Source organism: Echeneis naucrates, chromosome 22, assembly GCF_900963305.1.
Source record: "Echeneis naucrates chromosome 22, fEcheNa1.1, whole genome shotgun sequence".
In the NCBI taxonomy this organism is placed as follows: domain Eukaryota; kingdom Metazoa; phylum Chordata; class Actinopteri; order Carangiformes; family Echeneidae; genus Echeneis; species Echeneis naucrates.
Window position 1 is genome coordinate 6,502,898 of NC_042532.1, and position 71,811 is coordinate 6,574,708.

Below are 71,811 nucleotides of genomic sequence, written 5' to 3' on the forward strand. Positions count from 1 at the left end.
TTATTAAGAACTGTGGTGAGCGAGAGTGGTGTACCAGAAGCTATGAAGTATTTACCAACAATGCCACCAAGGGAGTTTCAGCCCAGTATTTTAATCTCTTAGTACAGTATTTGTGCTAGTTGTTTATATTTCTTTGCTTTTATTTTTTCACCAACCTACAGACGTTCAGTGCTCACCTGATCAGTTTTCTCCCTCTAGTCCCTCTGCCTCAATGAAATGTTTCATGACTTATTTTAATTTGACCATGAAACAATCCAAACATTGCCGGTTTAAACTGGCGTTGAGGAGAAGCTAGTGAGGCAAGGAAGATAGAGGTGGAAGTCTGAACTCACAGTGGAATAAAAATGGGAAGCCACTCAACATGTGCTTTGAGTCACACAGTAGCGACACACAATGATGAAATAAGTATTTATGAATTCAGGAAATTGAAGTCACCCAACCATGGGCCGGTGAAGTCTGCATGAAGGTGAGAGGGTGAGGTGGCTGTGTGCATACAACAAGTTTACACAGCTAAGCACAGCTCATGAATGATATCCTGAACACTTACATCAATTATAAAGAGAAATCACTGCCGGAACTGTGGAACCTGTTGAGAATGGACCTGTATTAAGTCATTATCTTGGTGCACATTGTGGCAACGGGGGTATGCCGTACAGCGCTGTATCACCTATTCAAGGCCAAGAATGACAGCAGCGTCCTAACCGTCCTCAGCCAGGAGGAAGCTGGTATTGGGTGTTGGACCTGGAATCATTGAATTTCCGCCAGGTTTTTTTTTTTTTTTTTTCAGATAAAACACTTATTTGCCGTTCTCCTGAAAAGTGAAATAAAATTATATCAGTTCAGTGTTTCCTCCAGGATTTTTTTCAAAAGCTGGGTCAGGCTCTCTGGGGGCCAACAGCAAAGAAAACAAATGGCATTTGACTGCGGATTTAACTTTTACAACCTATTTACTGGCTGGCCAGTTGAAAATGGCTTTTTCCATTACAACCAATACAACCTATACATCTCAGCTATATACAGTGTCAGATAAAGGTTTAATGTAAAAAGTCAAAAAACTTAATGAAATGAAATTAAATAAAACAATTAAATTCTGTAAAAAAAATTCAATAAATGCAAACAATACATAGTAATCTCTTTAACAGCTAGATTGGGCTATAGAATCAGTGGCAAAGTTTCTGATCTGATTACAGGTGTAACATTAAAATACTCACCATCATTTATGAGTCAGTATAAGGCTAATGATAGCTGACGAGCCTCATCTTCACCAGTTGCCTTTCTCTTCTTAGACAAATATTTACCCATGTTAGCGTATGAGCCCAATGGCCCATTTATCTGAAGATACTGGTTTGAGAGGTAACGTTAGCTGGCCAGCAATACTTTGGAACGTTTATTTAACTTGTAAAATCTATGATGTACGGAGCCCCTAACGTCCCAAAAGCCAAAAGGTTGTTTTTTTTTTAATCTTGTGCACAAAATTTATATTTTGTTCCCTCAAGATTAAAAAAAAAAAAAAAACTTTTGTTATGGTGACCAACCATCCTCTTTTGTCCAGACATGTCCACTTTTCATGTCCTGTCCGGGGCGTCTGGGGGGATTTATAAATTCATGAAAATGTCTTGAAAATCATGAAAAGTCATGAAAATTTTCAATCCATTTTATCCAGTTTTCTATCCATACAGGGGAGTCACACTTTTTCTAATTCTATGGCATCTTTGAGTCAACTTCATGTATCATTTTAGTATCTCGAGGCCGGGCTTGTTTGGAAATCAAACTATTGTCACCCTAACTGTGAAAAATTGACTAAAGAAACGAACACCACCATGTTTCAAACATATCTGAGAAATCAATAAACGATTAAAATCTATAAATGCAACTCACCCGTGGTTTTCAAAACATAGGCCTATTACCTTTTCAGCCTACTGTTCACCTGCTCCCACAAGATAATTATCTTCTGCGCACAAGATAATAACTTGTTCAAACTAAATATTAACTTGTGCACACAAGTGTGTGCACAAGGCTCTATAAAAATGTTATGCAGCCACCTAATGAAACATGTCACCACTTATATAACTCTCTTCTGGGGATAGTGTTTCCAAAGTGGTGGAGGACAGCATGAACAAGAAGCTCAAAGTGGATTTGAGAAAATAATCAGTGTTTTTGATCTAATGAATGTTGAAAAATGGTGAGCTATAATATGAAAGCAATTTTGAAGTTGTTTGTTATGTTAATGTGTGTACACATCCCTCTGGGTTTTGTCTGTGAGAAGAAAAAGACACGCCGAGTCTGTTTGTGGGAGACAAAGCTAAGATGTTATCAGACGTGAGCGGCGGATTTTTAAAATAAGTTTTCTAGGACAAATACAAGTTGTGAAATGTGGTGTGACTCTTTAAAATGTAATATCTTCAAGGTGATCTAATTTTCTTGGGTGGAGGATAACTTTTATTTTCTCCAAATGTCATAACAGCATGAGCTAGTAGATGTTAAGACACCCCGTTAAATTAGCATTGAAATGATGTAGTTTCATGTAATAAAACTTTGACAGATGTTGGTGCCTTTTGTGATTTATGGTCCTCAAATCTCCTCAACTGAGACAAAAACGTGCCTGTCTGGGGTTAACCTTTTAAAATCCGCTTTATCGCAGCAAATACAGGATGACAGTTTGATACTTGCAACCTAAAATACATGTACAAGTACAGATATGACAGAATAAATGGACCGAAGTCAGTGGAAGTAGTGTGATCATTAGTCTCTGTCATTTTTCCCTTTTTCACTTAATGACGGGGCACAATACTATGAGGACAAAAAGCCCCCAAGAAGGATCAAAGCTGCCCACCATTTCCCACCATGTTAGCCTATTCTTTTAAAACTCTTTTAAGCTCTTTAAACTCTTTTAAAATTCTTTTAAGTAAAACATATTTAAATAAGCCTCTAAATCTCAAAATGTAATTTATTTAATTTGATCATTATTTTATTTCAATAATTTCGTATATTTAAAGTGCATATTTACGTGATTTACAGCCAGTGTCCTGTTTTCGTTGGTTACTAAGTGCAGCCAATCCCTGCCCAAGTGAACTTTTTCTGATTTTTACTGGAGCAGCAAGACGTGAACAGGAACTGTAGTTCAGACTCCCCCTCATTACCGTGTTCCAGCAGCAGACTTCTCTCAACTCCTCTCTTGCTCATTTTTCATTCATCTTTTCGCCAAAAATGGCCACAGCAGGCAAGGTGAGTGCAATCCACCATTTATCTGGATGTCTTTTCATGAGTTTATTTCATGAACACAGATTTGAATCTGTATATATGAATCATATATTTAAGCACACTGTGAAACTTCATGCACAAGATACGTGTACCAACATCACAGTAACAGAACATACATAGACGTTCATTCAAGAATAGTATGTGCAAATGTGTAGTGTAGATAATCCATGTTTGTGAATCTGATTTAAATTCAGTGGCCAGATGGTGGGTGAGTGTAATATCATAATATAGACAAATGTGGAAATTCCTCCATGTGCATTATTTTGCAGTGTTTAAATATGCAATTTGAACAGAACGGCTCTGTGTAAGAATAATTTTACGTCTCTCTTTTTTCTTTCTCACTTCTTACAAAAGCAACTTACTGATGTTGTGAAGGCTGTTTGTGGGGAGATAAAATAGCTCATCTTTCCACAGGGGATGATAGAGATGGCAAACTACTTAACTAATGGTGGTAGATTAAAGTCCACAAAGTTGGACTTTTAACTTTTGCTTTGTATTAACTTTTTTGTTTTGGTTTTTCGCTGCTCACTGGCACAGCTGTGAAAGATTAAACACCAACGCAGTGAAATAAAAAGACGGCTGTCAGCATTTAATCCCAGTCAAACAATTCTATGCCCTCACCAGCATCGGTCTGTCGGGATTTGTTTCGCTGATGTTCTGTCTTGTTTGGTAAACAAATGAAACCTTATGAAAGGATGCCATGAACAAGAAAAGTAAATAGTACGGTTGAGGTACCGATATAGCAATTTTCACAAGTAAGAATAATAAGAGTCAGTATCCATGCTGGGCGGAATGAGAAGCCTCCTCAGGGCGTCCTGTGATAGGACAGAGCGCAACGCGTCATACCGAGGAAGCCACGCCCACCGGAGGAGAAATATTAAAAAAAACATTGTCCAGCTTAAAACGTGATTTCAACATGGCAGATCATCACTTAAACTAAGAGCGATACAAAAAAAAAAAAGTTAGGCTACATCATCATTTTAAAATAGCTTTTTAGAACCCAAACGTTTCAAATCTGCCCCCCTTTATGGGGTACACACTCGATTCGTAACAGAAGCGGTGCTACATGCAATGTTTCTCCACCAGTCCGGCTTTTTCCCTTAGTGTCATACAAATTAAGCTGTAGATAAATACATATATACATATATATCAACCCATATCAATTTCAGGATTAAAAATATAACTTTCGTGTAAACCACGCCCACTTCTGGTATGTCCGAGTCAGAACTGGCATACAGATACAGATACAGATACGGATAGTGGCGTGCTTGTTCATCCCTAGTGAATAGTTTTCCTGCACTTAGTTTAGGAATCCAGTCTGGGTTATATGCTGGGTGGTGGGCAACACTGAAGTTACAGAACGTAAATCCACTTTAACGAGTACAGCTGCAGCTGTTTGCTATAGGTCAAACGAATGAAAACTCCAGCTCTGGAACTTATAGAATAAAATAGATTTTTGCCCAACTGGGGGCTAGCAAAGGTACAAGAACAGAGGGTAGGAACATGGTCCATTTCAATGTCTAGCTAGATTCGCCCAACGCTTCAGGCCGTTAGGAATTGGAATGTGTGATATCTTGGATGCAGCAGAATCTAGTAGATAAAGTGTTTCAAGTTCAGCAAGTTTGTTGTTGTTGTTGTTTTGCTTTTTTGTTTTTTTTAACAAACCCGGGGTCACAAAGTGATCCTTGGAGCATCTGGAAAAAGTTTTAACTGCAACATATTCCATAACTCATAGTGCTCAATTTCAGGTTATCAAATGCAAGGCAGCAGTTGCCTGGGCTCCCAGAAAGCCTTTGGTGATTGAGGAGATAGAGGTAGCCCCGCCCCAGGCCAACGAAGTCCGCATCAAGGTGAGAGACCCCTGACTTCCATGTACATACCTGGTGTGTTGCAACACTGTTGTTATTGGGGGTGGTTAGTGTTCCTCCAGATCAAAATAACCTGTTTAGTACAGCTATTAATATGCCTTTTGAGATATATTAGATATTAGTGCTAAAAATGAAAATCAGTAGCGTGAAAGCATCTCTCCTGATTGGAAAGTCAAGCTCATCAGTCTTTCCCTGTAATTGTCGTTGTGTTTTCAGATCGTGGCAACTTCAGTGTGCCGTTCAGATCTGTACTGCCTTTTGGAGAATTTGGCTGATATCTGCTACCCAGTGGTCTTCGGCCATGAGGCAGCTGGCATTGTAGAGAGCGTCGGGCCCGGAGTCACTGAATTTCAGCCAGGTCCATTTTTAATTAGTGAACGTTTGGGAAATACACTAGCTGTGTGTAGGAACTGGAATGTGTTTACTTCAGCAAGAGGGGCTTTAGAGGCCGGCCTGATGCCGTCCAAAGTGATCAGTTTGGGGTGTCACTTTTATAACAGATCTGAAAAAAATATCTGTATATGTTCAGGCTGCAATGATCTGTTTGAGTTCAAAATGGACAATCTAACAGACCATCTGAGAAACAATGTGTGAAACCATTTTGGATTCAACACCACAGATGGCAGGATTACCCACAAGAGTGAGGCCTTACATAAGGTACTGAATTGCAGGCCAATGAATTAAAATAAAGGATGCATATCTTTCAATACATTCTCCGTGTTGCTGTTAACACATTGTAACTGACGTAACAGAAGTATGAAGCTGACACTTGGTGAGGTAAACTGAGGCGTGTTTTTGTGTTTCTGAATTTATTTTTGCGTCATTCTACAAGTTTGTGTAAAAGTCATGTTTTTGACTTTCAGGGGACAAGGTGATTCCCATTTTCTTGTCCCAGTGTAGAGAGTGCCGCTTCTGTAAGAGTCCAAAGACTAACCATTGTGAAAACACGAGGTGAGCTTCTTTAATATTTGCCATCCCCTCCATCGCCTCCTCATTCTTCATTCTGCCTTCATTCATTTAAACACGAAGACTTTATTCAGGATATCTACAGGTGCTGTCTGATGAAGACATTTTTCTATGTCAAATATTATCTTGTTCAGCGCCCTTCTTATTAGAGAGGGGATGCCGGGGCCACCATCCAGGCTCTCCTGTAAGGGGAAGAAGTTGATGCTCTTCGGAGGAACCAGCACCTTCTCTGAGTACACTGTGGTGAACCAGATCGCTGTGGCTAAGATCGACCCCGCTGCCCCTCTGGACAAAGTCTGTCTCCTTGGATGTGGGATTTGCACCGGATATGGAGCAGCAGTTAATGTTGCCAACGTACGAATGGTTGACTTCTGGGGACAGTTTAATCAATGATGATGTTTTTATTAATATTGCTATTTACATTAGACTGTTTTCTGTCATGACAGAAAGCCCTCCAATGCACAACATCATGTTGACACAAGACTCTTTCATTAAAGGTTGAGCCCGACTCCACCTGTGCCGTGTTCGGTCTGGGAGCTGTGGGTCTGGCTGCAGTCATGGGCTGTAAGGCTGCAGGGGCCAAGAGGATTTTTGCTGTTGACATCAATCCAGATAAGTTTGAGAAGGCCAAAGTGTTCGGTGCCACCGACTTCGTGAACCCCAATGATCACAGCAAACCCATCAGCCAAGTGCTGGCAGAGATGACTGGAGGAGGAGTGGACTACTCTCTGGAGTGCGTTGGGAATGTAGAAATCATGGTGAGGACATTTGTGTGTTGTGCAACTCCCTTTTGAGACTGCAGATATTGAGCATCAGCTGAGCATGTCTTGTTATTGTTATTAGTCAGGACCTAAATGGGAATAAATTCTGTTTTAATCAAAGTCAACTGAGCTTATGGGTTGTTTTTTATTCTCCCAGCACTCAGTGTTGAAGAAATGCTGAGTCATTAGGTTACATGTTTCCTCAGCGTGTCACGCTGCACGTCTATCCTCCTGGTAGGAGCCCGCTGACCCTGTGACCCTGTGTTTCTCCTCATCTAGCGCAGCGCCTTGGAGTCCTGTGTTGTGGGCTGGGGCGTCAGTGTCATCGTTGGCTGGACGGAGCTGAAAGACTTGGCCACCCGACCGGTTCAGCTCATGGTTGGACGCACATGGAAGGGCTGTCTGTTTGGAGGTGAGGCTAAAATGAATTTGTCTTTATGACATTTATTATTTATTTGATATCCATATTTAGTTCATGTTGTATATCCACAATATTTATGAGCTGGATTACAACAAAAATGCTGATCTGTTGACAAGAGATAAAAAAAAAATATGTAAAAGTATGAATACATTGATTGCACAAAAATGCAAATATAAAATTCCAATAGAATAAAAAGTAGATATTTTTCAGCACTCTGATAGAAGTTTAATCATCAGTGTTGTCACTTAAATATGTAATAAGTAAACACTTACTTGACTTTACTGATTGCAGTTAGTTTCTTGAAAAGTTCTTGAAAGCTGATTCTGTGGATTAAACTGCAGTTCTGCCGGTAAAACAACATTGGAGGCGTAATACTCGATCTAACAGAGAAATTGCAAGGTAAATTAGCTTTAATGGTGTTCGGTGCCTGTTTTTCTTGGCCTTTAGAGGATAGTGTAGCTACTAGTTCAACCCTATGACGCCCTCTGCTTTGAGCTAAACATCAGAATGTGTCACTGGTTGTGTTGTAAGCATCAAATACTCTGTCTTTTGTTTGTGTGTGTGTGTGTGTGTGTGTGTTGATTGAGTCGTGATGCAGTTGGCTACACCTGAACGTGGCCCTTTGCAGATGAAAGACATTTAGCATTTAGACATTTAGTACTGGCGTCTTGACAAGTATTAGGTGAGTCCAAGAATAGAGCCTTTTCCGACCCATACAGGACACGTGAGCACATACACCAAACACACAAACACAGAATCGAATGCACGTGCACAAAGACACACAAAAATGTGTTATCGTATATAAAAGAACCTGATAGCAACGGTATCAGTCGTCTTCTGTAATTCCACCGATGGCTATAATGAATCTCTGGAGATGAAAAGCCTTTTGTGCTTTTGTCTGAAATGACTCAAATAAGACTGGGCTTTTTTGTGAGTCCGTGTGTTTTGTAACGCAGGCTTTAAGAGTAAGGATGGTGTGACTCAGATGGTTAAGGCCTACCTGGACAAAAAGGTGATGGTGGATGAGTTTATCACTCACAACATGACGCTGGACCAGATCAATGACGCCATTGAACTGATGAAAGGTGGCAAATGGTAGATGTACATTCCAATACTTTTTTCATCATAAATCACTCAATAACATCACACGCACAATGGAAACAGGCGAAGGTCTGCTCAGATTTTGTTTTTTTGTTGTTTTTTTTTTTTCTTCTCTTCTCTGCAGCATCCGAACAGTCCTGAGTGTTTCTCCAAAGTAAGACCAACAAAATGATCATTCAAATTTCACACAAGAGACACGTCGGATGTCCTAACAGGCACGTACAGTATGCTGACTGGATTACACGCAGACTGTTTGTGAGAACTATCTACTCTGTTTATTTGATGATCTAAACAAGCATGATTGTTTATGGAGCAAAATAAAATGTGTAAACAGATCAGGGTCTCTGACCTGCTTGTTTGGCTCTTCTGGTTTGATTTAAATGACACTTGATAGCTCCTAAGCCAACTATTCCCTGACACCAAAATTTAGTGAACGCATCCCATCCCCCCCACCAAGTTTGGCGCAAATTTATTGCCAAGATTTTGCATAATCCTGCTGACAAATTAATAAACAGAGAGAAACAATTATTTTTTGAACATCAGTAAAAGTTTTCCATTCGTGTTTTAGCTGTAATTTACATACACCATTCAGATATGTATTTATTTGTATGCTTTTTTCATTTTATTAATGTTTGCTTAGTTCGGCATGAAGAATTGTTATTATTCTGCTACAAGAGGTTCCAGATTTTGTTCATGAGACCATAAAGCAGCATGTAATTACCGCTATTGGTGGTATCCGTGAGATTTTATGGTAAAGAAAAAAAACAAAACAAAAACGCTGTAATTATCTCACTTCAGTTTATACAATATTCATCTATTGTCTTGTAAATCAGCACCAAGATGCAAAGATAAATAAATGAACACAGACCTGGGCCAGAGTCCGACAGAAGTAGCAAACAACATCATTACATTATTCACTTTCTAACCTGGTTTGTAAGCCACATTAGGGATGAGCAGAATTATGAGTTCGATAACATTAGAACATTTTCTTTCACAGCAGCAATCAGATTATATTGTCTGGATCATTATGGTTGCATATAAAACTACTGGACTTTCAAAATGAAAATTAAATTGAGAGATATGTATTTTTCCCAATGGCAATATACTTACCCTTCTACTATCCTTTACCTTTGTGTTTGCTCTGAAACAATACTGATTATGATAAGGAGCTGGTCTATTTTCAGGAAATAAGAGAAGCTAAATGTGATTATGGCTATGATTGCTACAGGACCAAAGCCCCATAACGTCATAACAGATCCAAAAATGTACAGCATGATTATCAATCCTGAGAAATCCTTTCTTTCCATCTGCTTTTTGGCTCATGAATTTTGAGCTAATTAATATTAACAAGCTACAGTCCTTTCTTTGAAGGAAAATGAATTTGAAGGACACGACAAAAGTTAACTATGTTTATAATAATTAGTAGATCTGAACTAGAAGACTATCTTGTGACTACCTTGGATTTATCAAAAAAAAAAAGAAAAAAAACTGCTGCGGTGTTAGGAGATAAGAGGGAGTAAACGCATTGTGTGGAGTGGAAAGATCAGCAGCAGCAAGGCTTGGTTGAACACCCAGCCCCATGTGGGTAGGGCCTCGCCATGATTGGTTCAAACCTTGATAGACCTTTGGCTCTTATCCAGCACTGTGAGTAAAGTTCCACTTGTGAAAGGACATGGCGACTACTGGAAAGGTAAGCATGCTGACTTCTCCTATACAGCACTATAAGTACAACAAATGTCACACGAAGAACACTGTCAGGACCAGCTGGATCTTTTATCTGCTAGGTCAAATGTTTACAGAGCAGAAGGGATATTTACTCTACAAAGATATGGAGGTGGGGCTCTAATAGACAAAAAGCAGAGTTTGCCATGTCTCTGGGAAGTCTTCCCATTCAAACGTCCTGTTGTTTCAGCATTTCTACGCGACAGCTGAGAAAAACATCTGCGGCGGTGCTCAATAGTTGAATTAAATTCAGTGGGTGGAGGAACAGAGAAGAGGAACTGATCGGACTGTGATTTATTTTAGCCCAAAGAAGCCAACTGTGATTTATTCTCCTTCATTCCCATAAAGAGACTCCCTCTGCTATAGCACTGAATTGAGTTAAATGTCCAGAGAGTTATTATGGTGACAGATTCCAGACCAGCTGAAGTATCTGGGTGTTGTGTTGAAGGTGATCCAGTGCAGAGCTGCAGTAGCATGGGAGGCTGGGAAACCTCTCGTCATGGAGGAGGTGGCAGTGGACCCTCCTAAAGCTGGGGAGGTTCGCCTTAAGGTAAACACTCAGGCCGGATTTCAGTTGCACTTACACTTTAGTCACCCCTTCATGTGTGTGTGTGTGTGTGTGCGTGTATGTGATATAATGATCAGCTCATTTTCAATGCTTGTCTGTTTTAACCAGTGGCGGCTGGTCAGTGGAGGGTGCTAGTTAACCCATCAAATCAAGAGATGAAAATCAAAAGAAAAAACAAACATGCGTGTAAGGCACAAATAATTATTAAAAGATTGTGTTGTTTCTGTCTGTGGGTGGCTGTCAATAGTAATTAAATGTTGCTTAAATATTAATTTGGTTCTAAAATTGTTTTTATTTTATTTTATGCACTTCCTGAAGTGAAGCATTCATAATGCAGAATCCAGTGTAGGCCCTTGATAAGCATGTGACCTGAGGCTCTCTTTTAATTGGTCTGAATTAGATTCTTCACGACACGCGCACAGATGCGTCTCGCATGCATCTAAGAAACATCAGCAGCGAATCAGCGATCAGTATCGTGTCGTGTTTTTTTTTTTTTTAAATCTAATGTGATTCGACAATTCATTCCTAGATTTTGTGTATTATCAAATATGCGAAAGGAAGGAACGTTATCTTTGCAAATAATACAAATTCCAGACGGAACAAAGGAAATGTTCATGCTTTTCTTCCCTCTAATGTGTAAAACAAACAACCCAAAACAGGAAGAAAAAAAAACAAACTGCAAAGAACAGTGGTCTTGTTAAAATGTTTATGTCCAGTTTTCTTTTTTCGCTGGTTCTTCACCACTGGTTTTCACCCTTCATCAGGCAAGTGACTAAATATGGTAACTTCTGCTGAAGGTACCATATGAGTCAAAGTCAGTCATTATCTGACACTACAGTGTACTTCACACTTCCATAAGTTGCTGCATGTATGTGCTGTGTGTTGTCGCCTTTATTCCTCATACAGCATTACCTGATGTCTGCTCCTTGTTTTAATACAGTCTGTACACCAATAATATCATTTCAATTTAAAAATATGCTCGCAAATCACTGATGCTTTTAATTAAGTCGTAAATTTAAATAAGCACTAGATAAGAATTGGCACCTGACCTGGAGACAGAAATTCTCAAAGCTGATGGATTGTGCATTTCAGGTAGTGGCCACAGGGATCTGTCACACCGACTCATACACGCTGAGCGGCTCTGACCCTGAAGGAGTGTTCCCCGTAGTGCTGGGCCATGAGGGTGCTGGCGTTGTGGAGAGCGTTGGAGAGGGAGTCACAAAGTTTCAACCAGGTTGCCTTCCCTCCTCATGCAACATTGAATATATTACAAAAGAGGGAATGACGTTGGCAGTAGTAACACTGTGCTTATATTTCAGGGGACACAGTCATACCTTTGTATGTTCCGCAGTGTGGAGAGTGCAAGTTCTGTAAAAACCCCAAAACCAACTTGTGTCAAAAGATCAGGTAAGTCTGGGGTCACAGCTCCTCTGAAATACCTTCTTGCTTTGTGCTGTTCCACTGATCAGCTTTTTTTCTTTTTTTTTTTCATTTCAGGCTTACTCAAGGCAAAGGCTTAATGCCGGATGGGACAACCCGCTTCTCCTGCAAAGGCAAGAGCCTTTTCCATTTTATGGGTTGCAGCACATTCTCTGAGTACACCGTGGTGGCTGATATCTCCCTGGCCAAAGTGGACCAAAGAGCCCCTCTGGATAAGGTCTGCCTGCTGGGCTGTGGGATCACCACTGGATATGGAGCTGCTTTAAACACAGCCAAAGTAAGCAACAACGTAACATGAAACTTATTGCAGCCAGGCTCTGATATCCACTGTGAGATATTATGTGGAAACATATAAACGTCAGGCTCCTTTTTCCAAATAATGGGGGAAATAAAAAGTAGGTTAATAGCAAACTATGAGTGCTGTTAATGGTTTATTAAGTGTTTTGTCATTTTGATTCAAATCTCTTAGTGCTTGTTGTACATTTTCTCTCTTAAACATTGCATCCATATATGTCATAAAACTCCGGTACCCTTGAGTCTTGTGTCAAGGAGACACAGATTTAGTGCATGAATAATTAAAAGGCAGTTACAAGTTGAAGTGTGCAGAATTGCTCTTTTGAATACATCTGATTATCCTCTCAGCACATTGCCAAGCCTTTTAGCCTGAGCAGCCTTGGACACTTGGTCATGTTGAAAACAACAAATTTCTCTTTGTGCCAAGTTGGTCCAAAAATCAATAATCCATTCCAGCACGCTGTGAATTGCCTATTATTTAGCCCCACCACTTTGTAGGCACGAACACTTTGATTTTGATTGACCTTTTCTTTAGTGCCACCATGGTGTTCACATTTGGGTTTTTGAGTGAAATGCCCCAACGACAACATTACTCAAGAATAACTAATTTTGGTCATCCACCGACTTTACATGCAGTACCATCAACATTGGTTCGTAAATTTTCATTCTAAAGTATTAGAAGTATAGTATTAAAATACTAACACACAAACTAAGGTGAAGCCTTTGCTCCTTCCTACTTAACAGCAACATGTGCATACATTTGTATTGTAAATGGGAGCCTTTATTAGTCATTTAGGTCCCACACAAAAAGCCTAGCCAACATATGCAAAACGTGTTTTCCTGCCCTAATGTAGCATTAACTTGCGGGGTTAAAGTTGTGTTATGCTCCCTTCAGCATTATTCATATTTCTGCTGCTGTGCACTGAGATGCGTTGACCTCTACTTTCCTCCTGCCATTGCTCTCCCTGCAGGTGGAGGCTGGGTCAACCTGTGCGGTGTTCGGCCTGGGGGCGCTGGGCCTCGCAGCAATCATGGGCTGCAAAGCAGCTGGGGCAGTCAGGATTATTGGAGTCGATCTCAACCCGGACAAGTTTCCAACCGCCCGGGGGTTCGGGGCCACGGACGTCGTGAACCCAAAGGAGCACAGCAAGCCGATCCAAGAGGTCCTGGTGGAGATGACAGATGGGGGCGTGGACTACTCTTTTGAATGTGTGGGCAATGTGGCCATCATGGTGAGAGGCAAAATGAATTAATCTGCTAATGAATAAAAATGCAACTATCTTTAATGGAAGGAAACAAAACAAATAAACCAAAAAAATAAAAAATAAAACTAGCACCTGTTTGGGTAGCATCACAAAGCTCACCAAAGAAAGAAATCCCTGCACACAAGGCTTTAAAAGAGAGTCGTCAGTGTTGAAATATATTAGGGGCGAGTTTGTAGTCAGCTGCTCATATGATCAGACTGAGGTGATAATGTCCTCACGCTGTTTCTTTATGGCAGAGAGCAGCCCTGGAGGCCTGCCATAAAGGATGGGGCACCAGCGTCATTATTGGGGTGGCAGCAGCCGGACAAGAGATCTCCACCCGACCCTTCCAGCTGGTCACCGGACGCACATGGAAAGGCACTGCCTTTGGAGGTAACTCAGTTGTCATGAGGACTTTTTTTTGGATTATATTTGACCTTGATTCAAGATAAGGTTTTTGTGCTGATAAACTAATAAAAGTAAATCAATCTTTTTTTATTCCATATATATATATATAAAAAAAAACAACAAAACAGTGAGTCAGCAGCATCTTAAGATTTCAGACATATCGTCATAACAAGTGTATTTCCAACAAGTGTTTGGTCCACTGTGTGAGCATGGTGCATGTCGGGCCTGTGTTTTCAGCCATGCTAATGGTGTAGCTCTGGAGGTGTGGACGAGTTGGTCAGTCCAATAATATGACAGATTGCCACCAGCCATTGTACAATCATTCATGCCTCCGGGGAAACTCACGTCACTCTTCCTGTTGCAACAGTTGCATGTGTTATTTTTTTTCATTCCTTTAGCACTGAATTCCAGTGCTTTTTCATGCTATGATCCAAACCGAGGCCTAAAGAAGTTTACCTCCTCCACGTTCTCACACCCAGCTCTCACATAATGAGCACAGGCTGCACAAAGCAAACTACTCACTCCTTTTGAGCACTAACTGTGTTGTGACTCAGGCCGAAATCCAGGCTGTTACAAAACTTTAAACTGACAAACACGTAGGCGTAGTTTTAGCACACTTTGTTTCCAGGTGGTCATTTTTGTGGAAACTATGTTGTGTAAATTTCTGTAGCAGGATATGTTGCATGCTTCTTCACTTTCCTGACATTTACTTTGCTTTAACAAATGTGTGAGTCAACGGTGGCACTTTCACACTTTCTCCCAGGATACAAGAGTGTCGACAGTGTTCCCAAGCTGGTGGAGGAGTACATGAACAAAAAGATCAAAGTGGATGAATTTGTGACTCACACTTTGCCCTTCGAGAAGATAGCTGATGGTTTCAGCCTCATGCATGCTGGGAAGTGGTAAGCCTTGATTCAGGATACGTGCTCAGGTTGTTTGTTATGCTAATGTGCGTGCTGCTTTGGTGTCCCTCAGGGTAAAGTCTGCCAAGACCTTATCCATCACTGGTGCCTTCTGTTGAGGATAGAGATGTGATGAGATGTGCGAAGCCTTGAGATGCCTTCGTTCAAATAAAAGCACCAATTGTGTACTTTAAGCCTTTGAAAAAGTCCTACATTCACGGACTAATCCCATTTTCCTCTTTCAGCATCCGTGTCGTCCTTCAGTTCTAGACGCGGAGGAGTGAAGAAAACCAAAATGTCACTCCATGTTTACTTTGCTTAGTTTAATAAATAATCATTCAGCTCCCTGTCTGAGTCGGTTTCATTTGAACAATGCACAGTCAGACACCTCTTTGATCTGCATTTCCCCCCCTGAAGGAACACACGGAGAAAACATTGTTAAGAGATAAAACAGAGGAACCAAAACAAGATTATTCAGAAATATCTTTTGATGTAGACTGAATGAACAATGAGGGAGTGCAACAAACAGCCGAACGGCACTGGTGTAGGCAGGTCATTAATCGATAAAGACTTGGAAAAGGGGAGCAATACCAGCACAAAGGTCTGATCAAGTGTCATGCTGGAAACTGCTGCAGATAGAGTCTGTAACGTTGAAACAGTTGCAAAGCGTCCTTTAAGCATCATCTCTGTAGGGTTTGGAGCGCGGGGAATGTTTTAGTCTCTTGCCTGGTTTACAATGAGCACACAAGCTTTTCACTGTAAATGGAAGTCTCTCTGACATTAGGGGGAATTCACTTCCACTTTGAAAATGCTCACTCAAACTGTAACCAACTCGCGACGTGAGGATTGGAGCGACGCCTTGTACCCAGCTGTGCTGCTAACATAAAACTTGTCAACAGCTCAGCAAATATCCATTTGGCCTAGGCAGTATTTCTGTGGTGATGAATGCAGGTCTGAGTCAAGAAATACCCAAAGGATGTAGGTATTTAAGATTCATGAATGAACCAGTCTCATTCTCTCCACCACAGGCTGGATTTAGCAAAGCATAGATGTAAAGTAATAGATGGCATTTTGCAATAAAAAGGTCAAACAGTAAGTAACCATTTTGTAATTTAACCATATGTGTAATTTATCCAAAGGTCAGGAATTTGGTATTTCAGGGGACTAGGCGGAGGATAAATGCTATTACAGACTATGTGTGTTGCAATAACGTTAATATAAAGTAGACAGAAGAAGCCAAAATGTGCCACAAAACTGAAATGTCTACAGCACAAAGCTCAGACCTTGTTCCCCTCTCTTTACTAATAAACTGTAAACACAAAGTGAAAATGCCATGAAAGCTAAATTTTAGAGATAAAGTTTAGGGTCAAACTTTTAAGTAAACTACATGAAATCCCGCATTAATAAAAAGATGCAAGGACTGCACATCATTTGTTGATTGTTTTGTACTGAGTTTATAGGCAAATTAGTATATTCCCCAAGATATCAACTGTTCCTTTAATCACCCAAAATATTGCAAGCTAATGTAATCCTGTAATGTTGGAAAACCAAGTACACTTAGCCCAATACCATCACAGTCAAAACCTATTGCATCTCTTTGTCTTTGTTCTACTTTCTATGACATCTGAAATGTCTGGCTTCTGTCCTGACATTAGTTAATTGGTACAATACTGCTGATAGGCATGTTATTAAAGAATCAAGAATTTCCTGTGCTGTTGCACTAATTTGCTGATTTGTACGTCCAACAATTGAAGCTTGTGCTGCTGTGGGCTGTCTGCACTGTGAGGATGGCTCGTGACACTTTGCACAATTTGTTCTAAATTACGAATTTAGCAGGATAGTTTGGCAAAAAGTATGGAAAGTACAACCAGCCTTTTCTATGACAAGATGGCACACTCATATTACAATTACTCCGTTCTTCATTGGCAGCATTTTGACTGACCTGTCTTTCTGGACAAAACTTTTTTGAAGTTGTATTATACTTCATCCACAGTTCACACGTCTTTATGAACACACATACTCGTCCAGAGCTATAGAAGAGTCATTTATTACTCCATTAGAAGAAATACAAAGATGGCAGAGAAACATGATCGCATTAGTCCTCTGAATATGTAGAAATAATGAATGCTGCTCACACCAGGAAAACCCCCATATCAAGGTGAAGGGTGTCAGCTGAGATACGGGGGAAACGTCAGTCAGTGTGCCTCTTAAGTCCTAGATTCACACGTTAAGGCTCAGTTTGCTACACCAGGGCTATTGGAAACACAAGACACCAAAGGAGTACTCCTTAAAGCAGGATTAACAGGTTGAACACTTCAACGACTTCATGTCAATGAAGATGAGGGTTCCTATCAACATTAATCTTATCCTGGATAAGTACCTACATGTTGTGTGATTGGATCACAATTCTCTTAGCAACCAAGACTATTGTCCCAGACTAGCTGTGCACTAATAATAGCCACATTCAGTATAAACCAATAGCGTAAGATTGCTTCTTTTGTGGATGCTAAAAGGAAAAATACTGCAGTGATAGTTGACCTGGAGCTGGTATGTAGCAATTAATCAGCAAATTTATCATTTTCCCAACAAAATAAGTACATGACAAAAGCTCCAGCAAGTTGGGAATATATTTATTTGCTTTCTTGCAAAGAGTCAAATAAGATTCTTGATACCACTCTCATGTCTGTCTGTTAAATATGAAGCTTTAGTCAGGCCATGACTATCTTAGCTTGGACTATTTTTGAATAAAAACTAGGAGACGGGGAAATGGCTAGGATGATTCTGTCCAAAGTTTAAACACTACATAACTAATGCAAATATAAAAACACAACTTGTCATTTATGCAAAAAGTTTGGACATTGAATTAGATATGGTGGACAGTGAAATTAGGTACTTGATGAGTGTTACTGCCATCAATTGGATTCAATTTTCACCTTCAGACAAGCCCAGACTGGCTGATTCCTCAGGTCCAGTCTTTATACTAAAAGTCACTGAACTATGTTTATTAAACAGCACCACAGTAGCTAATTTATGTATGTGATATGCTCTATTTGGCTTGTTTCTCTACAAAGATGTATGACAAGTTTTACAGCTTTGGACAAAACCAAACTACCTGCCTCCCCATGTTTTCCATCTTTATTCTAAACTAAGCTATGCTAAATGTATAGATGTAGCTTCATATGTAACTTACATGTAAGAGATGTTAATTGATCTTCAGCAACAAAGCAAAAGCCATGTTTTCTAAAACATCAAACCCAAATCCAAGCTTAATTTAGCAGGCACGCTTTTAAAGACATTTCTAATTTTTATGAAAAAACAGTATTTGTCAACAATTGCAACTTCGGGGACATTCGTCAACTGCATTTTATTAAATTTTATTATTTATAATGTAATTATAAACTGTTTAAATATAGAAAGCAGTTGGAATCCCACAGAGTTAGAGTTGTTGACAAATACATTAATAAATACCTAAATTCATTCAACACCGCCTTTCAACGCATTGCATTAATTGCGTCATGCTTTAAAAAAGCTTTTCAGCCCGGTGTGTATGCCCAGTGCTCTAAAATAACTTGGTAGTTTGTGAACATGTGTGACTTGTTGACCCTGTTCCCTGGTACTCTCCTGTATCTCTACTATTGCTGGTTCTTTTTAATCCATCTCTGATAAATTCATATGAAGGCTGATTATGAACATGAGCATGAAATGAAGCTTTGCATGCTGTACTAGTTGGATTTGCCCTGAGCTCCGCATATCACATAACAACTAAACATCTGGTCAAAGCTCTGGGCGCTCTCATCCAGAGGCCAGAGCAGGTCTGATGTAAAGCCTGACGTCTAAGCAAAACCAATTCTTATAAATACTCTCATATTTCCTTCAAAAGATACAGTTTTCACTAATAAAGCAATCCACATTTGCTGCAAGACACATTCAAGTACTTCCATTTACTTTGAGGAACTGATATTTAATGTAAAGACCAATGAGAGCCAGTTACACTGAGCTCTGGGAGTGGTGCCTCTTGAGATGTGAATATTTGTGTGTGAGACCCAGAGGTGCTGGGGGTCTGTGTCTGCACAGTCCAGTCCTTGGCATGTTCTGGTCCGGCCTACATTTGACTCAGGAAATGAGCGCGACCGTTTTCTTCCAAGCGGCGGGTGAGGATCTCGCAACCGGTCTCTGTCACCAGCAGGGTGTGTTCAAACTGAGCCGAGCGCTTTCCGTCTCTGGTTACTGCCGTCCAGCCATCGGGCCATGTCTCATCTTGCCAGCCACCTGAGATATTTCACACAAACATACACACACAAGGCTTTGGACTAAACGCTATCAATAAAACAGAGATGCCAAAACAAACGCTCCAAATCCTGCAAACACTCACTGAATACCCCAGAGGTATAAATTCTTAAATGACCTGTTGGAAGGCAGGACTCGGTCTGCTGCTATAAACACCATTTAAGCTACTGCTAGCCAGTCAACAGCATGAAGCCCTCCTCATTCTTATGCCTATGCTTGTGTGAAAACTGAGTGAAAATTGAGTTTTGGCTTCACATACATGATTTCAGCTAAAAAATATGCACTGCTTATTTTCCTTCACTCCTGTTATCTTCCCTGATCCTGACAGAGACAGTTTTCTCTATTTTATTTTCTATTTCATAATTTATTCTCATTTTAAAGGTGCAAATTTTTGTGCACCTTTAGAATGATGTAATTTACATTAATTCAAATCATATTTATTCCTAGATTTTTGTATTATGCACTTACCTTCACATATCATGGGCTCTATGGTAAACACATGGCCTGGTTTCATAACTCCAACAGCTTTGTTTTCTGGGAAATGAATAAATAAAGAAGTCATACTAATGAAAGGAAACGATAAAGTAAATGAGAGCTGAAGACTCTGATCATGGACAGTACATGACTACGTACTGGCATAGTGTGGCACATTGGGAGCGGTGTGGAAAAGTCTGTGGATGCCGTGGCCACAGTAGCTCCGCACCACTGAAAAACCATTGGCCTGAGCATGCTTCTGGATGATGTTACCCAGCTCTCTGTAACGAATACCAGGCTTCACTGTGAACACATAAGCAAAGAAGTAAGCATGACGCATATCCGCTTTTATTAACTGTAGTTAATAACCTGACCAGTGATAGCATTATGAGAATATTACCAGAGTTTAATAAATCATAACATAGCAGATGCAGAAACTAGAGATAAAGACAACCAGTGACACTCACCCCTATGGGTAATTTAGAGTTACCGATTGGGGACATCTTTGTACTGAGGAATTAAACCCCTGCGTACCCACAGGGCACAGCAAGATGCGACAGTGCAAACCATTGCACTACTTAAACACATTCTTTACACTGGAAAAAAATGTAATTAATTAATATGCATGTATAAATCTATATCTAAAAATAAACAACTTCAACTTGCTCTAAAATGTCAATGCTCCCTGGTGGACAAACTATGTAATGCCAGCACTCTTGAATTGGCTTCAAAGGGCATTATTTGGCAATAACTTGATTTGTCAAGTTAATGCGTTTTGTCCAACGTTTTTTTCAATAAGCAAAGATGAGCTTATAATAATAATTAGGCCAATTTACTTATTTCAAAACAACATTTGTATGTGTGCTAAAAAAAACCTTCATTGCTAAAACCTTGCTGCAAGGTCTCAAAAGTCAAATAAAATAGTAACTGAGAATGTCTGAATGTGGCTTCAAACTATTAATAGACCAAAACAGCGAAAGCGGAGTTGTTTCCATTCCATTGGACATCTGCAGAATCAGTAAAATAAAAGAAAGTGTAGTTGAAAAACCTACCAGAGTCGATGGCTTGCATAAGGCATTCATATGTGGTCTGAACCAGCTTCTTTGCACCTTCATCCACCTCTCCAACAAAGAAGGTTTCGTTGAGGTCACCATGGAAACCATTGTGGTAGACGGTTATGTCCACTGCGTAAGGATGAGATGATGAATACAGTGGAGGCAATGCAAAACTCAATTCTACTAGGTTTACCTAGTAAGGTAGTATAGTACACAATCAGTCTGAAAATGTGAACATGCATGCTCATAAAAAAAAAAATAAAAAAATCAACCTGTTTATGCAGCCAAACAAAATCTTCACTTTTTAAAAAATTGCTGATGAAGTTGGAGCTCCTGGTGGGTAAACAGGAATGCTTCCCATTTAAGGTGAAATGTCTGCTAGCAGAAAATCTGACTAGCAAAGCCCCACTGATAAAGGTTAATGAAACAATTTGTCTTGTCGGACCACACAGCGAGAGATGAGTTGCATGCAAGTTCTCCATCTGAGGTCGTGAGAGGAGTGGCTGATGGAAGATATTGCCTCAGCAAAAATATTCATAACAAGGCTAAAATCGGCCGATCTCCTGCTGACACCATTTAAGAATGCTGCTAAAACCATTTATCAGGGAGAAGTGTAACACCACCTTCTTTCTTCAGCCTTCATGAAAACTTTTCTAAACTTAGAAATTGAATTTGTTTTTCTAAATTACAGTTTCGTCAAGTTTGCTGACATACAGGCAAATCTCCAGTGAGTCATTTATATTTTGCTTGGTTTAAACAAAATATTTAAATCAGTCATAGAGATGATACTGTCACTGATGGTGAGGCAGTGCAATGAGCATACCATTGAGGATATCTCCATCTTGTAGTAGTCTTCTGTCCGGGATGCCATGACATATGACTTCATTGACGGATGTGCAGCAGGATTTGGGGAAGTTGTAGTAGTTGAGAGGGGAAGGGTAGCAATTCCTCGCTGTACAGGCCTGAACAGATAAATCACAAATGAAGGACAGGTAACGTAAAGAGATTAGTTAGTCCTCCCCACACAAGTTGCTGCCCTGTAGAAATTGCCACAGAGTGAGTTCAAATTACATCTGTACAAGGGACAAGGATGAGCTTAAGCAATATTACATAAGAAGTAATAGTGTATTTAAATTTGTGTAAAAAGAACTGCTGTTGAATTGTTTTTCCACAGCAGGAGGGTGAGTGGGGTAGGGGAACTATGTAGAAACTTGCTCTTGCATCATTTATCAGCAGTATGTGTACTGCAGGACAGGACAAGCTTCTGAGGCAAAGAGACACAGAACTACAGTACTTTGAGCTAAATGCTAACATCAGCATGCTCACATACTCAAAGACCACGCTAACAAGTTGATGATTACCAGATATTTACTTGGATATAATCCTACTTTATTCCGTTTTTGGTAATTGATATATAGCATCAAACCCAGCTGAGGGCGATGGGAAAGTCATTACATGGTGATGGTGCAAGATCTCAGCGCCAAATTTCACAGGTATCCATTCTATAATTGTTGAGACCCATCACTTAAAAAAAAAAAAAAAACAAAACACAGCAGTAAACCTCACAATGGTCCTGAAAGAAATGTCAATGGGCTTTATTCTTAAAGGGTGAAGCTATCCAGTAGTTTGGGAGCTATTTCAGTACATAACAACTGAATAACGCAGCCAACACTGGAGCCACCTGCAAGGCTAAAAACAATGGGAATATAAACTGCCAATAGGAGGACTATATGGTCCCATCATACACAGTGGGTATAGTACATAAGGAGCGACATTAGATCACAAAGAGGAGCCTTCAATATATATGTGTGTGTGTGTGTGTGTGTGTGTGTGCGCGCACAAGTATGTGTGAACATACCAGATGTACAGCGTGATCAATTTCTTCTGTTGTAACTCCTGGTTTCACCATCATGGCGGCAATGTCAAGGACTTCACGTGCCAGCTGCAAATGACGAGCATTACTACCAACTTGCAATAAGTAGAACTCAGTAAATGAAAATGTGTTTGTTAATTTTGTTACCTTGCACACGACTCTCATGGCCTCAATGTCCTCGGGACACAGGATCTTGATCTGCGACGTCCCCTTCAGGAACTGCTCAGACTCGGACATCCCTATGGACAGAAACACGGAAAGATAACTAGTGTCACTTACACATCGATACTCATATGGGGCCTTGTAAAACAATTCTCTTCTGTCAATTTTCAGATTCAGCATCAACTGGGGACATCGCAGCTGCATTTACATTCTCCTAATCCATTTTCCAATGACAGTGACAGCTGAGTAAAGTCATCTGGCTGACAGGACACTTAAATATAGACTTGTATTTACATACTTGCAAACTGTATTTGTGGCAAAATAAATAAATTTTTGCAATTTCAACCATTAACCAGTGAAAGCACAGACTACATAAATGTTTTATAACAAGCTAGCCTGAGACAAGGCACCTTACATTATTTTCACCCTTATTGTTAAGTTTTACCTTCTGTGGTGTCTGACTCCAAGCAGCTCCAACAAGTCAGATAGTACAGAATTAATTCAACTCCAGACCATGAACTTAAGTTCAGTTTCATCCATTCTGAAGAGCAAATGCATCTCTACTCACTACAGTGAAAGCAAAGTCTATTCTCAGAAAGCCAGGACTAGAACCTAAGACTGGATGTATATACTTGTGATGCAAAATCTTCTAATGACATTTGAAATACAGACTCTTTTTTTTTTTGTGATGTGATTAGGCTACGTCACAACTATGACATACATGCCTACTTTACAGTTACACTGGGTATACAATGTCAGCATTGACTTTTAAATCTCTCATTAAAACTCATATTTAATTTTAGCCCTTGTCCTGATGGTGTGCAAATACAATTGCTTTAATGTTTTTAATGTTTTTTTCTCATGTTAGTATGGCTTGTTACTATGTTTTTTTAATTATTATGCCTTTCACACATCATACATACACCAAACACAATATCTTAACTGACTGTCTAAACCTAACATTGTCTTGCAAGTGCTATGGTGCAATGGATAACTAGCTGTTCCTGCAGAGAACAAACTACAGCATCAGCACCTGAGCAGAGGCAGACTCTTATGACACTCACACTGTTGACTCGGAGGAGCAGAGTGGGACTGTTACTGTTATAGGAAACAACAGAGACACAGGTGTCAGCGCATTCAGCTTGACAATAAATCAGACTGCCTGCAATACAACTATAGATCAAACAAGATCAGAGCATATTTTACTGTCTGTTCTAGCCTGAAAAGCACATTAGAAGCATATTTAAATATCTGTTGGTTGAAGCATTAGAGTAATCAAAAATTCGCTGATCTATAATTTATTAACTCAATAAGATGATTGCTGAATGAACATGAGCAGTTGCCTAGCAACGGAGACTTTAGACAGGTTTGTGTACAATTACACAAATACAACTCTTCTTTTGACCCCAAGAGCCTACAGTGTGAGTGCAACCATCAATTTGATTTACTTACACTTCGATAGAGCAGCTCAGAAAAGACACAAAGAAAATCAGTGTGCACAGAGTGTCATAATGAAAAGGTTCTCTTCTAGGAAGCGGTAAATATTGTCAATGTACATGTTTACAAAGCAGATCAAATCAAATGAAGAACAGATTTGAATTGAGCTCAGTCACTGTGGTGTATTAAGAAACATTAGCCTGTTACAATTGTGCTCCCATCCTTGAATGGACCTCACCACAGAATCAAAGGCAACTGTAACCATGACTACCTGAGTATGGATCTATGCAGTTGGAAGACAAGGATGGAGAGGTTGCCATGGTTGCACAATGAATGAATTGCAAAAACAGACACCACCAAGGCAGGACAGTTGCGGCTCTTCTTAATTACCACAAAAAGAAACTGGTGACAGCAGGCCTAGCAGCATGTTTATGTCACCATTAATCAGTCCAGCAGTTTTTGATAATCAAGCCAGTGGTTGAAAGAGTTCATACTGAGGGATTAATGGGCTGTTTAACAGACTAAACACAAATTTCAAAAAAAAGTGAAAAAAAAAAAAAAAAAATAAATAAATCACTCAGTAATAAATCTTAAAAATTGCCCTGTTAAGCAATATTTGATATGATATTACATTTCAATTGATGAATCCTGCCCTATTTTTACTCATTATACTTCACTAACATTCCTACTGAGAAAACTCACCACCACACTGGGTCATGTGTGTGGTTTTAATTTAGTTTTCACTTTAAAAGAATATTATTAGAAAGCACTTTCAATATGGCATACATTTGTTCAATTGAGACAAGAGCTTGTTCATGAACGGCTTTTACTTTCAATTGTTATTAAACTTGAACAGACGCTGGTCTTGTTCTTCATTCAGTTCTGTCTTCGGCATTGCCTACAGGGCTGTGAGTTAATCTACCTATTCTCTTGCTGAAGAGCTCTTCCCCTGCCATCACAAAACGCATCAACTCATCTGTGTATTCATGCAAAAATCTATATGCATGGATGACCACATTGTCCCGACACACTGAGACAGAACTTCAGCAGCTTGAAGCTCTGGCTAACATACTGTAATGATCAAATCCTCAATGGGTTGCAGAGGTGCAAGTGTGAACTCTTCACTCGTCCAGTAGGTAAGCTATTCTGATTGGTACTTGTGGAGGACTGCAACTATAATGGGTAATTTCAAGGCGGTATCATTTATGATGGTGAAGTGCTCAGAGGGCACATCCTGCTCAAGTGATTTTGACTTTTCAGTATCTCAGTTTTTAACACTTTGAACTAAGAACAAGTAGGTTGTGCTCAGGGTGGTGCTGGGTGAGAGCACGGAGTCATAAGAATTAAAAGCAGTGATCCTCTCCGTGGCAATCTGCCCATAGGAATCTGACAGTTCTTCTGCAAACAAAAAAAACTGGTTTGTTTTTTGTCAAAGGCTAAAACCAGTGGGTCATTTCTAAACAAACTGACCAACAACACCAATGAGACATCCTGCCCTTTTGAGGGACACATCATCCCATAAGCACCACTGCGCCAAATCAAATATAACAAGTGATTGCTAATACCTCTCAAGGTGATTATCACTCGACTGTGGCATGTACTGTGGACTGTCAAATAAGACAAATTGTCTCAAGTGATGCAAGCAATTCTGCCAGAGCCTTGAGGAATATAGCCTTCTAACTGCTGAACTGGTTTGTTGAAGGGGAAAAAAGAAGGGTTAGGTGACATCTAAAAAAAAAAAAAAAAAAACCACATTGTTTTAAAGGATAATACCAAACTCACTCAAGTAGACAATGGGCCAAAATTAAAGATATATCAAAACAATAATATAGTAAGATATTGTCAGTGGAGATAGTCAAGTAGTTAGTGTTGAGTCCAAACACGGGACCTGCAGTATGATTCAAACTTTGGACACACTTTCCCATTCATTTCAATGAGAAAGTCTCAAAATTTTTGACTGGTTGTGCATATCATTCACCTTGCTCTTTCCTTGATTCCTGGCCACCTTGCTGCCACTTACTGTCCGCACAAAGTCATGAAAAAGTCCCAAAATATTTATCTATATCTTGTAAGAAAGAAGTGTGGTTACCTCTAGGATGATCAGCATAGTCAGGTCTTTGGATGTCACTAGGTACGAGTCTCATGGGAGTCTACAAAATTGGAGACAATGGACAAATTGCTTTGTTTAATTCACACGAAGTAATGTTTGACAGAATATTTAAAGCAATCACATACAATTATTAACATTGCCCTGTTACTCTATCTTTCTCTCTGTCTCCCAAGTGCCCTTCAGTATTTTCAATAATTGTTTTGACACATCCAACAGATGGACACAGCAACAGGTATAACTGTATGAATTTTAAGCTGTTAAAAATATATGGGTATAGTGTGTAGCTCTTAAGGTTTATCATCTCTGCTTAAAGGAGTTTATATACTTTGTAAAGCATGAAAACTTGCTGAATAAGCTGACAAACTTTCTTCGAACAATTTGCAGAATTTTGTCACAAAGGAGCAGTTGACATTTAAAGGTTGTGGTTAACAAGGGTCATATATGGGGAAACTTTCCTGTCCAAGTTGCTGCCACTATTAGAGGAGTTTGGGGTAAATGAGAGTAAAAATTTTGATAAAACTGTGCAAATGAGTTAAACACCTTTGAGTACAGCTGAATGGAGACACACACAAAAAAAAAAAAAAAAAAAGAAAAACTTACCAGCGGATAGTGAGGACGAAGTTTTCCTGTGTAGCGGTAGCCTGGCCATGGATCTGTGTTAATGTCCTTTTCCACACAGTTCTTAGATTCATTCTGGTTCTTGTCCTCCTCTAACAAAATATAACAAGGTCTCTAAAGCATCTGAAACAACTATGTCAATTCACAGTCAGGAATGTGATCCACTCAATTTTTCTAACAGGTTCTGAAAAAAGATCATGTAAAGGTAAACCTAAAATTGCCTCTATTATAAACCAACATGCAATCACATGCATGTATTTATTGTATTTATATTATTTGGGTCCAACACAAAGCTTGATGCTGGCATTTTGCATGACTGACAGTGGCACATACTTGCTTTTTTGTGCAGCAACTTGTGAGACGCCCAGCTCCCTTTGAAACATTCCTGAAAATAAATAAAGACATTACAGATACATTGCATATTGTGCCCTGAAGCGCACTTGACTAAGCTAACAATTACACACACAGTTGCTAAATTTATGCTGATATGCATCTTATTCAAACTGTAAATTACAAATTAACCACAGCAGTTTTTCTTGCTAACTTGTCTCTAGAATATGTGCTCACTCAATCAAATTAGTCCCATGACAACTGCAGTCACAATGCGATCATCCGGCATTGCAAGACAAGATTAGGGATATTGGTCTTGTGGCTTTAATCTTGGTTTGACAATGATTACAACCCTAATTCAAACCCAACTAAAAATGTTGGCCGTTTTCCCAATATGTCCCGTTATGTGTTTATGTCTCAGTCACCTTGCCATTTGTTGAAAATTGTGCACCTTAATTGGACAGCTGGCAGAGAGAGAGGAAATACAGAGCGCAGGGTCAGATTGCGCTGCCAAAGCTACTACCACAGCAAAGACCCATAGGGTCAAATACCATGGCACACCACAAGAGCGTTTAAACTCCCCTCTAACCTGTAATAAGGTTTTTAACTGAGAGAATACAGCATTAGATCCAGATATTATTCCTGGATTTAACGTTTTCCCAGCATTTAAAACATGGTATAGGCTCAGAGAAATCTTCAGTAAAAAGCAGCTTACTGAAACATTATCGATGTGGCATTAACTCACTTGACTTCTTACAACCTCCTGTATGATGACTGATGATACGATTGTCACAATAGTTCTGACAATGCATTTAGTACTCATACTGTGCACAAGCTCAGCATGTAGAGTAAATCAACAGGTGACACTCAGTCCAGTGTGAGGTTGAGCAGCAGCTCATCTTTAACCTGACAGCTGTCGTGGAGTACCAGGATGAGAGTCAAACATCATGGCACCAAGTCATCTGTCACGCAAAATGAACTCTGCACTACTTCACAACTCAAGTTATCACCCCTTGCAGCCCATTGAACTGGTGGGATACCCCAACATACATGCTTCTTACTCAGTTTAACGCTCCCGTCAAAAGATCTTTTTATTCTGTGGGGTGTTCTATTTTGGACAGAGAGTTTGGACCAGTGACTTTCGCTAGCCAACTTGCAGTTAGCTAGTTAAACCTCTTCCCCCTTGGCCTGAGATAGAGACAGGATCGGTTATAGTCGCCGGCTGCATTATTCATCCCCGGCAATCTGTGCGGCATCACACAGCCAGAGGGCATAGGTTAAAGTTCAGCTGATACGCTATTAGAGGGGTTTAGCCGAGCACCTACACATGCTCACCTAGCTTGGCGGTTAGCATTAGCAGCCTCGTGATAAGAGCAAGGGGGGCCTCGGTGTGCGACCACAGGCGACATTTAAACCGAGCCAGCCGGGAAGGGGAAAGGCAGTACCTGAGAGCAGAAATAGGAGCCTTGAATGCCAAGCTTGATACATGTGGGACACTGGAGTTTGGCGTCCTTGCTGCAGCCCTCCGTCTCACACTCCCTCCTGGTCTCGGTGCTCGCCATGCCTTCGTCTGCAGGAGAAGGGGTGGAGTCGCCGGGAAGCAGCCGGAGGCGTCACACTGCGCATGTCCGCAGCTCCGCCGTCACGTTGCACGGCTCGATCCAATCAAAAGAAACTTTCCTTACAGAGATTTCTAAGATGGCGACCGCCGAACCGGTGAGCACTTTTCTTATGAGAACATATGAAATCATTTCGGAGGCTTCTGGCTTCGATTACGAGGCGAAGTTATGATTTAAGTTTACGTCCAGCGTTAAAAAAAAAGTAGTAATTGAAAGTAAAAGCGCCCTTTGTTATCACCACACAGGCTGTTATGAGCAGTTACAGTGTGCTTTTCTGTGCCGCGACCGGAGCTCTTCCAACTTTAAGGCTGACGTTACAGCTAAGCGACGTGCCGTTAACTTTTGCGAGGAGAAACACACACATATCCATCAGAAAACAGTCATTTTTGATATCGTCGCGATTATCTGTTTGAAGCACAGAGCCGGTTATGGTGTTATCTACACACTCGAGTTTGTTATGAAGTACTGCTAAATTCGGCGCATCAAGTTTTTTTTTTTTTTTTTTTTTTTTTTCCTTCCTAAAAATGTCATCTGTCAAAGGTGGTCGACAGCACTCCCCGCTGACCTCCACGTAAAAACATTAGCTATTCTAGTCGTTAAGGGGGGATATTACTATAAAATGATGGTACAGCAGCAAGAGATGCGGTTTTTATAAATTTATTTTAGCTTAGTGTGTCAGTTATGCCGAATTTAGAGTATGGGCTCTATATTTCTGTTTTAAACGCTTAGGTTCGTGTTACAGCTGGTGTTTAGCTTTATATCAAACACGGAATAATGCAACTGGCAAATATGGGAATGGAAATGGTGTGCTTTCATTTATATGTATGTGTGTTAGCACTGGCGCTTCAAGCGGCTGGTGGTGTTAGCAGCGTGTAACAGAAGTTCATGAGGCGTTTCATGAGTACACAACGCGGCCGTCACGCATTTTTTTTAGTTTACTTTGGAGGACAGCTCATCCCATTCGGGGTTAGAAACGATACAACACTGTCAACTGGACGCTATCTGAAATTTCGACTTTTAATCTAATTGCATCACCAAGACAGAGGGACCCACTTGTGCAATGAACTGTTTGTAAGAGTTGAGGAAAGAGATTAGCCCCTCTCCTCCCTGTTCGTACCTAACTTGTACCAAACTTCGTTTTAGGAAACCAACCCATGTCCACCTCAGGCTGATGAAGATGGAGCTGAGGAGACTGGGCAGGAGATTATGAGCCCAGAGGCCTACATCAAACACCCCCTCCAGAACAGGTAAGCCTCAGTCTGCAACCTCAGCTGTGTGTGAAAAGACAAGATCAGTGTAGGCAAGTGAGTATGAGTGGTTGTTTGTCTGTGTGTTGGCCCTGTGATGGATTGGTGACCTGTCCAGGGTGTACCTGGCCCTCGGCCAATGTGAGCTGGGATTGGCTCCAGCAACCCCGCGACCTGGAAACGGGTATGCAGTTGAAGATGAATGAATGAGTGAATTTAGTAGCAGTCATGTTTAATCAAGAACAATCAACCGATTTTAGTGAGCGTTTCACTTTCTGTAGCCGTCATAAGTGTTTTCCAGCATAGTTTTAGGATGTTTTTTTTTTTTTTTTTATCAGATAATGAATTAATTAGTCAGAAAAGTTTTTGACAGCTTGTCTTTTTTGTAAACTTAGTATCACTGGTCACTCAAATATTTTATATAATTTTCTAGTTTTCGTGTAAGATTGAATAGGTCTACTCCACTGAGGCAGACACGAGTGTGTGATACTGTATTAAGGTGTAAGTAATGGAAAACAAAGCACATGTATCCTTCAGCTTCAGAGAAAAAATTTAATGGTTCACGTATGACCAAATAGTTTGATCTCTGGGCATAGCTGAAGAACTGAATGACCCCTCTTCCACATAAATGAATGGTGCTGGCTCCTGAAGAGGTGAAGGCGAGACATGAAATAACCGTTTACTGACAACAATGGCTGCTTTGTTGACTGAGAGGAAGCAGAGCAACTTCCAAAATTGTTCATAAACAGCTCATGATAAAGAAAATAGCATATCAAATTGCCAAATAAAAATGCATACTATTAAGATGTTTGTTCTCCAGACTGATGACCAATGACTTAGTAAAATGGAAAATAAATGTTATTACCTAATTACATTTGTTTATTTCTCACCTTGAGGGGGCGACTTGACCTGGCAGCTCATTTTAGGATAACTGTTGTAATATAAATGTGCAATGTATGATGTTACCTGTGCTACTGGTCCTGCCTGTGTGTTTTAGTATTCTTGAAGTGGATTTCTTCTCACAGTGTAAGCAAACCTGGATCTGAGACTGTGATAACGTGATGGTCTGGTGACTTGTCCAAGGTGTTTGAATTTTTTTTTCCCGGAATCCATACTCAGATGGTTTCAACACCCATTGGTGCTGAATACAAATAAGCAACAAATGAATATTTTATATATTTTTAAATTCCTCAAGGAGATTTATGTTCAAAAGGGTCAAAAGCAATAAGACAAACTCAACAGAAAGCCAGTCTGTTAAAAGCAAAAGTATATCCTAAACACTGGTGACTCACAGCACAGTTGTTAGACTTGAAGTATACTGACAGTTGTCTCTGACTGTTTGGTTGGTTCAAGTCTAACAGAATGCTTTTATTTTACTCCACTGGCTCAGACACACTAGTATTCAAAGTGCAACACAAACAGCATAAGCCCAGGGTGCAGAATTCATTGATTTTTATTGATCCGCATATTTCTTTATAGAGTCATGGGGTGCTGGAGTCCATCTCTATATGCAATTAAAGCCAAAAAATGTCATGTCAAGGTCCTTCAAAGAGGCTGTAGAATAAATGCTCCTTCCAATTATCTCCCATGATCAAACAGTCAATCATTTTAGTGGACAAATTAATAGGGAATACACAAATGTAATATAAACTGAAGCCAGACCGACTGCTGGGTTGTCATGTTTGCTGATTAAACAGTCTGTTATGCTTATACAGTTCAGCTGAAGGGAGTGTAACTTGTGTAACTTGACTTCTTCTGTCCTTTTCTGGCCTTTATTTGGGCTACTCTCACTTAAAACACTTCCCATAGCTGCTGACAGACCAGCGTCTCTAATGGCTTCATAACAGTGTCAACAGCCAGTTTTCCATTCTTTTTTTTCCTCTTCTTCTTCTTTAACCTAAAATGCTTAAGGCAGATGCTAAGCCATAAGAGGATTCAGCATTGAGCAAGTATGAAACAGTGCCACAATTAATTGGACCACAGGAGTGCCGACGTGATTTACTGAGCAGCATCCAGGTGCATCAATGTGTTGCCGTCACTTGCTGCAGAGCCCAATGGCTTTCGGTCGCCTTTGTTTATCTGTGTTTAATTAAGGGGCTTGTTACATTAATGCAAATTTCCTCTCTTCTGTTTCCACCCAACAGATGGTCTCTGTGGTTCTTCAAGAATGACAAGAGCAAAACATGGCAGGCCAACCTACGACTCATCTCTAAATTTGACACGGTTGAAGATTTCTGGGCGTAAGGAGCAGTAAATCTCTCTGAGTCTTTTTTTGTTTTTCTGTGCTTCCATTGAGCAACTGGAGCAATAAAATGTCATGGCAGTGTTTCTGAATGTTTTACTGTTTTTGAATAATTTACTCATGCAAGGATTGATTAAGCGTGTTTTGTTAATGCTGTGCTCTTGTCATTTCCAGCCTCTACAATCACATCCAGTTGTCAAGCAACCTCATGTCAGGATGCGATTACTCTCTCTTTAAGGTAAGGTTTTGTCCAGTGGTGGGAGTGAACAAACAGTGAAGTCAAATACAGATTAAAATCCACACCACTACTTACAATCGCTTTATTGTGTGTTTGTGTGTTAATGCATATAATATAAATGAGAACATTAGTATGTCCTCTCAGTGGCTTTAATAGAAGGCTTTATCTATCTATCTTATCTATCTAATGGCTGTTGAAGGCCTTAGTTAAAATGGAAAATCCATTTCCATAGACATTAGCTAAGACAACAAACTTCGAGCATAAATAATACAGGGAAAAAAACTCATTTTTTCTTAGTGGTTATTTAGACGGTTGGGGTCCTGTAATTGCTTTTCAAAGTGAACCTTGTGAGAGCAATTGGTACTGAATTGCAAATGTAATGCATACATTTTTATCACCAGCACACCAATAAACCCAAATTGCAAGATTTTTTATAATGGCATAAGTGCATTTTTCCAATGAATTCAAATAAAGCTCCTGCTAACAGAACAACATCTAATTGAATTGTTGACAAAAAGCATTACATTTAATAACATTATTACTGGAAGGAATGTAAATAAAAACAGATTTTCTTTTTTCTCTGACAAAACCTCTCTTTTTACCAACTCAGAGCTCATCAGCCTAAAAGACTTAATTCAACCAGAAGTGCTGAAAGAAAATGAGAAGCGTGGGTGTAAGAGAAAAAAGCAGAAGATAGCTAGCAGCCATTAATTACACTGTGTTTGTAGTAGGTGATGATGATAATAATAAATGGTAACAGCAGTAATCAAATATAACTGCTCTTTGATCTGTGTGCTTTTATGGAAATTATTAGCAGGATCTACTGTGGCAAATATTAAATACTAAACTTATATTCATGTTGGGGGAGTTAGTCTATCTGCACCTGTAATGTTTAAGTTTTACAAATTGTACAGTTGGAAGAAAATTTTGCTTTTTACCAAAAACTTGTATGCATGCCTGGATAGGAATGCAGCTTGAGAAAAAGATGTTGGACAAATATGTAGCCACTACTTAAAGTCCTGAGTTCTTGCTTCCTTTTTAGTTTGGCAGCTTCCAAATGTCTTAAGATATTTAAAGAATTTGTACTGTGATTATCTGCAAGTTGGAAAAGAAAGGTTTTCTAGGCACTGTTGAAAAAGAGTTCAGATTCAAAAGCTGTTTTGAAAATTTGGCAAAGTGGTTTGGGATGCATTTTGATGGTTATAACTATGGCTTCAGGATGGCATTGAACCCATGTGGGAAGACGAAAGGAACAAACGTGGTGGCCGCTGGCTGATCACGCTCACCAAGCAGCAGAGGAGATTAGACCTGGACCGCTTCTGGCTGGAGACGGTAGGTTTGGCTGAGCTTCGTATCCTATAAAGTGTTGTTATTCAAAGAGGCTCTCTTAATCATTTTTACAGCCTCCTCTAAAAGTAGTATATTTACAAGCTGCTTCCAGCTGTAATTAGTTGCACCACTCTCCTATCACATTTCTCACACTGCTGATAAAGGTTATTACATCCTTTCATACCTTTTTAGAAGTCTTGTCTGCAATGATTGCATTTAATCATCTTTTTGTGCACAATATCATTTCTAATGTATAAGAAAATTCACCATCACTTTGTCTCTTCACGGAGCTGACACTGAGTTCAATGGCATCACAACTAAGTCACATTGAAAACAAGCTCTACTCATTATTGGGAGTTCTGTTGCCACTTTAAAGGTCACTGACAGTGATACAGACGTCTAGCACAGGGCGACTTGCCACTGAGCAAACAGCACTTACTGTCAATACTGAAGTTTCCTTCAGTATTGTCCTGAAGGGGTGAAACTTTGTTTTTCCAGTGACAGTCAGATTAATTGTTTAAGCATAAGTTGGAAGGAAAACTTTTTTTAATGTGACAATTTTAAATACGCCTTTCCTGAGCTCTGATATTGACTGAGTTTTGGGAGGAATATTGGCATCATAAAGTTTTTAGGTGATCGGATAAAAATGTGGGTGGAGAGCAGTTGAGCAGGATGGATCCCAGTCCTGCCAACGTGGTCCTGAAATATGATTTAGCAGTATGAGTGTTCAAATAGTAATTTAATTCTAAATTGGAGACACTAGAAATGTGTCATGTCTTTGTGAGAAGAATTACAGCTGTTAATGAACTGTGGACAATAAGGGCTGCAAATGCAACACTGCATACAATTGCATCAAACTGTAATCTAATAATAACACACATCCAAACTATTCAGCTTCATTATATGTTGTTTCTATGTGATAACAAACCTCTCCAGTACAAAACACAATAAAAACAGTCAAACCACAAAAATTTCCAATTCCAAGGTACCAACGTTTTCTACCAATATTGCTACTGAGCAGCAGTCCAGCAGATGAGAAATATAGCCTAGCTGTTTTTGTTACTTCTGATCTTTTTCCAGTTTGGCATTCAGCGAATTTGTCACGTAACAAGTTTTACAAGCAGATCTGAGAATGTCCAAGTTCTGACAGATATCCAGTCACCATGGTGTGTGGTACATGGTTCTGTTTCAAAGCTAATGATACCAACCTTTGATCCATCATACGATTTTGGATCATTAATTCAGACTATATTTTTATCATTATAAATGTGCAGAAGGGTGAAGCACAAATCCAAAATATACCATTGAGAAATATCTGTGTGTATATACATACACACACACACTTTTTTTTCTTGTTTCTTCAGAAGGTTATATTGCCACTTCCAAACGAAAGTCTTTCTGCCTCACTGACCTGGGGAAGTTCACACATGAAATATAAAAATAAAAAATGGCATCTTACCCTGAAAATGTTGTTGTAAACCAGTGAGCAGGAATCTTCAAGTGCTTGCTGATTCTCAATAATTGAGGTGACAAAGCTAACAATAGCCGTGGTGTAGTATTTGCAGTTGCACTTTCAACAGCATGCCTGTCCCTGTCGCTGCAGTGCGCTGGGGGGGTGGGATCCAGTTGTGGGGGGGCTCTGGCTGGGGACCTGGTTCTCACTTACCTGCCTCCTAAATTGCACCTACATCACTACATAACATACATCCAACAAAAGATTTGAATGCACCACACCTTGGGGGACGGACTGGGGTGGGTTCATGGGGCACGCTGTCAGTGCAGGCTGCAGGACAGCAGCTGCAGCCCACTGACTTCTCCTTTCCCCCAATCTTAATTCACCACACCTCATTCAGGATTACTTTTTCACGGTGCAGGGCAATGCTTGCTCAACAGGGATTGAGGAAGCACAGGAAAGAGGACACTCTCACTTGCAGTTAGTCTTGGCCTGGCTTGGGGGGCCTGGTCCTCCGTGGTTGGGTGGCACATGGGGTTGGCGGACTCCCATCTCACCAGAGATCTACACAGAAACCCTCTGGGTTCTCATAACCCTGAGTTAGGTGACAGGAAAAGGACAGGATCCTTCACTCCACCAGTTCCTGCCAGCACCACCTGCTTCCCTTCCCCTGTCCATCCTCCCGTATCTCATCTATCCTTTGTTCCCTCCTGCATTCACCAAGGTGTAGCACTGCCCTCCCTGCCTCACAAAGGTATTTTCAGTCAATAAAGATCAACAAACTAGCTTCCAGGGAGGGCTGGTGATGTTCGCACACATGCACTGAAATAATAAAATATTTAGCTGTAAGGCTATCGCTGCATCAATCTCATTTAAAGTTGACACACTGTGTGCCAAAAAAAGTCATCAACTTATGACAATAGCTTTTATTCCTCTCAAACGCTTCAACAGCTGCTATGCTTAGTTGGAGAGGCCTTTGACGACTACAGCGATGACGTCTGTGGAGCTGTGGTCAACATCCGCACAAAAGGAGATAAAATAGCCGTCTGGACATCAGACTATGAGAACCGGGAAGCTGTAACACACATAGGGTGAGTGTTGTTTTTCAGCCTCAGTGTTTGGGCCACCAGGTGAAGGCATTCCCCACATCCTTTCACTGTGTCTTTTTCCTGTCACCAGGAGGGTTTACAAGGAGCGTTTGGGGCTTCCCATGAAGATGACTATCGGCTACCAATCCCACGCAGACACAGCTACCAAAAGTGGCTCAACCACCAAGAACAAATTTGTTGTTTGAGAAATACCCTATGTGCCTCTTTCCTTTTTTTCCTTGTCTTATTTGTTGTTGGTGCATATGTTTACTTTGCTGCAAAGACTCTGCGGAATGCAATCTGGAAGGAAGAAAACCCCAACCAAGAGTAGATGCCAAATATTTCAATAACCTGGTCAGGACTTGAACCACAGGAAAAAGAAAACAATGGAAATCTTCCAAACACTAATGATGAGCTGTATACATTGTAGAGAGCTCTAGGAAAGAAATATCTGATGATTTTTTTATTTTTTTTTTAATGGCAGAGAATCCTGAAATGCAAAAAAATTTATATTTCTCTCCCGTTTTCTACAGCATTATTGAATTGCTGTAAACCTTAATGACATTAAACCCTCTTAATTTATTGTATTAATTTTCCTGCATATTATTAGATTGTTAGATCTCTGTTTTATGCTCTTTTTTGCCTTGGACTGTTGCATTTAATCAAACTTTTTAAAGTATTTCAAGACTCATTCATTTGAGCATTAATATAATTAAAAACAATGATTTTGCAGTTATGAACTGTTAAATTGTGTAATACTTTTGTGCGACCTGTACTTGCTACATTCCTTGTTATAAATGAATTGCTTTTTGATTTTCAGTGGTGCTGTATTGTAGGATATAAGCTTTAATGATTGGCTAGTATTGATCCTTTGCTGCAAGGCAAAAAAGCAGAGGATGCTTCTCGTACACCGTTCAAAACCGTTCACCGTTTCTTTTTTTTTTTACCCATGGTCTCAATTCCCATTGTATAAAGTTTGAATACTAAAGGAGACAAGATCAATCTTAGGTAAACAGTAAAAGCCCTTCCCACAGCTTCCAAGCAGCTTAGGTTCCAACCATTAGCCCTAGCTGGTGTGAAAGTGCTAAATCTAAATACACCCATCTCATCATCTAGAGATCTTCTCAAATGTCAGTATGAAGTTCTTTTTTTTTTTTTGTTTGTTTTTAAGCAAAGGTTACTTTGGGCAACGCAGCGTCCAACCTCACTTCATTGCCACTGGGACAGCTTTAAAAATGTCACTTCAACATGACAAATGTCATCACATTCTCAAGGATCGGTATTCTTGAAGCCAGCAGGCGAAAGCTTCTACGACTGGATCCATTCTGATCAGATGAAGCGTTAAGTGAGCTCCGAATCGTCATCAGGTCCTCGTTGACGCGACTACATGACTGTGGCAGTAACATTTAAAGGCCAGCTGATTTATCATGTAAAATCCTTTAACTTTAACTTTATCAGTGATGCAATATATGCATGTCTGCTGGCATGACAAAGTGGCTCACAACAACACAAAGAGGCAAAACATACACAAGTGTGCAAAACCTTAACAAAAGGCCAGACTGAACATGTGCATCTTGAGTCCTCAGACCTTATGTCCAATAGGAGTCAGTTCTACGTCTCCTGTTCAAACCTTTACTAGAAGTTAATGTGATCAAGATGTCGCACTCGCTGTGTTTTACATTCATATCAACACACAGAACAACCCTTAAACACTACATTCCACACTAGTTCTGCACAAACATATTGCAACACAACTACAAGTTTCATTGAAATAGTTCATATACCAACAGTAAACTCATTTCTAGTCAAGTTCGTCACTAACAACAAACTTCTAAGATATTACACCAAGAATTACACATTTCAGTTGAACAGAAACTGAATGTTTTATTGTCCAATCTTAGGAATCTTATTGTTGAACACACATCATGTCAATTAATACTTGTAATAAAATGAGTTCTATTTCTATTAATTACTGCTAGTGTTGAGAGAATCATGACATTTGCACATACTCTAAAATTAAGACAGTATGATACAACACTACAATAAATCCTCCCTCTACGTTAAATGCCATATTGGAGGTTGCAGTTGGTGATATGTTTGAATTGTATGCCTTTATACGTACAAAAAATTCCAACTCCTGATATTTATGGGTTGGAGAGAGAATGCAATACTGCTCAGTAAAACTCTTTTTAATACCATTTTAAATCGTAATATTAGTATATAAGAGTATATAAGTCATTTTGTAAAATGATGGCACATTATACATTCTTTTTTTAAACAGGATGGAATGATTAATGCCGGTTTGCCCACCAACATATGGTGAATAAAATATTTTTATTAGTTTATCATGCATAGCTATAAAATCAAATGTCTCAGTCTGCACAGAGAAGTAACCCCAAGGCCACTGACAGTGCCACTCTATTAAATGAGGTGACAGACTAACCTTGGCGGCGATGAACACAATCAATTTGGCAAATTGAACTCGCCTGCTGACCCCCCTGTAGCTGCTGTGTCTCCTTGTTTCCCAAGCAGAGGCACTTATCAAAATCCCAAACCCTCCAACGTGAGATGATGGTTCAAATCAATTGAACAGAAGGGGCATAAGGCAGCAGGGGAAATACAAATTAAAGGCTCGAATTGGAATAGACTCCCAAATGAAAAAAAGTATCTCTAAAACAATTTGTTTCGCGATGATATCTATGGCCTGAATCGAGCAGAAAAGCACAATAAAGACAAAAGCATAAAATGTTATTACTGTGGAATATTTATCCAAACTGACTTGTTTAAGGGGCAACGCTGGGTATCTTTGTTGATGCTGTGGCTCCAGGCAAGTTCAATACTGTAGGTAATCATTTCACTGCTGTCCATCACTTTACACTGGAGGGAGCTGCAACCCCGTCCACCTTTAAACTGGTGCTGGTAAGGCCAGTAGGCAGTACAGGGATGGATTTGTTTACAGCCGTAAGTCTCCATCTTGCAGGCTTTCATCTTAAAAGGCAGTGATTTAGGGGGTTCAGCGTTATGAGGATTACACCACAGTCTTCTCTCTCTGGCTGGGTTTTTTTTTTTTTTTTTTTTTTTTTTTTACATTTATTTTTTTATTCATGGCTTTTGATGGTGGCATCTCACAATTCACTGAGGAAGAAATTAACCAAGGCAGCAACACAAGCTGCATAGTGTGTGCAGGGGTGAAGAGGGAATTTCAGACAATCAGGAAAAAAGAAATTGCATAAAATATCAAGAAAAGCGGATTCTTGTGCTGTTATGGATGTAGGGGCACTCGCAAACAGATTCTCTGTTGTGGCTCAGTTTTAATTTATAGAAACAATCTATTTCAGCAAGGATATTGATATTTAACATCACAGAAATATGTATTACCAGTGGTGCTTGGTGTCCACCAATATAATTAGGATATTACATTGTGTAATGCTCTTAGAACTAAAAAGGATTGAACCCACAGCCATTTGTAAACCTAAGTATTTTATCAGCTTACCATTCTGTAGATGGCTGATCAATCTCCCCAGGGTGTGTCCGGGTGCTCATTTCTCTCCCAGCAGTGCGAGGATCAATGGCTGGATTTGTTCACCCAGATTAAATGAATGACGGGGGTAATGAGAGAGGCAATTAGCCTGCCTTGTGGCTGCGTGTTTCAGAATGCTTGGATTACATTTAAAGCTCAGACACATACACTTAACATATATACAGAAGGCCACCTGAGACTTTATGAGCACAACACAATGATGGCGCGTAAAGCCGTCATTCAACACGCCGTAGTGTTTCCAGTATTGATCCATACTCCCTGTGCACCTGCAGTGCCAGTAGCACTCCACTCCGGACAGCCAACTCAATGGAAACAGCATATTAGCACCATGTTGGCCTTCCATGGCTTGTTCCCAGTACACAGTAGGATTGATTTTCACACTTTACTGATCACCTGTAAGCTATATTTTAGACTTACACCAAATTATGTTTGTTTTTGTTGTTGTTTAGGGCTGTCAAAATATGAATGTTTTTAATCTGATAAATCACAGGGTAGCTGCGGATTAATCACCATGCCTGAATATAGCGGAAAAATTCAGATTTTCGCTGTGTATTGTTGGAAGAGAAGGCTAAATGACAGGACGTGAATTTAAAAACTGCAGGTGTGAATACATATTCAATGAGCAGACACAGCATGAGTGATGTTGATTTTTACATCTAATTTTACTGGCAGGAAAGTGAGGTTGTGTGTTTCCAAAAAGTCAAACTATTCCTGAAAGCTGTGCCTTCGCCCACGATGATCTTTGCTTTGGGGCGTAGTTCTTTTGTGATTTTCAGAACCTGCCTTTTTTAGAATTCAGCGCTAGAAAAGGCTCTGCCCTTTTCTTCTGTCCTTTTGCTAATCGAGAAATGAATTAATGAACACAGTTTTCAATGTGTTAATTAACATGGTGATTTGTTTCTTAAATACAGGCGCTCTCAGTCGTGTCCTCAGGCCTCACAGCGGTGCTGGCTATCGGTCTTATCAGGTGGTTAAATGCAGGTAAATTACGTCACGTCCATTAGTTCCTCACTACACAGTTGGAATAAAAACCAGTAGGGCTGTGAAATCACAAGATGGAAAACCAATGTTTTCACATGAAATTAATGGGAGAAAAGAAATGATTTCTGTTACAATAACGTAAGTCAGTAAGTTTGACCATTTTCCAAACTGCTTGAAAATATTCAATCAAAATAATTTCGCATCAATTCCAGCCTTGTGCCTACAACTAACTTTTAAAAGGTGGCAAGGTCGTTTGTAGCAGAGCTGACAAAAACTGGAGATAATTAGTGTGGCCCTCTGTGAAGTTTCATGGTGTTTGCACTTACGGTTATGTATTAATTTAGCTGGCCGTAATAACCCATGCCCCCCATGTGTCTTTCAGCTGTGACAAATGAGCCCCAAAGAGTCAGTGGTCATATTTAACGTGGTGTCTTGATTCACTGAGGTGAATATTTTGTCAGGCCCTCAAATACGTTAGCATAAAGCATGGCTGCTGCAGTATTTTTTGTGTAAACACTCAATATTGGCAATCTAAATAATGATAGCGCTTCTTTCCTCTTTTTTTTGTTTTTTTTTGTTTTTCATTGCAAGCAACAGACCTGGGTCAAACCATCTACAGCTGAAAAATCAACTTGTCAGTATTTCAAAATGAGACTAGTCTATTGTGCTGGCGAGAGTTTGCAGGGTTGATAACCAAAGGTGCATTTATCAGTGGCTTATTGGCCACTTGGCACTGGCAGAGCAATTTGAATATTAATACAGTGTCGCATTATAAGTACCACGCACCTGCCTGTTTCAGCTGGACTGCTTCAGGCGGGTGGATGAGCATGCTGAGGCTGCCGCTGTTGACCAGAAAACCCAAAGGATGCCAGGTTGCAGAGCGGAGTGAGATTTCTCTCTGGGTTTCCCACTACAGAAGTCCTCCTTCGCTTACTGAAAACCAGAAATATGATTATTAACATCAGCAAAAATTGTACAGTTAATTTGTACCATGAAATTGGGGCATGGCTAATACCCGCTGAGATACAATTCAAAGAATGACCTCCTGCTTCTACAGTTGAGGCAAACAACATTTGAAGGAATAAAAAGGCACGGCAGTTAGTGGAAAACAAAGAAAGCATATATTTTAATGCTCTTTGACTGCACTGCATTCACAGAATAGTCAGGTGAAAACTGCTTTATGCAGCCTGCCACAGTTTTCAGGATTATCTAACCTCTAAGGTACAACTGCTCTTATAATGGCTTCAGTAACATTATTTTTGCTCTAGTGGCGACACCACAGCCTTCCTTTTTATAAAGTAGATACATATTTTCATTTCAGATCTATTAGCTAACGTGCTTCAGTGCACAGACTACATGTTTCAATGGATGTCCCCAGAGGCCAATCCTAACCTTAACACAATTATTGCACTGTTGTTTTCAGCTTTGTTCGCCTGTATTGGAGTAAATTAAAGAAAATCCTTCTTTCATATTTAGCATTTATTCATAATACTTGCAAGTGTGTTTGATTACAATCAAGTTGTTTTTTTTTTTGTTTTTTTTTTTCTTTTTAATGCCTTGAGTACTTTGCAGGCTATTGCTGCTTTTGTGCACTTGGCCCGCGCTCACCGTCTAATACGGCTTCCAACAATTCAACGCCCACCTCTGAGCCACTTGTCGCTTTTTCATGGTTATCTCAGTAATTGACAAACAAGAGCATATGCGCAAAATTGTACCAGGGACTGGGTTGTGTGAATTTAATGTGCACGGTAAATGGGCTTTTTGTTTAATTGCTCCTTGAAGGTGTTTACAGTACATAGTCTTGCTTGAGTTGTACGGCTGCAGCAGTTAATTACACAGTAATAATTACTTTAATGGTTTCCGACATTGATTATCATTATTGCAATCAGTGTTGTACAGCTGCAACTGTGAGGAGAGGTATGACAAGGGTTGTTTAATTATTTTGTCATTGAAGTGCCTTGTTACCCTGTAAACACCGCAACATTTGAAAGGTTTCAATTTGCCAGTTATTGTGACATTTTCACCGTATGCATGAATATGTTGTTAACAACACAGCTGGTGCGGCTGCTCCCATGATATTCCATTAATGGCCTGTTCCTTGCTCTGCGACTTGAATCCTGATTGCCTGATCACACTCTCCCAGCTCTCGCTTAGGAGGAATTGGTGGGAAAATAATTTCATTGCCCATGCCGAACACCCAGCCGCTTGTGACAGGAGGTCACTGGGTTTTGTTGTCGTCTCGTGAACAGTGTGCCACTCAGCACATTAAAGAGGAAGAAACGTTGCAGTGTGATTTGAAGGTACCAGAAGTCCCAAGGCTTCAGAACGGTGGTAAAATGGTTAATTAATAACCCCTCCACTCTCTGCTAAGCAGAAACTTTACCTTCCACCTTCCAAAATAATGCATCTCTTTCCCTGTTGGCAAAGTCTCTTAAAGTTGTGCAGCTGGTTAAAATCACATACAGACTGCAGAAATATTTTATGCTTTGAGGTCATTGCAAATTCCGCCATTAATATAACATACAGAAGCCTGTTTAATGTTTTATTTTACTTGTGTTGTAGAGTATGAGGAGAATTTTTCCAAAATGTGGGCTTCTTCTCTATCTTTGCTCAGAGTTCAGGTAGAGTATAAACCAAAGACTAACCTAAGGAATAGGATAACACTGAAAAATATACCTACTCGCTTTGTTGACAAGACAAAGAGCTCTCTAAAGTCCATAACATACAGCTACCAGGCTGCAAGTTAACATTTTGTCCTGAATCCGATGAGTTTGAAGCAGGGAAAATTGGTATGCGTGCACATCTTTGACAAAGGTCAAACTGTGATGTGATCTCCAAACTGCAGCCTTTTTCTTAAAAAAGCAAAAAAAAAAAAAGATAATAAAAAATCAGACTACTGGTTTTGCCCACTTGGCAGTTGTAGCTGCTGGCTCTATAGCTTCATAATACCTTACAGACATGAGGGCAAATATCAAACTATTCCTTTGAAAAGACCTTGGCCCTAAAGTGCAGTTATGACTCCACAGTATTTAGTTATACTAAATGTCAAATATCCTTTGAGTTTTTACCAGGATAAGTCAGACTGAACCAAGAAAAGCCCTTGTGTTGTGTATTTGCTTTGGAGATTGACCTTTAAACAGATTCATGTGTGGTGAAACACAACCTGACTCAACCCCTGGACAGCAGCAGCAGCAGCAGCCGTGGCAGAGCATGCCAGCAGGAGGTATTGCTGTTTGAATAAGGGCGAAGCTGTCATAACCTAACATCTCAGGCTGTATGCAACTTGATGTACTTCATAAGATCACAAAAAGGCTGATCAATTATGAACTAGGGACATGCCACTCGCTCAGTGGAGGTCAGACCGACCTGTGGACGGTGTAAGGCTTAAATAACAGTCCCATTTCTGCCGCGGCGTGTGTAGTTTGAGAAGAATATTGACATTTTTTAAAATATCCACAGGAGAAGGAATGACTTCCCTAAAATGACTCTGTTTTTGCCATTAGTCCTCAAACGAAGCCGTGCTCATTGAGTACCTCGGTGTAGCACCGACGCCGCACACGCAGCTTCTTCCCAAGGCTCGCACAGTCAGAGAGCACATTTGGCACGATGTCGCCAAGATGGCTTCAAATGTTTTCTTCAAGGCCTTGGAGGAGAGACCAAATGGTGTGCCTTCTGTCCATGTTGTTTCTGCCTTCCTGCACAACCGCTGCGTGAGTTCAGCTGACATTTATGATGTAAGCCAGATGCTTGTGACCCTCAGGCTCCACGGCCACCAGGCTCTGGGAGAGTGGAGGAAGGATTGTAACCCTACAGCCTGTCGCTTTGCCCCTCAGACATTTTGAATTAGGTTTACAGCCTTCTTTCTTTTTAGCCTATGAAGCTATTTTCCTCAATTCTCCAGTACGCTCTAAAATAAAATTTCTTTTGCAAATTGATGGTGATTTATTGCGCTGTGTTTGTCCAAGTAAACCAAATCCTTTAACTTGAAGCCTAACCCGTTTGGTATAATGCTGACCAGTCAAATCATTGCATGAACATGCGTAAATGAATTTTGTCTGATATCCCACTTTGTATGGGCAACGCTGAAAACAGGCTTGCACAGAGCTCTATCATGTTTGCTCAGTTAAAAAATGTCTGAATTATAAGACAGCTGCATGTTAAATATGACCACATATCATTGGTTTGTGTTCGTCTTTCGCATGATCCAATTTTTTGGCTTGGCACATCTTTGTCCCCAGGCACATCTCCTCAATAATGAGTCTGGTGGGAAGAGCAAGTGAAGCAAACAGATTGGTATTAATTCAGGACAAATTAGATGATTGCGAAGGTGAGTTTTACTTCACACGACATAATTACCGCCATCGTGATCTGGCAGTACGAAAGGGCTGTCAGTCTCAAATTAAGTCCTCGTCTGACCTTTCCAGTTAGATTAGAAAAAGGAAAATTCAAATGTCATGTATACTATGTTTTAATCACTAGGGATATGAATACAGTGAAGTAATATTTCTTATTTATCGGTCCAAAATGTCAAAATGCAAGTTCCTTATATTTATAGATTTTCCTCCATCATTACTTGCCATTAGTGAAGAAAATGTTCTCCAAATTTTAGCGGGAGTCTGCGATGGCACAGACACGAGTGGAATACAAAAGAAAAACTATTAACTACTTACTCATTAGCATAAGAGGTTGTGCATTGAAAATTAATGTCATACTTATTTATTTATTTTCTGAGTTTTCTTAGCTTCTGTGCCAAAGTTTTGGATGCAGCCAGTATTCAGATATGAGATGGAAATGTCTGTATTCATTTTGCATTATGACAATGAGCCAAAACATGCAGGCAGTCGTGAAGAAGAGTCTTCAGAGACAAGAAGAACAGGGAGTCCGGCAGCAGATGGCCTGGCCCCACCAGAGCCCTGATTAGATACCTGACAAGACAGAAGAGGCAGCCTAAATTTAGTTCAGTTTATATTTAGTTCTTTCACTGTTCTTTCAACCATTCATAGCTTTAATTACTTGTGTTGTTAAAAACGTCTGTAACATTATAATCTTTGTTTTTTTTTTGGGGATTTTTTTTCATCCATTTTTTAATGTGTTACTGGAAGAAGTCTGAGAATATTTGTGATGTTTGATGTGGTGTCGTTACCCAATGCATAGGAGTGCCTATGATCATGCTAAATGGTAGCGTGCCAACATGCTTGCAACGACAATATTTGCATGCTGATGTGAGGCTGACCGCATGTGCTCCTAAACACAGTAGAGCTAAAGCCAATGAAAACGTCGTTAATGCGGGTATTTGATCAGTAATCGCTGGCGGATTGGTGCTGGATAAACACGTTTGATGGTCAGAATATTTGCACATCATTTAAGGGTGCATGCATGTCAAGATTCTTCCACTCAAGGAAAGCTGAATAAGTCCAGGGTTCGCTCAAGACGTGCACCCCTCTGTAGCTGGTTAAAAGAAAAAAAAAAACAAAACATTTTCCACAAATGTCCGAAAAGGCTTCATTTTCTGTTTGGTGGTGCCCACACAGATGACAGATAATATAGATACTGCAGATGGTAGTCAACCAATCTTCCAGATGGGATTTGAAAGATTAAGGCAAAGAAGTTCCATCATATCCTTTGCTGCTCTTAAATATGTGGAGTGATACTGTTTCCTCTTTGGTATCAGCAAATCATCCATTCGCTGTTGAGACATTTCTTTCACAACCATGAATGTCGTCTCAGTGGGTAGTGTGACAGGAAAAGTCAGGGACATCACCAACGTCTCTGGGGGACTGTAGATATCTGTGAAAAATCTCATGGACATCTAAGCAACAGTTATTAAACTGTCATTGTCAGACAATAAGACTGCCACAATCCCCAGAGTCACAAGTAGAAAAAAAAAGAGTCAAGAAACATTTTCTCTGAAGGTAATGCTGTTCAAACTGTAAAAGAAAAAAAAAATGTCTATCAGGGTCACAAAAGTCATGGACTGCAGATCATCTCACCTACAGTGACTTTATACAGTATCAGATATATTTTAACGATTGTAGTTTGTGCAGCCTGAGAGAAACAAACTCTTCATTCACAGAATTATTTACAGAATTTATTTGGAATTAACAATTGATGACACTAAATACATATCATATTTAGTGCAAACCTTGTGATGGCTTTCATTGATTTTGTGTATCCTATGGATAACACAATATTTGCCACCACTGCAACATTTGAAATCCTGTACTGGTGATTCTTCTGTGATTTATCGTCTTCGGCTTTCATGTACGCGGTGAAAGAAAAATCTCTTGAAGAACGCTAATTGGGGAGAATAATTTCTCTCACTTATTGTTTTTTTTTTTTTAGCTCATGTTCAATAAATCAAAAGAAATGCTTTTCTTAGAGTCCGGTGAATGTGACAAGAAGTTATAGCAATTAACACTGCCTCACAACAGAAGAGTTGTGCCGAGGACAATGCATCACACTAGAATGGGAAATATTTACCGTTAACATTGTGAGAAATGGAAGTGGAATGAATTATGCAGCAACAAAAAAAGTGCATACAGCTACAGACATTTTAGGTTATGTTTTATTTCCCCCCTCAACGTGGTTGCCATAGATGCCAGTACTCTGCCTGTTCCTCTTTGGTGTCTGGTTGTCTTTACTGCTTCTATTTTGGTCTCCATCTCAGTCCAAAGTGTCAGGCGGCGCAGGAGGGGAGTGGCAAGCCAGTCTTTTCACCAGAGGGAGATAAACAGAGCGTTGGGTTGTCTCGCCAGAACCCCACAGAGACGTTAGCCCCACAGGTACATGCTAATGAGGACAGCGAAATCAATATTCCTACCATCCTCCACACAGCAACGCACACACAACAACACACACACCCATGAATTTAAATTGCTATAGTTCTGTCAACCTTCCACAAGCTCCACTCACTTCCTGAAAGCCAAAATACAACCTTGCTTTAATATCAACAAATCCAATGTGTTTTGAGGAGCCCACCCTCTTCAGTTTTTCCACTCTCAATATTTCCCACAATGCCACGCATTTTCTGTGGACTGTATAAATGCAATTTCGACAGCAGTTTGAGCAGTAGACGCTATTTCACATTCTTGCTGTGAGAAATGAAGACCAAATGTGCACTTTATCTCCACTAACTCGTGATATCATATTTTCCATAAAAACCACAAGAAATAGCTCCTCCAGCCGTATAAAGTAATGAACGGGGCATTCACTGATGCGAGAAAGTGAAGAAATTCCCAGAATGTTGGACCGTAATTAGAACAAAAAGTTGAGGTGTCTTTTTCAAAAGCTAAAGTATCTTCTGGCTGCGCTACCTTCTGGATATGTACATCAGAACGTATCAATGCTACCAGTAATATTGATTTAATATTGATTGAGTGGAACAGTCCTTTCTCCTTGACCCGCAGTCCTGCTATAGACCTGTAATGTTATGACTGGCAAAAAAACGCTATGGGCTCATTATCCCCACAAATATACTATATTAACGACCGTATTAATAATATTCGTAATTGATAACACCAAGACATTGAATGTTCAATCGTTACAGTTCTTTTATTTTATTTTATTTTTTTTGTATTTTCTTGATATTGCTCATGCAAGTTTTTCAGCCATCACATTGTATTCTCAGATGTTAGTCAGTAGCTTTCAAATATTTCATGCTCTGAAGCAGCACTGCTCTTTCTTCCGGTCGTCCTCCTCTCTGTAAGTTGATTTCCATCCAGTATAACTACACACATGCCAAACAAAGTTCTTGGTCATGTTGAAGGGCATGTTTTATTCATTTCCTCCGTCTCGTGCATAGAGTCACTCTTCTGGTCTGCTTGTATTGCTTTAATAATTTATTTAGAATTAGTGTATTATACGAAGTAAAATGAGAACACATGATATTGTCACAACATCCCTTCCGTTTTATCGCATGATTTCACACTATTTCATATTATTTCAATGCCATATTTTGCAAGTTATATCTCGATTACTCTGAGAAACTCATCTAAATTGTGACAATGTATTTTTTCCATCATCTTTAATACATACTTTCTACTATTATATTCAGATTGCATCATCTGTTTTTTTTTCTTTTCTTTTTTTTTTTTTTAATCTTTCCCCATACTTGCTACAATGCCACATTCTCTACCACGTAAACCAATCTACCCAGGAAACCCCAGCTCCATATGCTTACCTCTTATACACGCACTGAAGCATGCAAGCATGTGTATTAGAGACCTTTCTCCGTCTCTTCTTGCTGTCACCTCCATATTCGTCCATCACATCCCATTTACGACGCCTGTTTTTGTTATGTTTTGTCACTATTAGGACTTTCACTGGATAATCGTAGTGCAAGTCATCCTGTATTCTGTCCAGACACACATGTGGAATATTTACTTATTTAGTCTTGCTTTAGGATCTGCTGCTATACGCAAGAATAGCCCCCTACCCTAAGTCTAATCCCCCCAAAATAAACCTGATCATGTCACTGCTGTTCTCTCGGTGTGTTTGAGAGATCAGCTGGTCCTCATAAGGATAGATGTGCAATGCTTTCTCACACGTCTCATATCTTCATTATACCACATGCGAGCCTGGGTCCCCTGTGACTTAGTTACAGGGGACAGTATGTCAGAGAAGATTAATATAAGGGAAAGATAAGGCGATGCGTAGTACTTACGGATAACAAGGATGAAGGGCAGGAATGGATAAAAGCTGATCTCAGGTGGAAATTCCCAGGGTAAGAGTGAAAAGGAAAGAAGAAATGAAAAAAAAAGGGAAGTGGAGTTGAATGAAATAACTGTCCTAAGGGTTTTCCTCCCTTTTTTTCTCCACCCTCTGTCTGCACACCACCCTCTGTGACTTCCCACCTGGCAGGCCACAGTCTGTCAGGATTGGCAATAGGACTTCAGCCAGCATTACCACAAACTTTGGCGTCCCACAGGGATGTGTCCTCAGCCCCATCCTCGACACCCCGTTCAGCCACGACTGTGTCACCTCCCACAAGGAATACATCATCCTGAAGTTTGCGGACGACACCGCAGTGATAGGACGCATCACTGGTGGGGACGAAGCAGCTTCGAGGAAGGAGGTGGCCAGTCTGGTGTCATGGTGTAGGGACAACAACCCCACCCTCAACACTCTGAGGGTGAGCAGCTCTAAGTACCTGGGCCTTCACATCACTGCGGACCTCACCTGGACACTGAACACCACAAAGTTGGCTGTATTTCCTGAGAAGGCTGAGGAAGTTTGGCATGTTGCCTAAGCAGCAGCATTGTCGAGAGCATCTCGACCAGCTGCATCAGCGTGTGGTTCGGCAGCACTACTTCCACGCCTGCAGAGAGTAGTGAGGACTGCTGAAAGGATCAGCAGGACTCCACTGCCTTCTCTGCCCCCACAGAGTCCACAGGAGAGCTGCCTCCACCCTCAAGGACCCCACCCACCCCCAGCACGGGCTGCCCACACTTCTGCCCTCAGGCCGGCAGTACAGAGGTGTGAAATGTTGAACTAGCAGACTAAAGAGCACTTTCTTTCCCACTGCCATCAGACTCCTAAACAAAAATTACTAATTGCATCGACTACCTCATGAAACAGTCAGGCAGCTGTTCACACTACATTTCGCACACTTCATTTACACATGCCATAATCTTGGCTATTCCATTTTTCACACTGCCTGTTATTGTTTTTATTTCTATTGCTGCTTGAGATTGTCCTGACTTTATTCTATTACTCTATTTTCTTAAATTTTTTTTGAAAATGTTTTTCTATTTATTTATTTCTATGCATGCGCATATTCATTGTACATATGACATATTGTATGACAATACACGCTTTGAATCTTGGATCTTGAATCTTGAATCTTCTTTGCCGCAAGCTGGGAGCTCCTTTTCATTGGTAATTGCAGACTGATTAAGGTGGAAGACTGAATTCCCACCATCCCTTTGGCAAGCCAGAAAGAACATGAAACAGGACTTCCAACAAATCTTTCAAAATAAAACATCAAACACATGAAGCAATTTTTTATTGAAAAGCCATGTCAGATTCGTTTTGAGAAAGAAACTAAAACCACAACAAATACAAATACCTTTTTGTCTTGCGATACATGTTGTCCCCAGACAGCCTAAGCCTCCAGAAGATGACACGGGTACTGCTGTTGGTGCGGAGGTGTGAAATCAAATCTTCTTTTTCCTGCAGGAAAGATTTGATCAGTTTGTCTGATATGTGAGACAGATATTGACTTTCTCAAGACGCTGATAAGCTTATCTCCAACTCAGTGATGTCCAACTCTGATATAATCATTTTGAGCTCCAACAGGAACTGATTGGAGTGTCGTTCGATATGTGTTGTCTATAATAAACCTTCGAGTTGATACTAACACATATTTTGATATTATAAGAAATACTGTGGCATAAAGAAAAAGGCATAATGACAAAATATTAAGAGCCAATCCTTTTAGATAATAAATTACCTAATGCACTTAAAAAAATGCATAAACATATGGAATAATCATAATAATAAAGGCATCATCACCAATTTAGATTATTAAGATTTTAGAAATATGTCCTCCGTGATGTTACATCTGAGTCAGCCAATTCCAATCCAATTTCAAAAGAGCTTTCATAATTTTTTTCTCAGAATAATACTATGGGGCTCTGCTCATGGCCAATTTTATGTACAGTGTGATACAACCCATGTGGATTTATTAGTAACTAATTCTACTGGCATTGTGATGTTTGTTCCAAAAGCATTGGTGTCTCCAGAATGGACAGTGGGGCAAATTATACTGATGAAAGGGCAGAAAAATGCCAAGCAGTTGACATTTAGCCAATGACTACCACAACACTGTTAACAGGAAATCAATTATTCTCCCATAATCACTTTGGATGGCAGTAGATTCACTGGGCTACTTGTCAATACCCCATGCTGCATTTCCAATATTACCATTGGATTCACATATCGCAATCCAATGGTAATAGTGTAATAGAGTCACTCATTTATTCAGCTCATTCTATTTATGTATTAATGCCTTTGTTTGTTTGCAAGTACAGTCATGTAGAAGCCCCCACAGCAGCAGAGACACATAAAAATCTAAATAAAAAGCTGCGCCTTCTCCCAGTATCTGAAACAGGTGCAGGTGACGTCAGGCCCCTCATCACTGTGTCGCTTCATCTCTATTCTTTAGTTATTCATTTATTTATTTTTATTTTCTCTGCGTATCGGGCTTTTACTTTGAAGGCGAATCCTCCCCAGCGTCACCGTGGTAACAGCTGCTGGCTTGACGCAGCTCTCTCTCTCTCCCCTCTGTCTCTCTAGCTCTCTCTGCCCGCCGATGCTGCCTCCTTAAACCTGGAGCCACCGTCAGGAAGGATAAGCCGCCTGGTCACCGGAGAGAAAACCACATCAGATTTTTTTCTTTCTTTTTGAAATAAAATAAACTTAATTAATAATTATAACAATAACAATAAAATAAAAACGGATTTATATGAAGGTAGTTTTTTTTTTTCTCTCTCTCCCATGGAAGACAGAGTGGAAGGAGACCAACTCAGAGAGAGGATTGCATTGACAGTGTGTGCAAGTGTGAGCGTGTGTTAGTCACAGTGTGAGTGTGTGTGTGTGTGTGTGTGTGTGCGCGTGTGTGTGGTGTGTGTGTGTGAGTGTGTGTTTGCACCTCGGACTCCCACTCAGTGATGTAAAACGTGAGGGTGGATTTTGGCATGTGGAGCAGCAGGTAAAGAAGGTAAGGACTCATCACTCACCACTTCACTGAGCCTGAGCAGCGTCACCTGTTTTACAGCTTTGGGGGGGGGGTTTGCTGGTGGTAGTGGGGGTGTGTGTGTGTGTTGGGGGGGGGGGGTTATGTGGTTGTGGTGTTGGCAGCCTCCTGTGGCTTCAATCTGTTGCCAAGCTGAATGAAAATCTTTCTCCCTCTGCCCAACTCACCATTAACTGTCTGTGAAGTCGCAGGGAGAAAGACACTGACACTTGGTTTCATCAGCAGACTGTAGGCGTCGTCTCTTTCGTGGGGAACTGGGTGGGAAGGGGTCTTTGAGGAGGTTGCAAGTAATTCAACAAATATGTACATAAATAAACAACAGCATTGATGATGTCCTCGAGAGGTCTGTGCCGATTGAATGGGAGCTAAAAAGCTTTGCCTCAGTTTTCAGAGTGATGTAGGTGTTGAAAAATGCGGTGCATTCACTGTGCGAGTTTGGGTGGATGACGACACTTCTCCCCAAGCATTGCAGGATGAAAAGGGAAATCAGTTAAGCGAAAGTGGGTGAGATTACAAAATAATAATAGTGAAATTGGAGGCAGGGGTTCGTGACGCCTCTTGGATGTGACTGAAATTTCCTCTTCACAGAAGATTGTTGCAGCAAAGAGATTGCATCTGTGCACCAGGTGACATGATGACACCAACTCACTCACTTCACATTGGCGGATAGAGAAACCCATCCCCGAGCTGCACAGCGGGGATGACACATCCACTGTATGAAGTTGGAAGCTGACGCTGACTGCTGAGAGTCAAAGTGGCCCTGCAGCACAGACACACAGTCCTTTTGTATTTTTTATTTATTTATTTATTTTTTGTGACCCAGAGAGTGGACGAGGATCCCTAAAAGCCTACAAGGGTTAACATAGTGTAGACGTTCTCGTTCATGCAGAGGAGTGATTGCAAAAACTCCCCACTTTACTTCTATCCTGACCTTAAATAGGAAAAATATGACTTGATTATAAATGATTTATGCTTCAGCCAAGAAACTCAGCTACAATCTCTTGTCTGACTTCCGCAGGCATTAATTGAAAATGGCACGGCTTCAGTAATTGGGTGCAAATTCAATTTGGTTCTTTTTATCTTTATAATGGAGAGCAAAGTTCAGGGGGAAATAGCAAGAGATGCATTTGGCGAGCTGTGTCTAAAAATAACAACGCGCCTTTGGGAACAACAGTTTGTCAAACAGTGTCATAACATTTATCCCTCTGACCAAATTCTCACGTCTTGCGCCCATAAATGGGAAAACATGCAAGCGACATTCCTTTTAGTTCGAAGTTTTCTTTTGACAAATGAATTCAGGTGTGGGAACCGCAGGGTTTCTACAACTGCCAGCCCTGCTGTCTCCGAGCAAGAGGGATGCTAATGGAGGAGCGAGAGGATACAGGCGTTACCGCTGCAAGACAGAGACAGAGAGAGACAGGAGAGAGGGAGAGATGGAGAGTGTGAGGCGTTTCCATGGTAACCTGTCAGGGGTGTGTTTGGTCCCCAGAGACGGTGAGGAACGGAGAGGAGGAAAGAGATGAGAGGCGAGGAGAAAACTATCCCTCGTTAAGGGTGAGAGGGGGATGGGAAAGGAGATAATGGAGGGAAGAGTTGAAGGTGGCATCTCCCCCTCTTCCCTCCCCCAATTTCCCATTGTTTGTTCTTCCCCTCCCAAGCTTCCTCTCACTTTCCTCATGCCACCACCTTTGTTCATTCAGAAGTAACAGCCAGGGCTCGTCATGCCCTTCCGTGCTTGCATCATACGGAAGAGGGCTTCGCCGTCCTTATCAAGTGCACGGAAGTGTTCACGTGTTTGAGCTCGCTTGAGAACATGCGGGCGTGAAGTCGCTCTTCCTCAGTTGTAGCACTTCCCTGTATCTTCACCCACTGGCCACACTGGCCATGACCAACAGTTTGACCTCTGCTGCCTCAGTAACGCATACGCATCGCACCACAAACCAGCTGATATCCACTTGGCAGTTGTATTTCCCTCCGATTGGTGCCAGTAATGTGGAGGAGCAGCGCCAGTCTGTCATTAATGGACAGCAGGCCACAACAATCCACAATCCAAACATCCACGAGAACGCAGGCATTAAAATAAAGGCAACAAATGCCACATGCTGGAGCAACAAGTGTGATTAAAAAGATTCTTCTTCTTCTTTTTTTTTTTTTTTGTTGTTGTTGCTGTTTTACTTGTTTTATGTTTGCGTGTTTTTATGTTTTGTTTAGTTTTTTGTTGTTTTCTTTTTTTAAATAATGAGTTGATGATAAGGAACATCAACGTTAAAGCCAATTGGATTTGAGTCAGGAACAAGCGGATGCCAATTTTAATCTGGCGTCAGGGCCAAGGAAAAGAAAGAAAAAGTGACAGAAGTGAAAACAAAGCCAGGAAAGACCCACATTTCTCCAAATGATGACTACTTGCAGAGGAGCCAGTGTATTATAACTGGACGATATATGGTGTTTATGTTTTTCATAAGGTTTTCTCTTTAATTTTTTTGGGATTATTTTTACCACCTGGACTTCAATTGGTCTAAACTTGGCAGTTGGTGTGTCTCTCGTGTGTTGTGGCTGCAGGATAGAAAGTGCTTACCGCACGGACACGCTGCTGACGCCCAGCAGAGCGGCACACAACGAAGCAGCCGTCTGCATCATTTAAGGAAGTGATGTAATGGCAAGGATCAGACCAACCAGTTTTTTTTTTGTTTTTTTTTTTGTACCAACCATAACAAACAAACAAACATAATGATGACACAATATTGTTGAATTGTAGAGCAGTATCTGCTGCCACAGACCGATCGGCTCTGCTTGTTTATTTATTTGCTGTCATGCATGTATTTAGGTCTATTCTTAGCATACCAGAGCACACATTAAAATCTCTGTCTCCCAGACAGCCATCACATTGACAGTAATACCACAGCTGGCTGCTGAGCAGCACCGTCATTAGTGCAAGGAGTTGGCAAATCAGACTCCCAACTTTAATTGCTTAATGATTATTTTTTACGGCCACTGAATGTGGCGTTCTTGCTCAGCAGACACCTTATTTCCCACACGCTGCACGTCATGTGCCAGCATTTGCGCGTTTCTGCATGTTTTTCTGTAAGATTCGGTAGTTATGTGCTGAATACCTGATCAGTGTGATGGGGGGGCAAATGGGATTTTCAGTGGACAACACCTAAATCTCTTCACCTAACATTTGAATACAATGCAGATATTATGCCGCGCAATGCATTATGTTCAGGTTCAGAAATGTTCCTTTATCATCATTTCAGGCTTGTCCTTTGTGATCCTTGTGCAAAGAGTGATTAGTCCTTTGGGGTATCAGGTCCTAAAGCAGCAACACATGACCTTCTCATCACAGAATCTGACTGGAGACTTTCATTCACATTCCTTACTGTCCTCAACGCAATCTTCCAGAAATACGCCATAAGCCTTCGCAGAGTCTGCCGAGCAGCACAAAAGCAGGAGACAAAAATCATTTCTATCTGTGATCAAATTCCAAGTTTCATATTTACAAAGCTTTCAAGTGGTAAGGTTTGGCCTCAGTGTCGGGAACACAAAAAACCTTGCACTCTAATATTTTACCCAAAAAAGATTAAATCATTCCACAAATAAAAGCTCCGCAGGATGCATAAATCTAATCTCATGTGACAACCAGTGGGTGATGTATGGGGGAGAATGTTTATGCAGCTTAGGAGGTTTTAAAGCGGCGGGAAAAATAGCCGAGATAAGTGGAGGCAAAGGAAAAGTTCTGCAAATACTGAATTACAAAGATGGGATAAAGTGCTTCAAATCGCCGGGATGAAGCCACTCATAAACTGCAACTGCTTTTTAGGTGAAATAAGAGCTCTCTCAGAGTTTTCTCAAAATAGTCACAAAAAGAGGCATCTGATGCTAGATCCTCAGAAAAAAGGCTCACCGGCTAAAACATGGCTCAACAGAATTTCTCAAATATAAAACTATTTACTCATATATATAGCTAACTATATATATATAGTTAGCTATATATATGTATATATATTTTAACATGTTAAAATGTTAAAAGAATTCAAAATTAAGATGAAAGATAAAACAGCACTAAGGACGTATATATGCAGTCCAGACTCTGACCGCCACAGAGCTACAAAAATAGACACTGGATAAATATGAAAAAAGTCCATTTCGTAGTCGATGTGCAAACTCTTTTTATTTCTGTGTTGTTCTTCTGTACACAGACTTGACCAAAGTAGCATGGCAGCAAAGGCTGTCTCCGCATGTAGCCCCACAACACATTAACAATGCAGCGGGCTGCGGAGGGCTCGTTGTTATTGGAGACGAATTTTAGGTTTGACAGGGAAGACAAGGCTAGTCTGTGGGGCCTTTTGCTGGAGTGTGATTAGCATTGCAGATGTGGCTTTCTGTAGGCGTCAGTTTCAACAAACTCAAGGTTCTCCCCCATCTCCAGTGCATGATTAAAATGTAACAGTGGTGCGTGGGAAATTCACCAGAGCAAAATCATCCTCAAAGAGTCTATTTTTTGCTCAGGTATGTCGCGTCTCCTTTGGCGCGCACTGCCTCCTTCTTGCTCTTGCGCATAAATACACACAAAGGGCTCAACCCACATGGGATGGAAGCCAAAACTGGCTCAAAGCTGCCAAAAGCCATTGTTTTCTGCAGATAATTGACATAAAAAAATTTACATGAAAATGTGAAGGAAGACATTGCTGAAAATGAGTCATGTGAATTTCCTTGCGAAACAAAGAAAAGGAAACACCTTTTTCTTTTTTTCTTTTTTTTTTTGGCCTTTATGGGAGCACTTGGAAAAAATCTTTCGAATAACAACCATGACCACAGTACAAATCACTTGAATTGGCATAATAATAACCAACATAGTTCAAAGTCTTCACTGACACATTGTCCTTATAATTACAGGAGTCGTCCTTATTATGCAATCCAGATCAAATGTTGCATGCAGATCAATTCAGGTGCAGATTCTCCTGCGTGGCATTGATCAGTGTAAAAATAAATGTGTGCGTATGCACATTGACATGCCACGGGCGGACTCGCTGCGAGGTCCACACTGTTGTGTACGGCCTTGCCCGCCTACACGTCACATCAGCATCTATCGTGAGTCAGTGTGTAGCCCGTGCATCTCAGGCAAACTCCACCTGGTCGCTCTGGCTGCAAAACACCTTTGAGGTGATAAAAGTCAAAATGTTTGTAAGTGGCTGTCACTCTCTCCCTGATATATATAAACACGGCTCGGCCCTCAGGGATGTCAGGAGCACATAATGACATGCACCCCTTCCTATTGGGAAATGAGAAAAGCGAAGCAACAGGCGGGTCTCTCGAGGACACGCTCCACCAGAGAAAAGGGTGGCGTTACCACATACCCAGAGGACGGCTGATGTTAGCGGATGCTCAGAAGTCTTTTTCTGGATTATTTAAGAAGCACAGTCTGTAAAAGGAGCTGGCGGCAACACGTTCATTGACACAGTGCTGGAGCTTCAGGGGCACATTTTCTTCCTTCTTAAATGAAAATTTCTCAAATATCTGACCCCCACCGTTAGCTAATGCAGCTTTGGGTTTATTCTCCTGGTTGGCTAAAAAGAGCTATTATGTTGTAAGTTGCACTTTTTCCCCATGTAAATTTCTCCAAATGGTCCTAATCCAATATATCAGCTTTAGAGATTGACCGTTAGCAAGAAGTAACTGACTTTGTTAACTTTGGCCTCTCGTGAGCTCATTTGTCTTGTCTTGTCTCACTTATCAGGTGCTCAGTGTTTCTCTTTCACTTTTAAACTCAGTTCAACAGCAGACTCGATTGACAAAATTTCTCTTTTGTCATTTGTATGTGATTGGAGTTTAAGTGAAGAGAATGGCATTTTGACTGTGGCATGGACGAGGGGAAATTTTGAAAATAAGACATACATGTGTGATTGCATTCTGGTTATCGACAATAATCGTCAGTGATAGTTTTCACACATCGGTGACAATTTTCTTGAACTTGCACCGAAATATCGGGGCATATATCAAGTAATTTTGTTAGTCTAACCTTTTATGATCGATAAGATCATTTTATTATAGTTGAAATTCAAGGCAGGTAGCCTTTGATGGGTGCAGACGTTAGAGGAAAGGGATTAAATGTGACATAATCTGACAGCCAGTTTTAATATCAGAAAATCAGAAAGTCAGCGCACCTGCCGGCCCCAACCGTCTCTTTCCATTCCGGCATTTATTTCAGCAGAAAGGGCTGTAACTCTGCATCTCTCTGCCTGCACCCGGCCCACATTCTATCATTAGCTCCACCAACCTCTCTACCTCGCTACTGTGAATTTACTCCAGTCACACATACAGTAAGAGTGATAGAAACTCTGTGGGGTGGTCTGTGAAGCAAACACCCAACAAAACAAAAAAACAGAATGGATATGATGGCAATGTCATTCAAAGTGCACAGCGTAAAAATAAAGCAGAGGTGATATCAAAAGAAGAAAAAAAAAAGTGAGCTCAAAATGAGATGTTTTGACCCAAAAGAATTAAGTAGAGACAAAATGTAGGTCTTTTACCGGCCTTATTTCTGCATTTTGGAATCCTTCAGTGCTACATTAAAATCAATACATGTGCAATAACTGCGGGAGGCATATTGATCGTTTTTTTCTGCCTTCATGTTTTTCTCTATCATGCCTTTGGAGGGGTGGATTCTGATGTGTTTTGAGCTGCAATGGAGATAAATTAAAGATCACTGGTGAATTGCCTAGGCATTTCGTTATCCTGTAGAAAAGTTAGGATAAGGCAGCATCTAGACTGCGGTTGCTGTCGTGCAACATGAAAGTTTTATTACTTGCAAAAGAGGACCAGTGTGTAATAAGACACCAGGTGATGCTCAGCCAAACACAATCACACCAATTTCCTGAGAGTAGCACCAACAACTGCTGATTGCCTGTCATGTATGACAGAACTAGGCTGCCTGCTGCTGCACAGTTCAGGACAAATGTTGTTCCAATCCAAAATGGTCGGGGTGGCTTTATGTCAGCCCCCCTGACAGGATGCAGGGCAGCTGAGCCAGGGCTCTCCGTAAAAGCACAAGTGGTATGATGAGTATAAGGTACAAGCAGGTTGTTTGCTGCGGTGGGAGCAGGACAGCTCACAGGAATGCTGCAGTAATGGCCCCGCTCTACATGATTGGCGTGCTGCAGCCAGCGTTAACGCACTCACCCCTTCTTCTTTAAAGTACTGGAAAGAACGCGGAGGTGTGCTGTGGCATCAGGACTGTGTGTCTCCAGCTGTGGTGCCTGAGGCGTCTCAGCTGTCCCGTTGTGCGGACGCTGGCGCTTCCAGCCGACGCGCCTTCTGAGGGCACACGCCTTGCTGTGGGGGCCGCGCGGCTGGTTGGCGGCCAGAGTCACAGCTTCAATGGCTTCTGCCGTATGACGGTATCGCACCCACGTGCTCAGCGACGGCTGTGTCCTTCTGTGCTGCTGCCACCCTGGGCGTTTGAAATGAGTGTGCTGTGCAGAGCTGCCTCTGATTGGGATTTGTTGTCAGTCAGACCGATAGCTCAGAATACTGCAGGTACAAACTGCCACGTAACTTCTGTAATATGTGATTACCTTTTTATTTGTTATCTTAGATAGACTACACAGTACAGTATATAATGTTTAGTGCCTGTCTTAAGCATTCATTTAACTTGGGGAGTTTCTTCCAATGCTCCCATTGGAGCATTTCTATCGATCGAGAGTCACATGAGACGGCACACAGGTTGTGACTGTGTAGCATTTGTGTGGAAAAAAAAAACAACAAAACGAAAAAAAAAACTTTGTAACATTGAGTGCTGGCACAGCCACGGATGAGTTTTCATCCAATGCTTTAAACTTAATCCGACTGTGCAGGAAATGTATTTACAATGTAAAGCAGGCAGAGAGGACAATAGCGGCGCAGCAGAGGTAATTTCATTCATATTCCGTTCACCTCTGTTGTGTCACGGTGGCAGCGAAGAATTGGACAGCAGACGTCTCAAATAGGACTGAAACCACGGCTAGGAATTAGAAGAGCTTGATTTTTATTTATTTATTTATATTTTTTTTGGGGTGGGGGGTTGACCTCAGCCTCATGAAGTAGTTTTGCATTTCACGCCTCACACCTACAATGTCGTTTATTTCCCGTTCTCTTTTGAAATTGATTGTGTGTATCCACTGGTGATTCACTTCCTGCCTTTGGTTTGTTTTCCTTCCATTGTACCCCGCACTAATGTATCTCACCTATATCCAATTAACCCTGTCTCCCTTGTGGGCCAAAGTCTCTGTGTGTGTTTGCCCACAATGCACTTTTGATGTCATACTTGTTGTGAATTATACATTAGAAAGCAGCACTGAACACAACCTCTTACTTCCCACTCTGTCTTTGTCAGTTTGTCTATTCTTGTTTGTTCCTTGTTTGTTTCTTGGTTGTTCCTAAATTTAGGCATTTGTTGATGGACTACGTTTGGATCTCCATCCCCAAATTTGGATGGAGATTATGTTTTTGTGATAACTGCAAAGAATCTGCCACACGCCTGGTAAAAGCCAGGAAAGATTTTCAGGGAGTTTAAACTTTAAATAAAAAAAAAAAAAAGGTTTGGTAAAAATGTTGTTTTGGACAAGCTCCAAAACAAAAACTTTTTAGACTCAATTAAAACACAATCAACTTTGGGCGTTCATTGTGTTCCAGCCCGCCCTCCCCCCCAAAAAAATGTCTTTTTGGTGTGTCAGGTTTGTCTTGCAACTATGAAACTATACTTGCTTGCTACACCAGCTGCGGGTGCAATGTGGATGCCCATTTATCATCATGCCAAGCTTCTGCATGGACACCATTGTTTCTAAAGTTCGTGAGTCTCCCTTCGTGGCTGATTTATAGTGGTACCACCCTCTTCCCTCTCTCTCTCTCCTCTGCAAATTCAATGTTCAGTTCAATTCAATTCAATGTTATTGCTGGTTTTGAAAAATAAGAGCATTTTTCCTGTAATGCAGGAAGATCCTTTCAAGCTGAACTGGCAGACATGCTGGAAGAAATGAAAGTGTTTTACTGTATATTTGTGAGAGCAAGTGTTCAGTGCGAGACAAGTTTCTGCAGAACAAATATTTTGGAGCTATCTCAATCTCCCACATTGGAGCGGGTAAGTAAGAAAAGAGCTGCTGTTGGGACAGTGACAGTTTGACAAGAGAACATCCTGGCTGTGTTGCGTTTCCCTAATCTTGCAAAAATGTGCGAGCCTCCCTTCGGACTACTCTGTTTGTCAGCTGCTTTGAGGATTAATTAGCATAGCAGCGTTGGAAATGGATTCATTGCAGAAGAGGACTGTCCTTCATTTCACACAGTGTTAGTGAGCCAGCGTCGTGCTTCTGCAGAAAGGGACAATTCATACTGTAGCCGTGTCGGTCAGGCCAATGCCACTTCTCCTCTCCCTAAAATAATACGGTGCCCTCCCTTGTTACTGAAAATACAGCTCTATTTAGTGCGTAAAACCAATCACCTTATTCACTATCAGGTGTTGAGATGTTTTGCCAACTGTAGGTGTGAACAGGGAGGCACTTTCCTCGCACTGTAGTATTCAAACACTCTGATTGATATTTTTAAACACTTTATAAACCTTTTAACTCATTTGTGATCGGTCTCCAATAGAAGTGTTAAGGATTTATTGGCGTACAGCCCCGGCACTGTGTGTAAAATGTAAATAAAAACATAAACAACATACCAGATGTTGAAGCCGATACAGTTTACCATTTGATGGAAAATGTTAGCTCATTTTGAATTTGATGGCAGCAATTTGTGGCAACAGAGGCAACAAAAGGCTGGAAAAGGCACAAATCAAAAACAACTGGAGAGGCATTTGACAACTAATTGGGTTAGATGGTAACAGGTCAGTAACATGAGGGGCAGAGTCTCTCAGATGTACAGATGTAGAGGTTCACCTGTCTACGACACAAACAGTGTCTAATAATTGGGAAGAGTTTCAGAAAAATGTTCCTCAAAGTGAAAAAACTTTGAAGCTCCATCTACAGCGCATAATATTATGAAAAGATTCCAAGAATCAGGAGGTATCTCAAGGCCGAAGGTCAAAACTGGATGCTCATGAGCTTTGTGCTCTGAGGCAGAGCAGCAATAAAAACAGATATGATTCTCTACTGGACATCACTGCACGGGCTCAGGAACACTTTTGGAAATCGCTGTCTGGGAACACAGTTCGCTGTGCAATCCACAAATGCAAGTTAGTGCCGTAAGAATAAAGCCATTCGTGAACACAGTCCAGAAATGCTCATTTAACATGGTCTGAGGCAAAACAGAAAACTGTCCTGTGATCAGATGGATCAAAATTTGAAATTCTTTTAGGAAACCACGGACGGCGTGTCCTGCGGACTAAATAGGGGACTGTGCAGCTTGTTATCAGCAGACAGTTCAAAGGCCTGCATGGTATCAGTACCTGCGGCGTGGCCAGCTTACCCATCTGGGCAAGCACAGTCTGATTTCTGAACTGGCCTGCCTGTCATCCAGACAGTGAAACGGAAAAATCTGGAATCAAAGGCCCAGGACGGTTGGCAGCTAGAATCTCGCCTCAGTCAAGAAGGGAGCATCATGAATCTCCTAAAACTCCAATAACGGGTCTCCTCACTTCCAGGATGTGTACAGATAGTTGTTAAAATAAGAGGGGATGCAACACAAACTTTTTTGAGATGAGTTGCTGCCATCAAATTCAAAATGAGCTAATATTTTCCATGAAATGTTAAACTGTCTCAGTTTCAACAGCTGATATGTTTCTATGGGTGCATTTATCAGTCAGTGGGGGGAGGAAAGAAATGTCAGATAGTTGCTTGCTTTCCCCCTTTTTTTTTTTCGTTCCTTGTCTAAAGACAATAAACAAACATTTCCTCTGAGTCTGTTCCGTCTCTTCAAACTATTGCATGCAGATTTTATGCAACGTGTGCATTCTACATTTGTTGACAGCTAAATTTTGTGATGCGCTTGCATGTCCCATTTCCAGTGAATGCCTCCTTCCTGCATAGGCTGCACAAACATAGTCTTGAAGATTGCATCACTGATATTGGAGGCATCTATAAAGGTATAAATATAGTAAACTCATCAGTATAAATACATTTCATGGCCGTAGTGGGAAATAGGTGTGTTATGGTCAGGGTTATAAGTTCCTTCAGTGTTGTAATAGAGAACAAGAGAAAAGTTCAAAGTTTCAACTGGAAGATGCTGACACCTCTAAGCTCATAAACTCAGAAAATTACTTTGGCTTCCCCTTCCCTCCTCTATTTGGAGACATAGTTTGCTCAGTAACTCACCGTGGGATTCAATACAGGCGAAATGATTTCTGGAGTACTTTACTGAAGTAGAATTCTGCTACTTCACCTAAATTTGCCTCAAGTTCGTGCTTTCCCCTGAGAGTTGCTCTAAACCCTCAGACATTTGCAGTGTTGTTAGGTACATTAAGAAATTTATTTTGTGTTGCAGAGTTAGTTTGTTTCATTGTGATACCTTCTGCCTGAACTTCTCCGTGTATTACACTGTAGGAAAGTATCACACTGGGCAGCACAGCGGCATAGTGGTTCCACAATGCCCCACAATAAGAAAGTTGCGGGTTCGGTTCGGTTTGCCTGTGCCTGTGTGGGTTCCCTCCCACCGTCCAAAGACATCATGTTTGGGTTAACTGGTGACTCTAAACTGTCTGTAGGTCTGAGTGTGAGTGTGAGTGGTTGTTGGTCTCTGTCTGTCTCTTTGTGTTGGCCCTGTGATGGACTGGCGACCTGTCCAGGGTGACCCCGCCCCTCGCCCAGTGTGAGCTGGGATTGGCTGCAGTGCGACCCGGAAATGGATAAGCGGTAGAAAATGAACGAATTAACGAAAATATCTTACTCATCTCCCTAAATACCTTTTGACTTTTCTCAGCGATCATAAAAGCATTCAGCTAGTTTTGTTCAGAGAAAATTCCCTGCATAGAAAAAAAAAATAGAATCTTAAACTTCTTCTAAACTACTGAACAACACAATATTCCCTCTGGTAGGCGCCGAAACCACCAGACTTCCCCCAGGCTGTCTCGCAGATCTCCCCATAAGCCACCTGACAACCTCATGCTAACATTACTGCACTACTGTAAAATACTCCACAACAAATACTTCTAATGTCAATGCATATATCTATATTTATATATTTTCTTTTCTCTTTCCCTTAACGTGTCCAAGATTGAAACACCGTGGTCAAATTCCTAGTGTACATACCTGGCAATAAAATCTGATTCTGATTCTGAAATATGATGCAACTTGTGCAGCTGCAAAATTTTGAGAGGAATTAATATGGCAATTTATTGACGAGTGCTCCCTAAAAAGTAAGAATACAAATTCTGTGAGCAGCTAAGTGGCTGTAACAATGCCAGCCATTTATCACATTTAAAGGATCATTAAGAGCAAGAGATCTAGCACGGTGTACTCAGGTTGCCTGGACATGTGCAAGTGCACTCAGCATGTCTGCAGCACGGACAGGACCTGAGCTTGGGCTCGATCATTTGCAAAGCCACTCTCCTCTCTAACATCAATATCCGCTCATGTGTTATTTACACACTTTCCACACCAAAGTTGTCTGGTTTTCCCAAAAAAAAAAAAAAAAAAATAGGCGGGAGCCAATCAATGCTCATTTCAGTTGGGCAGCTCTCTAATTGGAAGAATCAGGCAGATGCTGGACAAAAGCAAACGTAACACTCACTTTGGTTTGTCCGCTCTGTGAACGTTTCACTCAAGAACACCATCTTTTAAATAATAATAGATTTTTATATATTAAAGAAACAAATAGCCCCATTTAGTTTTAACCACTGATATAAATAATATCTGAGATTTTTCTCATTTAATAAACATGTATTTTAACAATTCCATACTAACAATGAGTGAGAACGACGTGAATAAAAGGTGCACACGTGGATAGCACAGGGCCTGATTTCCCAACATACTAATCTTAAAGGCAGAAAAATACAAGATGTTGTGAGAAAAAGGCCCAAAATTATTACTCTTTGTCACCATTGTCATGTTGTGAACCTGGCCTGCTCTGTGCTCCTGATTACGAGGCAGGTCCCCACGTGTGATACAGTCCATCAGACACGTCGAGCCAAATCCTAATACATCACCTATTTATGGTCTACTTTCCCTCTAAATGGGACCATAATACAAAAAAATTTACATCATATTGAATTATAGAAAACTTGAATCAGACTCAGTCGGAAAATGTTCACTGAGGTAAGAAATCAAGTGTGAAGTCGAACCATATCCCCATAGACTTCAATACAACCTGGCTTCTTTTTACAACCAGTGCAGCCCTCCCCGCACCCCCCTGATAGTCATTAGACAGAATGCAGCTTTGAGTCTGCATCCACTTTTATATGCAGTCTAAGGCAGAATACAGATCATCTTCTTACCCAGGGTTGCCTGTGGAGTAATTAAACAGAAAAGAAAAGAAAACTTTAATACGGATGTGTTAAGGTCCAGACTTCTAATGATCATAGAAAAAGGTGACGCCTGTTGTTTGGAAATGTCTTGTAGCTGGAGCAGCTGCCACTATTTATTCTGCTCCGCCGTGTTACATTGATAGAAAATAGATGAGGTGCTAATGGATGTGTGCCACCGGTCGTTCTCCACCCCGTGTAAGACACTGGCTTTCCTACCGAGGCTTCTCTACAGCGACTCTGTATCGATTTTCTGGCATATGCTTGGTTTTCTTGAACCGCACAATTTGTAAGATTCCTAATGTCGGGACGGCTCGACTCCTGCGCGTAGAGTTTGCAGAGGGACAGAAATGCCGGGCTGCATGTGGTCGGAAGGAGTGGTATGATTTTCTGCGTTGCTCTCGCAGGCTGGTCTTTAAATTAGCTTCCCTCTTTAGGACACCAGTTGCTCAGATGGGATAGTGAGGGGAAACACTGTCGAGACATTTCATTCGTATGTAAACTACCCTTCCTGCGAGCAGGAAGCTGCTTCTGCGTGACGTCTAGCTGCGGTAGTTATTATTCTTCTCACTTTGTCACAAAGCTTTCAAGTGGATATCCGACTGTGCATAATGTTTTGGAAAATTTATGCATGCATGTGAATATGCATTAGCCTGGGATTTCAGTGCATTTAGAGAACATTTAACTGGTCCAAACCAGCTCCATTCCCAACAGGGCTAACATTTGCCAGTCTCCGGCTGAGGTTCGCAGGCAGCCAATTATGTGGCAGGTGTAAAAGACAGGTAATATGGTGTGAAAGCAGCCAATAAGCTAAAACCTTTGCTAATGTGTTGCTGTTACATTAAGCCTCTGCATTCTGAGGAAAACAAATCACAGGAGAAGAGCTTCAGTGGCAGTCACAGCGAGCCTGAGGCTTCTGACACGACTGTACTACCGCACTTTCCCTGAGAGAAGAGATACAGGAGAGAGTTTTTCTAATTATCAACCAGCACAAACTGTAACAACGCCGGGAGAAGTGCAGTCGTGCCGGGAAGATTGAGAATGAAACTCCTATAGGAAGCAAAAATTATCATGATCTTTTATTCATAGTTGAATTACTTTATGTGAACTCTCATGTCATTGACATCACGTTGGGCATGGAGCAACTCTGCTTGACAACGTGACTCACAATGTCTAATTTGGAACGTCAGAAATAACCCCTGACTGACTCCTGAAGCAGCGGTACGCTCAGTTAGTCCATTGCGTGTCTTGTGTCTGTTATAATGGCACACCCAAAAAACAGTTGTTTGTTTGTTCGGGCTGGCCATACAACTTATTTTTGGGTAACCAGTATTTGCTCACACAAAGTGATCGGCTCTGATTAAAATCGCCTCGTTTTGCAATGATCCATCAGGAATCACCTTTCAGATGTTGCATTTACCTGGTTACTGCTGTGTGTTGGTGTTAGCTACGCTCAGTTTTCTGGTTCCAACAGTTTAGGTCAACCTGACCTCCAATCACCACCCCGATTCCAAAAACACTTGACAACTTCACAGAGACGATAACATTATATTTCATCATACAGCGCATGAGACTGTTAATATATGTTGAAATAAGACAGTTTATTTACAGTTTAAGCCAACATCTCCAACCCTAATCACAGTAATCATGAACCGGGCTTGGGGCAAATGCTCTGTCTGCCCTGCTTGTCATCCAGTAGGGTGTGGGGGATACTGAAAATTAAAAAGTAAAGTAGTAGAAACTGCTTTGTGGATGGATTTAGTTCGTTTTTTTAATCTTGGATTTCCACAAAGCTTTTCAGTCCCTTTTTAATATGAACATACATTAATATATTTCCATATGTGTAAATTACCAAAAAAATCCACCCTTAATCGGTAGCTGATATATCCAAGCCCACCTCACTGCTGATGTTCATGTTGTCGATTAGCTCCACGTCCGTCATGCTTAACAACACAAATGCTAAGCATAATGCCAGTAATATGGAAAGAATCATTTTTCCTTTTCGCTCCAATGTCACCTTGACTGTATTCCTTTGGAGTTGGAGCGAATTCTGGGAAGTGACAGTGGAGATCGCTAATCCGTCAGAATTATTTAGTGACAGGTGAAAGTGCTAATCCTCCCATATTATTCAGTGCCAGTGAGGACTGCCTAATGCCTTGCTGAGGGTCTGATGTAAAGAGAGATGACGCCAACTAAACGGCTCTCTAGGAAAATCATAGGAGGGTCTTCAAATACACACTGATAATAACACAGCCAATATTTACTGCTGCTCTCATAAAGAGCTTTTGATTCTAAGCCAAAAATGTACTTTAATGAGCATAAAGAGGCTCTTGCTGCCTTCGGTGAATACATATCATGTTGCTGGGAATCGTAGAATTGTGGCCCCTATATGAGATTCAAACAACAAAAAAAAAAAAAAAACCTTGAGGGGACATTTCTCCATTTGGAAAATTTGGATTCTCTTTCAGTGGAGAAACAAGTAGAAGTGACAGTGCTGCAGTTTATTCTCCTCACGCCCTAAATACAAACTGATTTGAAGCCAATGAGAACATGTTAGAGCTTTGGCACAAAACGTCCACGAACTCAAACATCTGTCTGAAAAAGTAGCTGCTGCAGAGCTCAACCCAGCATTCAGGCTTTCATCAGATTTCTTGTTATTAATAATTGCTAGCAGGGAAAAATTACTTCCTCGAAATGTGGAGCTGAATACAAAGAAAATATGAGCTCCCATGCTGACACAGTTCACACTTTGCAGGGAAAGAGAGGAATCCAAAGAGTCACAAAATTGGGAATGAGAGCAAATTAATATCGCAAAGCCCTTGGCAGTTAATCGGAAATGATTGAATTCTCAAACTAATATCAATTATACAGCTGTCTAAAGTACACTGCTTTGGTTTTGGATTCCTAATATAAGTGCAGATAACATTTTGTTATTCAGACTCTACTGATGAAGAGGTTGTGTCCTTATGAGCACACGTCATATGTCCTTGTACACTACTTTTGAAATAATTATAAGGACTCTGACGCAACAGTACAGTTAACAGCCAGAATCTTATTCATGGAAGTGACTCATGTCTTTTTACTGAATGAAGCATATGAAGCTGGGACTGAACCGGCAGAGAAAATCTAAAGTCTAAAAACGTCTTCGGTTATAGATCTTGCAGGTACAAACAGGCACACTGAAAGGAAAAGACAGATATAATGTTAGCCCCTTCTGTTAGAAATCACTCTTGAATAATATGAATCTGCTACCCTCATCCAAGCGCCATCCCAAAGGCTCACGGATGAATATTCTTTGTTTCTCAGCTCAGCTCCCACTGAGGAAGGGCGGGGTCACCCTGGACAGGTCACCAGTCCATCACAGGGCCAACACACAGAGACAGACAGAGACCAACAACCACTCACACTCAGACCTACAGACAGTTTAGAGTCAGCAGTTAACCCAAACATGATGTCTTTGGACGGTGGGAGGAAACCCAGACAGGCACGGGGAGAACATACACACGCCACACAGAAAGGCTCCAGGCCGGGAACCTTCTTGGGCTCAATGTTATCACAGTTTTAATGCAACAGGCTCCTACTAGGCCAGTACAAATGCTCCCCTTCGGGTTTTGTGTCAAACAAGAGTGTCAAAGTGTCAAAGACCAGCAGGCTGTCCCATCCCTCGTTTTATTTTCAGAGGCAAGGAGTAGATATCAATGAACACTTGATATTTTGACTGCTGTGGTTTGGGATCATCTCAAATTGAAAGAGGCACATCTTTGGAGGTAGCCACAGGGGCTCTTTCATGTCCTTTAAACTGTAAACCACACGTTGCATTGTGCGGAGAGTAAATCCTTGTATGTGGGCTATTTTTCCGTTTTTAATGTGCTTGTTAGGATTTCACACAAGCTTAGCAGAATATAATCCTAACCCCTACCCCAACTTCTGTAAGACTTGGATGGCTCTCTCAGAAAATGCTGAAATTTGGAATGAAAAAAAAAAAAAAAAAAAGAGAGACGCATCACATGGAACTTGTTTGCAGAAGATAACGTTATTAAAATGAGTCCAGGAAAAACTGGTACAATATACTGGAACAAATCTCATTTTGGTGAATGGGAAAAGGAGCCCCACGAAACAGAGGTGGTATACGTATACCATGAAAAATGGATGAGTTCTACCTCCTGAGACTAAAATTAGACAGAAACTTAATACGGTGAGTGTCCTTCAAGTAACACTGTGGTTTATAAGCAACAACAAGGGAGAGAGGGTGAGAAAAAAAAACATGCCATTCGACAAAACACTTGCCGGGCTAGTTAGGGAAATGAAATGCCAGACCAACACACTGTGCAAAATCTGATTACTCCTTTTGCTGTAAACCTTAGCAGCCGCTGAAATGAATCATTTCACTCAATATGATTACCGGGTGACTGTCCTTCAATGACAATGGTGCTGAGGAAGAATATAAAGTGGCATAAAGGATAAATGCAAAATGGAGTATGAAACACAGATTCTCATTTTCCAGCACCATCATCTACAGCTTTGAGTGTTTGCATGTTAATGTTTTGAAGAGAGAGGGGGGGGGGGGATGTACTCCTGCAAGTAGCTAATAGATTGGCTTTTTAACTAGTTCATTAATTAATGAGGATGGACCTTAATGGACTTTTTGGTTCTTTAGCTTGTGCAAAAAGACTGCAGAGGATAAAATCATTTATTAATTACCTGCATTTAAAAGTGCTGGTTTAGTGTATCACTAATTAACTGACTAAAGCTCTTTTATTTATTTATATCTATAAATCAGCAGCCCTTAAACTAATCCCAAGATTCTATGAAAGTTTTTTTTGCCTTTTCACGCTTCTCATCTCTCTATCAAATGTAAAGCGATGTTTTCATGCAGTGATGTTTGTCCTCTGTCCTTTGGCTTGTTTCAGGCGTTTACGGAACGCGCCACAATGCTCACATGATATTTGGCCTCTGGCACAGGAAAGAGCGCCATCGCCGTTGATAAACCGCAGTCAGATTGGAAATAATTGGAGTGTTGTGCTTTCTCGTGGCTGAATCAGTGATGGATTATTTTTGCTTTAATTAATCACCATGCCTTCTGTTCTCACGCATACATTACATCAATTTGTAGACTGTTTGACATTTTTGTCATAATGTCATCTTAATGACAACTCAACCTCGATGTTAAACTGCATTAGGGGAGTCATTCAGTTGAAGCAAACAGTTGACCATTTTCATGAAGACATGTTTTTTGTCCATCTCTCCATCTCAGTTCTGGCTCAAATGTGGTTTGGTATTCAGTGTCTGATTCTTCAGCAGCTGAATGTTTCACCTTGTCCACAAACCAGCTGCTAACTGTCACTTTTCTGAGCATTTATTGCTTGGCAGCTTTGCGTATAGGCCTTTATATTTCTTTGCATGCAATAGTCACTGGCCATGACTGAAAAATGTGTTGAGAATGTGAAACCAAGGCAATGAACAAAATGAGGGCGGTTGTTTCATGGTGCTGAGAAGACCTGCGCGATACTTCTCCATGAATGAGCCATTTTGTGCCGCGTGCACTAACAGAATCCACTGTGGATGCAAACACATCTGGTGGAGCAACTTC

The 71,811-nt window shown here is 40.7% G+C and overlaps 4 protein-coding genes across 4 annotated transcripts; 3 read left to right on the plus strand and 1 right to left on the minus strand.

Annotated features, from left to right (window-relative positions):
* Positions 1-3,154: 3,154 nt before the first annotated feature.
* LOC115036451 (alcohol dehydrogenase 1-like) lies at positions 3,155-8,704 on the plus strand. The gene is made up of 9 exons (XM_029494646.1): positions 3,155-3,225; positions 5,010-5,111; positions 5,346-5,487; positions 5,993-6,080; positions 6,230-6,449; positions 6,593-6,853; positions 7,136-7,268; positions 8,234-8,372; positions 8,503-8,704. Exons 1-9 carry the CDS (start codon positions 3,208-3,210, stop codon positions 8,534-8,536), a joined length of 1,137 nt encoding a protein of 378 aa, XP_029350506.1. The 5' UTR covers positions 3,155-3,207; the 3' UTR covers positions 8,537-8,704.
* A 1,327-nt stretch (positions 8,705-10,031) lies between these two features.
* Positions 10,032-15,303, plus strand: LOC115035613 (alcohol dehydrogenase class-3 chain L). The gene is made up of 9 exons (XM_029493521.1): positions 10,032-10,068; positions 10,549-10,650; positions 11,761-11,902; positions 11,988-12,075; positions 12,166-12,385; positions 13,374-13,634; positions 13,904-14,039; positions 14,818-14,956; positions 15,202-15,303. The coding sequence occupies exons 1-9, from the start codon at positions 10,051-10,053 to the stop codon at positions 15,224-15,226; spliced, it is 1,131 nt and encodes a 376-aa protein (XP_029349381.1). The 5' UTR covers positions 10,032-10,050; the 3' UTR covers positions 15,227-15,303.
* Positions 15,304-16,981: 1,678 nt separating this feature from the next.
* metap1 (methionyl aminopeptidase 1) lies at positions 16,982-28,885 on the minus strand. The gene is made up of 11 exons (XM_029493816.1): positions 28,748-28,885; positions 27,306-27,357; positions 26,955-27,064; positions 26,334-26,394; positions 22,793-22,884; positions 22,631-22,714; positions 21,596-21,734; positions 20,770-20,901; positions 19,877-20,020; positions 19,712-19,777; positions 16,982-19,225 (listed from the first exon to the last, which is right to left on the minus strand). The coding sequence occupies exons 1-11, from the start codon at positions 28,862-28,864 to the stop codon at positions 19,059-19,061; spliced, it is 1,164 nt and encodes a 387-aa protein (XP_029349676.1). The 5' UTR covers positions 28,865-28,885; the 3' UTR covers positions 16,982-19,058.
* A 103-nt stretch (positions 28,886-28,988) lies between these two features.
* Positions 28,989-37,343, plus strand: eif4eb (eukaryotic translation initiation factor 4eb). The gene is made up of 7 exons (XM_029493817.1): positions 28,989-29,018; positions 30,065-30,168; positions 32,313-32,408; positions 32,585-32,648; positions 33,867-33,980; positions 36,382-36,521; positions 36,610-37,343. Exons 1-7 carry the CDS (start codon positions 29,001-29,003, stop codon positions 36,722-36,724), a joined length of 651 nt encoding a protein of 216 aa, XP_029349677.1. The 5' UTR covers positions 28,989-29,000; the 3' UTR covers positions 36,725-37,343.
* The last annotated feature ends 34,468 nt before the right edge of the window (positions 37,344-71,811 follow it).

Coding starts and splice junctions, on each gene's coding strand:
- LOC115036451 (XM_029494646.1), top strand. Junction 5,112..5,345: donor CCAACGAAGTCCGCATCAAG/GTGAGAGACCCC, acceptor TTGTGTTTTCAG/ATCGTGGCAACTTCAGTGTG. Junction 6,081..6,229: donor AACCATTGTGAAAACACGAG/GTGAGCTTCTTT, acceptor TATCTTGTTCAG/CGCCCTTCTTATTAGAGAGG.
- LOC115035613 (XM_029493521.1), top strand. Junction 12,386..13,373: donor CTGCTTTAAACACAGCCAAA/GTAAGCAACAAC, acceptor CTCTCCCTGCAG/GTGGAGGCTGGGTCAACCTG. Junction 14,040..14,817: donor GAAAGGCACTGCCTTTGGAG/GTAACTCAGTTG, acceptor ACTTTCTCCCAG/GATACAAGAGTGTCGACAGT.
- eif4eb (XM_029493817.1), top strand. Junction 32,649..33,866: donor GCGATTACTCTCTCTTTAAG/GTAAGGTTTTGT, acceptor CTATGGCTTCAG/GATGGCATTGAACCCATGTG. Junction 36,522..36,609: donor GAAGCTGTAACACACATAGG/GTGAGTGTTGTT, acceptor TCCTGTCACCAG/GAGGGTTTACAAGGAGCGTT.
- metap1 (XM_029493816.1), bottom strand. CDS start 28,864: ATGGCGAGCACCGAGACCAGGAGGGAGTGTGAGACGGAGGGCTGCAGC. Junction 27,358..28,747: donor GCTCCTATTTCTGCTCTCAG/GTACTGCCTTTC, acceptor ATTTATTTTCAG/GAATGTTTCAAAGGGAGCTG. Junction 19,778..19,876: donor CAATGTGCCACACTATGCCA/GTACGTAGTCAT, acceptor TTCATTTCCCAG/AAAACAAAGCTGTTGGAGTT.